At 36.8% G+C, this 72,089-nt stretch overlaps 2 protein-coding genes across 4 annotated transcripts; both read right to left on the bottom strand.

Annotated features, from left to right (window-relative positions):
- Positions 1-34,078: 34,078 nt before the first annotated feature.
- LOC115713291 (uncharacterized) lies at positions 34,079-45,552 on the bottom strand. Of its 3 annotated transcripts, XM_061105350.1 has the most exons (5): positions 45,061-45,547; positions 43,706-43,758; positions 39,100-43,551; positions 38,940-38,981; positions 34,079-38,555 (listed from the first exon to the last, which is right to left on the bottom strand). In XM_061105350.1, the coding sequence occupies exon 5, from the start codon at positions 35,969-35,971 to the stop codon at positions 34,079-34,081; it is 1,893 nt and encodes a 630-aa protein (XP_060961333.1). In that variant the 5' UTR covers positions 35,972-38,555; positions 38,940-38,981; positions 39,100-43,551; positions 43,706-43,758; positions 45,061-45,547. The 3 variants fall into 3 exon arrangements, 2 of the variants coding, with proteins under 2 accessions (XP_060961333.1, XP_060961334.1); XM_061105351.1 differs by lacking the exons at positions 39,100-43,551; positions 43,706-43,758; positions 45,061-45,547 and having other exon boundaries at positions 38,940-39,086; XR_009684821.1 differs by lacking the exons at positions 34,079-38,555; positions 38,940-38,981; positions 39,100-43,551; positions 43,706-43,758 and adding an exon at positions 43,558-43,705 and having other exon boundaries at positions 45,061-45,552.
- A 7,813-nt stretch (positions 45,553-53,365) lies between these two features.
- On the bottom strand, positions 53,366-53,903 carry LOC133031739 (uncharacterized; the record flags this gene model as incomplete). The annotated part of the gene is made up of 1 exon (XM_061105352.1): positions 53,366-53,903. A coding segment is annotated over one exon (459 nt), but the record flags the coding sequence as incomplete, so codon positions are not given.
- Positions 53,904-72,089: the final 18,186 nt, after the last annotated feature.

Raw genomic sequence — 72,089 nt, 5'->3', positions numbered from 1 at the left:
TCGGCCATGACACCTAGGGAATTATTGCATGGTGGATGCTTAGGGTTTCTAGCCGTGGTGGTGGACACCACTCGGCCAGATACCATTCGGCCAGAGGACATCAAGGTGGTTCGGGAATTTTTAGATGTTTTTCCCGAAGAACTTCCAGGGTTACCACCTCAGCGGGAGATTGACTTCGTAATAGATTTGGCACCAGGAGTGGAACCGGTTTCCAAAGCTTCGTATAGAATGGCTCCAGCTGAACTTAAGGAATTAAAGATTCAGCTCCAGGGGTTGCTTGACATCGGATTTATTCGGCCTAGTTTGTCACCCTGGGGAGCCCCGGTTTTATTCGTCATGAAGAAGGATGGAACTATGAGGATGTGCATCGATTACAGAGAATTGAACAAGCTAACAGTGAAGAATAAATATCCATTACCTAGGATCGATGATCTGTTCGATCAGCTTCAGGGGAAGACGGTCTTTTCTAAGATTGATCTCCGCTCGGGTTATCATCAGTTGAAAATCCAAGAGGAGGACATTCTGAAGACGGCTTTCCGTACTAGGTATGGACATTATGAATTTCTGGTTATGTCGTTTGGACTAACCAATGCTCCTGCAGCATTCATGGATTTGATGAATAGAGTGTTCAAGGATTTCCTCGATATCTGTGTGATTGTGTTTATCGACGACATCCTTGTGTACTCTCAGTCAGAAGAGGAGCATGAGATGCATCTTCAGATGGTATTGCAACGGCTTTGGGAACACAAGCTTTATGCCAAATTCAAGAAATGTGAATTTTGGCTATCTCAGGTGTCCTTCTTAGGGCACATTGTTAGCAAGGATGGGATCAAGGTGGATCCCGGAAAGATCAAATCCATCAGGGATTGGCCGAGACCGAAGACAGTGACAGAAATTAGAAGCTTCTTGGGTTTAGCTGGATACTATCGTAGGTTCGTGGAAGGGTTTTCAAAAATTTCAATGCCCTTAACCGAACTTACAAAGAAGAATCAGCGGTTTGTATGGTCAGACAAGTGCGAAACTAGTTTTCAGGAGCTGAAACAGAGGTTGATTACTGCTCCAGTGCTAGCTTTGCCTTCAGACAACGAGAAATTTGTAGTTTATTGCGATGCATCCAGACAGGGTCTGGGGTGTGTGCTAATGCAAGCCGATCGAGTTATCGCTTATGCCTCCCGTCAGTTAAAGGATTATGAACAGCGATACCCGACTCATGATCTAGAGTTGGTCGCGGTGGTTTTTGCATTGAAGATCTGGCGGCATTACCTTTACGGAGAAAGGTGTGAAATCTATACCGACCATAAAAGTCTCAAGTATTTCTTTACTCAGAAAGATTTGAATATGAGACAGAGGCGTTGGTTGGAATTAGTGAAAGATTACGACTATGAGATTCTCTATCACCCTGGGAAGGCCAATGTAGTGGCCGATGCCTTGAGGAGGAAGGGTCCCGGGCAGGTAGCCAGCATGGTTCAGATCTCACCTCAGCTAGCAGAGGATATGGTTAGATCCAGCATTGAGTTTGTGGTAGGCCAGCTTCACAACTTGACGCTGCAATCTGATCTGTTGGGAAGAATTAAAGCTGCTCAGATGACTGATCCAGAGTTAGTGAAGATCAGAGAGGAGGTTTTGGCTGGTCAAGCCAGGGATTTCTCAGTGTCTGATAACGGGATGCTTCTGTACAAAGCTAGGGTTTGTGTTCCGAGTAGTGTGGAACTCAGGAATGAGATCTTTGAGGAGGCTCATTCTACCCCTTATTCTCTGCATCCCGGCACCACTAAGATGTACCAAGATCTTAAACCGTACTTCTGGTGGAGCGGTATGAAGAAGAATTCGGTAGAATTCGTATCGAGATGCCTCACTTGTCAGCATATTAAGGCTGAACATCAGAGACCAGCAGGGTTGTTGCAGCCTTTAACCCTACCTGAATGGAAGTGGGAAGATATCACGATGGATTTTGTGGTCAGGTTACCTAGAACCACGAGTTTGTTTGATTCCATCTGGGTAGTGGTGGATCGATTCACGAAATCCGCTCATTTTCTGCCTGTTAGAACAACATTTACAGTGGATCAGTTGGCATAATTGTATGTTAGAGAGATTGTAAGACTTCACGGGGTATCGAAGTCTATAGTTTCGGATAGGGATCCGAAGTTCACCTCCAAGTTTTGGCAGAGTTTGCAACGAGCAATGGGTACAAAACTGAAATTCAGTACAGCATTCCATCCTCAGACAGATGGTCAGTCCGAAAGGACAATTTAGATATTGGAGGACATGTTACGAGCCTGTGTTATGGATTTCGAAGGCTCTTGGAATAAATACCTACCGTTGATAGAATTTTCTTACAACAACAGTTATTAGAGTACGATAGGGATGGCTCCCTATGAACTGTTATACGGTAGGAAGTGTAGATCTCCCATCCACTGGGATGAGACAGGGTAGAGGAAATACTTAGGCCCGGAGTCAGTACAGCGGACCAATGAGGCAATAGAGAATATAAAAGCTAGAATGCTCGCCTCACAAAGTAGACAGAAAAGTTATGCACTTCCGAAACGCAGAGATGTTGAGTTCCAAGTAGGGGACCATGTGTTTTTACGAGTGTCTCCAATGAAGGGGATGAAATGTTTCGGGAAAAGAGGCAAGTTATGCTCTAGATTTACAGGACCTTTCGAGATTCTCGAGAAGATAGGTCAAGTGGCATACCGGTTAGCATTGCCTCCAGCTTTATCAGCAGTTCACAACGTATTCCATGTCTCGATGTTGAGAAAATACATTTCAGATCCCTCTCATATACTCAGTTATGAGAGCCTAGAACTGCAGCCAGATATGTCTTACGAAGAACAGCCAGTGCAGATCCTGGATAGAAAGGATAAAGTCCTTCGGAATAAGACCATAGCATTGGTCCAAGTTCTCTGGAGAAACAGCAAGGTGGAGGAAGCCACCTGGGAGCTAGAGTCAGATATGAGAGCTCAATATCCAGAGTTATTCAGGTTAGATTTCGGGGACGAAATCCTTTTAAGGGGGGAATAGTTGTAAAGACCGCTTAGTTTAATTTGGAAATTAGTAGTTAATCATGTTTAATTATGAAAATTATTTATAGCTATTTAAATAATTATTTATACTGTTATTATTGAATTCTGAGATGCATTTTATGTCATTTAGTAGTTTTCATAATTTTGCATTTTCGGTGCCCGGTATCATGGAACTCGGTGTATGGCTTAGTAAAATCACAACTTAGTATGTTAGTAGTTTGGGACAGTTTATTAGACATTGGGAATGTCGGGAATGGCAAAGAATTTAGAATTTTCTAAAAAATACCCCTTTAGTGTTATTTATGTTATTTTAGTGTGGAGGGGCAAAATGGTCATTTTGCCCCAATGATATTTTGTCCTTTAGTGGACTTAGTAAATGAATTTAATATGTTATTTGATTATTACTTTTGGCTGAAGTAAAATGGGTTAAGTGACATTCAATTTCATTTTCTTTTCACACTTAGAAAAATTTCAAAATTTTAAAAAGAAAAGCTCTCTCTTTTCCTCTCTCTTTTCGGCCCTTTGAGCAGCAAGAAAAGAGGATTTCCTCTTGGATTTCAAGCTGGTTTTTGCATAGATTTTGATCTCTTGTTGTTGGTATGTTTCCTCTAGCTTCCTTTTAAGTTTTCTTGTTGAATTTTGATGAAAAAGATGATGTTGCATGCTTAGTTTTAGGTTATTGTTGTTGTTGGGATTTTGTTGATGGTTACAGAGATTTAAGCATGTTTATTTGAGTTGATTTGAGCTGCTTGTGATGCATGATAGTTAGGTTGATTAGAGTTATGGTTTTTCTATGCAAAAGTTTAGTTTTCAAAGAGAAAATTGGAAATTGGTTACTGTGATTATTGCATGAACTTGTATTTGTTTTTTGCAGCTTAGGTATGCATGTTTAGGTAGTTTTAATCATGGTTTGATGCTTGTAGGTGAGCTTTAGCCAAGTTTGAGTTTGAAACTCAAAGCTTGGAGCTCACATGGCACTTTTTGATTCTGTGAATTCTGGGTGGTTTTGTTGCTTTAGAAATGTTCTATAGGATGTTTAGAACAGGTCTGGAAGTTTTAGTATTGTTTGGATTGGATTTGTGCAATGTGTGAATTTTTGAAAACTTCCTGCGAGGAACCGGAATTCCGGTTGTGCAACCGGAATTCCGGATGAGGGTTCAGGAATTCCCCGAACCGGAATTCCGGTTGCAGAACCGGTCTACCGGTTGGGGAATTTTCAAGAACGCTAGATTTCCTCGTTTTTATGTTATTAAGGGTATTGCCATGCTTTTTATCGATAGGGAAACTTTTAGTTCCTAGTTTAAGTCCCCGGGTAGTGATTTAGCGTATCACTTATAGTGTTGTGATTTTTATGGTTTAGGAGCCTGCAATCCGCCGCCCAGTTAATTCCAGTCAGGTTGACCTGCACACCTAAATTCGGAATTGAGGTAAGATTAGTATAACAGTATGCATATATAGATTACATGTTTAGCGTGCATGTTAGGAAGTCTGTTAGATTACATTAGATATGTATATTGGCTTCGAACCATTCGACTGTGTCACATCGGTACAGGCTAGAGTATGACTAGCAACTGGAGTATGACCAGTTTGACCGAGTATAGGCTGACACTGTATCACATCGGCACAGGCTAGAGTATGACTAGCAGCTGGAGTATGACCAGTGTGCCGAGTATAGGGTGATACTTAGGTTGGTGGTTCCGTACTATTTGACGTATCACATCGGTACAGGCTAGAGTATGACTAGCAGCTAAAGTATGACCAGTTCGACCGAGTATAGGCTGATACTGTAACACATCGGTACAGGCTAGAGTATGACTAGCAGCTGGAGTATGACCAGTTCGACCGAGTATAGCTTGTTACTTGTCAATAGTACCGTCCCTATGAACGTTCAGGACTCAGTATCGTGTTGGACACGGCAGTTAGGGTTATGGTCAGGGGTATAGGCGTCTGATCATGACCGAGATTTATGTATGTTTATTATTATGCTTTTCTTACTGAGTCTGTCGACTCACGGTGCTATGTTTATGTGTAGGTAAGGGCAAGGCTAAGGCTGACGAACCGTGAGAGCGAGCCGGTGAAGATTGTACATGTCGGGGCGGTTAGGCCTGGAGCGTACGATCATCGGGACAGCAAGGCTATTTTTGTAATTAGTCGCTAGGCGACAAGTATTTTGTACAGACAGTAAACTTTTGTAAATGATTTTGTAATCGGGATCCCGAGTATTTTGTATAAATATTTATAAGTTTAATTAAAAAGCAAAAATTTTAATTAATCACGTTTTCCATAAACCTCGTTGATTAGCAACGAGCTGCATAGTATGTTTAAAAATCACGTAATACACCTATGCTAGTTAGGGTGTTACACCACCTCTCCACTGCAATTCTGCAATCCGGCGCGACCATGCCTCTCTCCGCCCGCCAGTAACCGGCCTGCTCAGTCCATCGTCGATCAACTTTGCTCCTCGTCCTTGATCAAAGATCAACCTCCGTTCTGTCAGTAGCATGTGGAACCATTCCCATGGTGTGCCTGCATCAACACTGAAAACAATATCTCGTAGCACCACTTTACGATCCACAAGCACTACACCAACATCACCTTCTTCTATATACACGCAAGATGATCTCATTGCTCGCTTAAGAGGTGGCGAGATTCTCAGATCTCCAATCTCCATTCGAGCAAAGAGCTTTTCCTCTACCTCCGGCGAACTGCGATTCAACCTTTGCAATGCTTCCAAGCTATCTGGGATGATACCGATAGGATCGACTGAAGAATCATCCATTGAATCCACCGCTAAAGGTACCACATGGTCTTTAGTGAGTTCTTCGACATCCACAAATTACTCCACATCTGTAGGAGTTGATCTCAGAGTAGGTTGTGCCGCCACATATAATTGATCAAATTTATCGTTAATAGCTGTAAAGTGTTGCTCAAGCATAGAACTAATATTCTCAAATTGAGAATCCAAAGTTTGCTTGAAAAATGACTCCATAGATTTGAGAGTTGAACAATCTCTTCATTTTCCATGGTTGAGAGTTCTTGCAGTGAATCTTTCACTGTAATTTCTCTCAATGAAAGCACCAGTTCTTAGATAATAGTCCTCTTCGAGACAGGACAAATATCCGAAATGCACTCTTCGAGACAATGCCAATCTCCCAATTGAACTAAAGTTCTATTTACCCATTCCATATCTCACAATAACCTCACAATTACATATTTATAGTGATTCACACTCTTTAAAAATTACTAATAAACCCCTACACTATTTCATAGTGTAACAATTTACTTAATAATTAATTTCATACCTATTATATATACCTCTACATATGCTTCTATAAAATTAAAGAGATTCTATTGTTATTCAATATTTGATAATATAATTATTCATCTAGTTTTGAATATAGGAGGTAAGCAATATATTTTTATATTATTTTTCTTAAAATTTTTGTTGTAAATTATATTTTTCACTCAATAAAAAATTGTAAATTATATACAATTATATACACTATGTAATATGCACACATATATATATATATATATATTAGTTTGATACAATTATAATATATATAACAAATATCATACCTATATATAAATATATATTTTTTTTATCAAAGATCGAAGAGAGTTTCTACTACTTTGTATCAATTTGATGATATCTATTATCATCTAGATTTGACATTAGAAATAAGCATCATAATTTTATTGTTCTAATATTAATTAGATACAATTATAATGTATATAACTAATTTTACACCTATATATATGTTTCTATCGAAAATTGAAGAGAGCTTCCACTATTTTGTATCAATTTGATGATATCTATTATCATCTAGATTAGATATTGGAGGTAAGCATCGTATTTATCATTGTCAATGTAGTTTTCCATGTAATATATCATTATATATAGGATAAATAGCGGCATAAGTACCCAAAGTTTTATGTTTGTAAGCGGCATAAGCTCAATATTTATTTTTAGCGTCATAAGTACCCAATATTTGTAAAACTATAATTTTCTTCCAGTTTTGTCAGTACAGACTCTGTTTTAAATTTTTTAAAAGAACATTTGGAAGTAACTGATATTATATATTTCTATTTAGACTGAATGATTAAGAATTTAGGCCTTATATGTGCCCTGTTTAGGACAATAACAGAGTCTGTACTGACAAAATTAGAAAAAATTACAGTTTTACAAACATTGGGTACTTGTGCTGCTAAAAATAAATATTGGGTTTATGCCGCTTACAAACATAAAGCTTTAGGTGCTTATGCCGCTATTTATCCTTATATATATTAACACTATTTACAATTATTTTTGATAATGATGCACGTAAAATTTACCGTTTAAAAAAATTATAAATACATAATTTTAAAATTGTATATTTGTTATTTAATGACACATTTTTAATTTTTTATATTGAATATTTGACTATGTTATTAGTTAATTCTTAAAGGTAGTGATATACTCTATAATTTAAAAGATAAAGTTATTATTCAATATTTATCTCTTGAGAAATTCATATATAATGTATTAACAGTTTAGAGAATGATTAGGTACTAATGTGATAAAGTAACATATTTTATATTTTTTTTTTCTTTTAAATCTATTTGTTTAGTGATTATATTTTAGTAATTTTTTATAGAACGCTCTAAAAAAGCTTATAATTTAATTTTTAACATCATATTATTATAACTTTATACTTAATAATATTTCCACTTGTGTAATATTAATTATTTAAACTTTTTAATTAACATAAATATCAATCTATATTTATCTATATATTACAAAAACATAAAAAAATGAAAAGGCAATTTACATTAGTTTTATTATTATAAGTGTTGACAGTTATAAAGATATCATTGATCCTTAATAAATAATTTGATAGATATATATTTTTTCAATGTGTATATTTTTTTATTAACTAATAAAAAATACTAATATAAATATTAAATATTAAAAGTTAAATTGTAATTTTTTTTTTTTGATAAGTAACTGAACTTTATTGAAAGCAAAGAAAAACTAGTAACCACAAGAGGGGGATACATCCCTTAATTGTCCACTGGCCTCAGCCAAATGCACTCTCGCCCAGCGAGCAATTGCATCAGCTAAAACATTGTGTTCCTTGTTCACATGACAAACAACGACTTTGTCAAAAGCCTTACACTGACACAAACAATCTCGAAACAAAGGGTAAGTATCCCAGCCATAAGGTAATTTGGCATTCCCAAAGGTTGTGGCAGCCACCAGAGAATCCATCTCTATTTTAACCACAGAGGCATGACACTCCTTAGCCATCCGAAGTGCTAAAGCAATCCCAAGCAGTTCACCCTCCAGCACACTCCTTACTTTGTTCCAGCCCAGGGACACCTTGGAACTTCCAACATCATCATCGATAACCTGAATTCCAGCAAAACCAGCAACTCCATCAGCAACAGAAGCGTCTACCTTGCAACACCACGGCCTTCTAGAATCACTCAAGTCAGACATAACAGTCCTCGTGTCATCAATCACCACTCGATTCTCTTCTTCTTGATCAAACCATAATGTCTTTGACACAAAGTCCCTAGTTCGAAGTTTAATACTCCTGCAGATGTCGTCCAGGTCCTCGATTTCGCCACTTCCAGATTGAGTCGCATAACACCACAATCATCACTTGAAGATTCAAATCATTCAGATTGCACCACCATAGACCAAATTCCACCAGATTATCCCAATTACAGTCATGAATCCTGATACCAAACCTGAACCAGATAGCCCTCACACAATTGCATTGAAAAAACAAATGGTCAGCCGTCTCCACTTCAGAATGGCACAACTCGCGCAACAGTTGATCAACTTGTAGAAATCCTAAGTTGCATTTAGTGGGGAGTAAATCACTGAACAATTTCCAACAGAAATGCTTTAATCTTGGGTGAATTTCTGTTTTCCACAACTTCTTCCAAAGCAGATGCGGTTCATTGAACCTATGTTGTTGACTTAACCAATAAGCACTCTTGACAGTGAATTTACCAGATCCCTCAGCCTTCCAAAATAGAACATCTTCCCCCTCCTCCAAAATTCTAATCCTGAGAATATCCTCTGCAATATCATTGGAGAAGCAGTCTCTAATCGCCTTCTCATTCAATCTTCTCGATCCTGGCACAAATAGATCGACAACTTTCCATAACGGCTGGTTGTGTTGAAATTGAAAATTCCCTTTGATTTCTTCAAATTCTCTGCCACGGCCTATCCCAAATTTGAGAAGAACCGTCTGCAATTAAAAGGCATGCCCCCTTCACGCAAATTGACTTTGCCTGGAGTAAACTTCTCAAGCATCAGGAATTTTTCCCAGTCCTCTCCACTTCCCACAGATCCATACTTTTACAATATTTGTCCCTAAGTAACTTCACGCAAGGCTTGTCCCTGCCTTCATTACCATCCAACAAAGTTTGGCCAATAACGCCAAATTCATATCTTTAAATCTTCTAAAACCAAGACCCCCACAGCACTTAGGCTGACACAAACCGTTCTAGCTTCTCATCGCAGAATAGTGCTTCTTGTCCACATTCCCAGCCCACCAAAACTTAGCCACCACTCAATCCAATTCCTCACACAAGGTGGTAGGGACTTGCACAGAAGACATAAAATAATTTGGGATGCTTTGGAGAACTGAACTGACCAAAGTTGTCCTCCCGGCTTGGGAAAGGTTTTTAGCCTTCCACCCTTCCAATTTCCCAAGAATTTTGTCCTTCAAGAACATAAAATCTTTCCTCTTGCTGGTCGTGAAGAAGAAGGGGTTTCCAAGGTACTTCTCCTTCGGATTCAAATTACCAAAGCCCAAAATTCCTTTGATTTCCTCTCTACAGTGGCGCCTATTGTTAGGAGAGAACACCACACCACTCTTGACGTTGCTAACCCTTTGACCCGACCATCTTTCATACTTATGAAGACAATTCAACAAAGAATTTGCATTTTCCACGGTGGCACTACAAAAGAATATGGAGTCGTCTGCATAAAAAAGATGAGTTATAGGAGAGGTATTTCTTGCCACACGAATACCATTTAGATCAGCATTCCTTTCAGCACGAAGGATGAGTTTAGAAAGAACTTCGCTGCATAGGGTGAACAGAAATGGTGAGAGGGGATCTCCTTGGCGAAGACCCCGATTAGGATTGAAGGGAGCCAAAGGTGCCCCATTGAGCAATATAGAATAGTTGACTGATGTTACGCATTCCATTAGGAGAGTACAGACCTTGCTATTGAAACCATTCGCCTTGAGAACACGGGCGAGAAATCCCCATTCAAGACGATCATAAGCTTTACTCATGTCCGTTTTAACCGCCATTACTCCCATTTTTCCTCTCTTACTTTTCATTGAATGAAGGACTTCCTGAGCGACTATGGAACTCTCCGCAATCCAACGTCCAGGAATGAATGTCGATTGAAAGGGAGACACTAGCTGATCCATACATCCTTTAAGGCGGTCCGTAAGGATACGAGAAATGATTTTATACCCAAAATTACATAGGCTTATGGGTCTAAAATGATCAAAAGTAGCAGCATTCGCAGTCTTAGGAACAAGACTTATGAAGGTCTCATTTACTCTCTCCTGCATTTTCCCAGTTATGAAAAACTGTTGGACCATCCAACAGACAGATATCCCAACAATGTCCCAATATTTTCGAAAGAAAATACCAGGAAATCCATCAGGTCCCGGGGCTTTAAGGGGATGCAGCTTGAACACCACATCCTTGATCTCTCCGTCATCAGGCACACGGAAAATCGCTTCGTTCTCTGACACAGTGACTTTCTCCGCAAAAAGAGACTCCAACTCATCATCTATAGCAGGATTCGAAGAACAGAACATGGACTGGAAGCAATCCTGAAATAAATTCCCAATATCCACCCTTCCTCTTAGCCAATGTCCCGCATCATTAAGTTAAATTGTAATTAACTGTCTTTATTTATTATTAATGTTATCCTTTTATTTTTATAACACTCACCATTATTATTATTATTATTATTGTAATATATTATTATTCATAATTATTATTTTAGATTTTTTTTTTCTAAAAAATCAATAAACTATTTTAGAATAAAAAAACACATCAATTTTTGGGAAATTAGCTAGTATACGGGAAATTGCAATTTATTTTCTATTTTTACATTTTTTTCTTATAATTTACACTTTTATACAATTTATTTTACAAAAATATTAATTCATCAACTTTTCATTTTCAATTTTACGTTTCCAAATTTATTCTTCTCCATTCTTTCCTCTTCCACGGACTAAAGTCCCTTCGCCATCCAAGTCGCAATCTGCTCCCCGTACCACTTTTTGCTACCGCTTTGTATGACGTTTTATTTCGATGACCTCGACTCCGACCAAATTCGGACCACATCTTCTCCTGCACAGCCTCAATGAGTTTTGCGCATCTCCATTTCTTCCCGTTGTTCTTTGATTTTTCATTAATTTCAAGTTAATTTTTCATTTCATCATTCAATTGGATTGAGTCTCATCTCATAACCATTAATTCATACCTTCATGATTATGGAAAGTTTAACAAAAAATTATGAGTGATTCAAACTGTTTCACTTTTCCTTTTTATTACAGACTGAGTTGTGATCTTTCCCTCTCTATACCAATGTTAAATATGGAATGTATGATAGGGATGTTTCGCCATCAATAACAGATTTTCTGCACCAAATTCTACTAGGAGCTGTGGTACATAATAAATTCCCATACGATGGAATTTTACCTATGTTTACTTTTGTGATGAATGCCTTATACATATTTTCACAAGTCTTTGGAATCCCACAAGTTAGCCCTTTGAACAACAACAACAAGACATTATAAGTGAATTAAAGTAGATGAGGCTGAAACAACAAACAAGGTAATTCCCTAATAAATCAACAAAAGAAATTAATAATCTTTATTATATTGGATTGGATCTATTTGCATGCCGAAGTAGGCAGAGGCATTAGATTTGTTCTGCTATTGATTTAGTCTTTGGTTCTCTACCAGATGCTGCAATGATACTAAGATTCTTTATTTATTTATTTATTGTTATATTTGATTGTGTTTCCAGGGTACGACTATTAAACGTTGAATTTGGTGATACAACTACATCGGTTGACCCAACTGATGCCCACACCATAAGTCGAGCTTTCCCTCACACTTACGGTCACCCATTGGCTCACTTTCTTAGGGCCACTACAAAAGTAGCTGATGCTCATATCATAACTGAACACCTTGCTAAAAGGTTTATGCTTTGCTATTTGTTAACAGTACGACTTTTGATTTTTCTAGCGAAAATAGAAATAAAAAGATCAGCATCGTTAATTAAATGTTTTGTCTTTTTAATAGGGTGGGAATAGCCTTTTGTGGGAGACGATCTCCTGGAGGACACAATGTAATTTGGGGTCTTCTCAGTGCTCTTAAAATTTACAACCCCAAGCACTTTACTTGGCTTCTTGGGTAAGCTTTAGTTATCGTTACTTGAAAATTTACCTTTTTTTTGTTACTCTTCAAGTTTGAATCTTATGTAATGACTTCAATGACACTATTGAAGTTTACTTCCACATAGTTGGCTAGAAACGCATACCCAAACAATCACCCCTCCGGTTCTTTCCCGATGATCTTGCTGATTGGATTTCTTATCTTATCAAATCTCAACCTCAGCTGAATCTATACTATAATTTACATTGCATTTTATACAAACTGTTGTAAATATTTATTCCCTCAATCTTAGCTCCTTTTTTTCACTCAATCTTCTTCCTCCAATATATGGGGTGAAAGTAAAAGTGTCTTGGGTTGATATAAACATAAGCATATACATGTTGAAATTAAAGGGGAAAAGGTCTTCCCTGTTATGGACCAAAGGAAAAGAAAAAAAACAAATGGTGTTGTGTTGATTGGTTCTAGCCATTTTTGCGAGATTTGGATATGTATGCCTATATTTATCACTCAAGTTGGTGTTGAATACTTTTAAGGTGAGGTGCAGTGCATATAGTGATATTGGTTTCCCTTCACTACAACAAAAACCCCCTTTAGAGGCAGTTTTTAAGCCCTTTCAGCGTCAGTTTTTGCAAAATTCGCTACCGACGCTGATCAGGGTGACGCTGAAGGGTCCATATGAATCGACGCCATATGGACCCCTATGGCGTCGGTTCCTAGCCAAAAACTTTTCCAGGTTGCACAATGTTTTGACTACATGTTCATGTAATGCATCTAACTTATCCAATTCTAATTCCTTCCCGCACAGCCTATTAAAGAAAATGCAAACATGTGTCAAACACTCTCGAACATTTTTTGGCAAGACTGATCTAATGGCAATTGGAAGTAGATGTTGCATTAACGCATGACAATCATGTGATTTCAGACCCATTAGTTTCAATTCAGTCTCATTCACCATGTTTTTGATGTTAGACGAGTAACCATCGGGTACTTTCATATTTGCAAGTGATTTGCAAACTGTTTGTTTCTCTTTTTTGGACAAAGTGAAACAAGCAGGAGGCAAATATAATCGTTCACCTTTCTTCTCAGGTGCCAGAGATTGTCGTATACCCATTTCAACGAGATCTAAACGACTATTTAGACCGTCCTTAGTTTTGCCGGGAATATCAAGTAAGGTACCAATAATACTCTCACACACATGTTTTTCAATATGCATGACATTCAAACAATGTCGAACTAGTAGACTTTTCCAATATGGAAGACGAAAGAAGATTGACTTTCTTCGAAAACAACCATTAGTTTTTTTATTTTTTTGCGTCTTTCCATACTTAAAATCTACAAGTTGAACTTGTTGGAGAATTTGTTCCCGAGACAGTGGCAAAGGAGCCATATCACCCTCTTCAGTACCATCGAATGCTTTCTTCTTCCGTCTATCAGGATGATTTGCAGGCAAGTACCGTCTGTGACCCATATAACACATCTTGTGTCCATTTGCCAAGCGACGAGCCGATGTGTTAGTGCAACAAATCGGACAACCTTCGTAACCTTTTGTGCTTAAGCATGATAAATTACTATAAGCAGGGAAATCACTGACAGTCCACAACAACACAGCTTTCAGATTAAAGAATTCTTTTTTAAAACCATCATAGACCTGAACACCGTTCTCATACAATTCTATTAAATCGTCAATCAATGGTTGTAAATATACATCGATATTATGTCCAGGTTGTTGCGGGCCTGATATCATTAAAGAAAGCATGTTAAATTTCCTCTTCATCACTAACCAGGGAGGAAGATTGTACATAACTAGGAAGACATGCCATGAACTATGACGACTACTTAGAGATCTATGTGGATTTACTCCATCCGCAGACAGACCGAGACGAATGTGTCTTGGTTCAGATTTGAATTCAGGATTTATGTAGTTTACTTTTTCCAAAGCTTGGGAATCTGTAGGATGTCTGAGTTTTCCATCTTTCACTCTCTTGGTCTCATGCCAAATCAAATTTTCAGAATGTTCTGCACTGCGATATAATCGTTTCAGTCGCGGAATCAAAGGCATGTACCACATCACTTTTTGGGGGATAAGTTTCCTATTCTCCTTAATCTTGTTTACTTTATGGTGGGATAAACTGCAAGTCGGGCAATAATTCATGTCTGCATATTCCTTACGATATAAAATGCAATCGTTCGGACATGCATGAATTTTTTCATACTTCAATCCTATAGAATTTAACGTTTTTTTCACTTCATAAGTAGATTCCAGGAAGAAGTTGGAAAATGGTAAGATATCTTTAAAAGCAGCTAAAAATTGAGTAAAATATTTATCGCTCACTCCATTTTCTACTTTTATGTTGTAAAACTTTACCATTGTTGGTAATCTTAGTTTTTTACAACCATCGAACAGAGGTTTATCAGCATCACTAAGAAAATTATCGAATTTCTCAGGATCATTAAGAAATTCCTCCTGTGCTTCGTTAAGCAAGTCCAATGGATAATCATCGAAATCATTACCCTCTATATCATCTACCCCCCGCTTTCCTAATGGATATGGATCATTAGGTAAATGTTCGCCATGGTAATACCAATTAGTATAACTTCTATTAAAACCTCGTAAATACACATGGTCCTTAATCATTGTAATATTCCCTTTAGATACATTACAACAATCTACACACGGAAAATGAATGCGATCGTGATTTTTAGAATTCTTTAAGGCAAACTCTAAAAATGCATCGAACCGTACTTGAAATCGCAGTGTGTCTCTCTCCTCATGCATCCATGATTTATCCATAACAAAAATCCTATCCAAAAAAATTCAGTATTTAGTAACTAATTATAGCTAGTTACTAATTACACAATGTAACTAACTAAGTTTCTCACAATTTATTCATATTAATTTATAAATTACTCAAATTCTCGTTTTAGATTAGTTCATATTATTAGGTTGTTTTGTTGATTAGAATGTTGGTAAAATGTTAAATATTTTTAATAAAAAAAGTTGAGGGGAAAAGTTTTTGGTAAAGCAATAAGGGTATTAACTAATATTTTTCCCTTTTAATTAACTTTTGCTCTTTATTTTCTTTGAAAAATAAAAATCCACATTGAACCTCTCAAATGAAAGAAAAAAAAATAAAAAAAAAGAAGGATTTTATATGTTTATTTTGTTAATGTATTTAGTAACTAATTATAGCTAGTTACTAATTACACAATGTAACTAACTAAGTTTCTCACAATTTATTCATATTAATTTATAAATTACTCAAATTTTTGTTTTAGATTAGTTCATGTTATTAGGTTGTTTAATTGATTAGAATGTTGGTAAAATTAAAAAGTTTACATAAATGTGAATATTATTATTGTTGCCCCTAATTTTGCCCAATATACGTGGACCAATCAGACAGGGACACGTGGATCAAGCAATTCACAATATTTGCTAAGTCTTTATGCCATAAGGTAACGTCCAGGACGTAGGTCCCGGAGAAGGCACACGGAGCTCGATATGCTCCCGGAAGCCCATATAATGCTAAGGCATCTCCGCGAGGTGTCAGGTTTCTCCTGAGCAATCAAGTCGCATTAAATGTCGCATGGGAGGAAGCGTGTTGGAACTGCTACACGCAATAAAGTCTGACGGCACAACCTCCAACCAGCAGCGCCACAGTAATGATCATTTAAGTCTAGCGACGGCTACACTGTGAAGAGTCACGTCAATCAAAAGGCAAAAAGGACATTCCACATAAAAACCCTACAGCACCTAGGGATTTGACCATGCATTACCCATGGTATATTCATTGGGAATACCCAACTTTATGGATACTTACAGATACACTTGTAAGGACAATTCTAGGGATTACCCCACCAAAAACACTATAAATACCCCTTCAAAGCTCATTAAATGGGATCGAGAATCTTGGGCTGCATATGAGCAAGTAGAGTAAATACTCACCAAGAACATTCTCTGTATTTATAAGGGTGAAATTCTCCCAAGTATATTCTCTGTATTAAATACATCCATAAATAACAAAGACTTGTGGACTAAGCCTCATTAACGCCCCAACCACGTAAAAATCCTTCTCTCACTTTCTTACAGCTCGATAATTTTATAATATTTTATTAGTTGCCGAAAATCTCGGTCAACATTTTGGTGCTTTCACTGAGAGCTGAAGAAAGCCACTGTAAACAAACACTTGACTTCACAAACATGGTGGAGAGTAGAAGTACTCGTCAGCCTCGCCCTCTTGAAGACGCTCAAGACCCGAATCAGGAAGACGTAGCCTCAAGAGCAACAGAGGGGTCCGAGGAAGAAGAAATAATCCCCGATGATGACTACGAGGGAAACCTCGACGAGTATGCCTATGACGAAGGTAGTTACTCAGAACTGGTGCTTCTCAGACAAAAAGCTATCGATCACGAAGCCGAGATCAAAGCTCAGAAAGCGCAAAACCAGAAAATGCAAGAAGTGATGCTGGCCATGCAAAAAGCCATGGAGGTAGCTGGCATTCACGTGCACCCCAAGGCAATGACCGCTGGACTTGACAAGGAGCCAGCGACGTCTTCGCCTAGTTCCCAACAGCAGAAATCTAGGGAGCCTAGCCCTATAAGATACCCTGCTGAAGGGAACCAAACAAAAAACTACTTCTACCCTAGGGCAAAAGAAAAAGGCGCAGGATCCGCGAAAGGTCCGCTCAGATTTCCCTAAAGGGAAAGGTCCGCAGAGGGGCAAGCCCCAAAAAGGGAGCTTTGGCCCTGAGGATCGAGGGGACCGACAAAAGCATTTCCGTGCACCAAGAACCCGGGGGTAGAGGGAGAAGAGGACAGAGGTGTCCTCCCGTTGATCTGAGGAATCAAATCAACGGGAACCAAGGTGATCTCCGAGATCACCTTGACCAAAAAAGATACGGACCCGCGGTCTCCACGGGTACGTTAAATGAAGGAATTATGGCGGAACTCGCCATACTTCGAAAAGACATCGCCCGAGTCTCCCGGAGACAGAAAGGAGATGACTCCGACTCAGACAGCGAGGATTGGGAGCCCTGTGCTAAGCACATCTTAGAGGCGGAGCTCCCTAAGAACTTCAAGATGCCCGAAATGGCAGCTTATACCGGGAACTCCGATCCTAGCGACCACTTGTCACGGTTCAACCGTGTCATGACGGTCATGAGGGTCAGCAATGACGCCAAGTGTCTGTGCTTCCCACTTACGCTAAGTGGGTCCGCGGAAGAATGGTTCAAAAAACTGGAACCAGGATCCGTGGGCTGTTGGAACAAGCTACAGACCAACTTCCGGAGACAGTTTGTCGCCGCAAGAAAGGTCAATCTGGAGGTCAGTGCCTTGACTAATATCAAGCAACTGCCCACCGAGACCTTGAAGAATTATATAAAGAGGTTCCGAGAGGAAGCCTCGAAAACCAAGAAAGTTGACGACGGACAACAGCTTGCACTTCTCCAAGCAGGCATCCGTACTGGGACTCCTTTCTGGAACGAACTGCAACAAGAAGGAGCTGCCACCCTTCAGGACTTCCAGAAGAGAGTCCAAAAATATATCAACCTCGAAGAAGCCCAAATAGTGGCTTACGGAGGATACTATCCCACCGGGATAGCAGGGTACATGCCCGGAGTATCGCCCTCGGGTACTGCCCCGACCACCACTCAACAAGCAAGTGGCATACAATTCTCTGCTACCCCCGGATATAGCCAGGGCCAAGCTTTGGCACCAGCATCATCCCATTTTGGCAACCCGTCCGGAGTGAATGGACAAGCTCCTTCACACTCTGCTCCGGCTGCTAGTCTGGCAGGCCCTTCCCAGGGTTCGAGGAGTAAAAGATCCTCCAAGGGCAGCACCCGGACGGGAGAGAAGCGCCAGAAAAGGGGGTACACCCCCCAATATACTCAATACACGGAGTTGTCGGACTCCCAAGAGCGTGTGTACTTTGCTACTAGGCAAAATACACACTACCGGAGACCACAACCGTTGTACAAAGATAGCTCCCGGAGAGATCCGAGCAAGAGATGCGAGTACCACAACGACATCGGTCATAGCACCAATGAATGTAAGAATCTCAAGGACGAGATTGAAAATCTAATCCGATTATGCTACCTCTACGAGTGGATCAAAAATAGGTTGCCCCACCTCAATCCGGGTCAGGCGACTGTGGGTATGCCTCAGGGAACATCGAGGGGTACAGCAGGGGCATTGGCTCCAGCTGCTCCCACGGGCGACGCCCAGCATATCCCCGGTCTGCCGCCCCGGCCTAATGGGAGGGTAGCCATGATCTCCGGAGGTCCCCATATCGGAGGAACTACTCGCAAGGAGCTTAAGCGATACGCAGGGGCCGCGAAACACTGTGAGGTTTGGGAAGTTACTCAACTCCCAGCTCAAAGGCCCCGGTTGATGGACCAACCCATCACGTTCACGGAAGAAGACGCCAATACAGTGCGTTTCCCTCATCATGACCCATTGGTCATAGAGACCTCCATCGCGAATAAAGTGGTGGCTAGAGTCTTGATTGACAATGGAAGTTCCGTGAACCTACTCTTCAAGGAAGCCTTCACCGCGATAGGCTTGACGGACCGGGACCTCTCACCCAGTGGGTCCCAGCTCACAGGGTTTAATGGGACGACACTTATCCCAATGGGAAAAGTAAGGCTCCCAGTCACCTTGTGCCCGGACACCCCCCAGAGCACATTCAAATACTGCACCTTCGTAGTGGTGGACTGTCCGACAGCCTACAACGCGATCCTCGGCCGACCGGCCTTGGTGGACTTTGGCGCAGTCACATCGATTCGGCACATGTGCCTAAAGTTCCCTACCCGGGAGGCCGGAATCGGAACTGTGAGGGGAAACCAGGGGGAAGCAAGACAATGTTACAATGTCGCAACCCACCTGCCCGTGCTAATTGTCCGGGAGTCAGCTAAGCCAGAAGTGGCTGAAGAGGATGAGTTGGACCCCCGTGTGGGGTCCAAAAGAATTGTGGAACCAATGGAGGACGTCGAGTAAGTATCAGTGTGCGACCTCGACTCCACCAAAGTACTCCGGCTAGGGAAGAACCTAGATCCGGAGGAAAAAGAAAAAATAATAAAAACACTGAAGGGCGCCATCGACATCTTTGCATGGCGCCAAGAAGACATGACTGGCATAAGCCCTCATGTCATCACCCACGTACTCAACGTCAATCCGGACATGCCCCCCGTCCAGCAAAAGCGACGCCCGCTCGATTCGGTGAAAGCCGAAGCTCTGGAGAAAGAGGTGGACAAGCTTTTGACTAACGGCATGATCCGCGACGTATACTATCCGGAGTGGCTGGCCAATCCGGTCCTGGTGCCCAAGCCGAACGGAACTTGGCGAGTTTGTATAGATTTCACCGATCTAAACAAAGCTTGTCCGAAGGACTGCTTCCCGCTACCCAGGATCGACCAGATGGTAGATGCCACTTCTGGATTCAAACTGCTATCCTTCATGGACGCCTATGCTGGGTACAATCAAATAAAAATGCATACGGCAGACCAGGAGTGCACTAGCTTCAGGACCGATAAGGGGGTATACTGTTACTTAGTCATGCCCTTCGGACTGAAAAACGCCGAAGCAACCTATCAAAGAATGGTTAACCGGATGTTTAAAGGCCTCCTGGGGCGAAACATGGAGGTTTATGTAGACGACATGCTCGTCAAATCCAAAGTATGCAACAGCCATGCAAGCGACTTAGAAGAATGCTTCGAAGTGGTCCGAAGATACGGCATGAAGCTCAACCCAAAGAAATGCACCTTTGGGGTCAAATCAGGAAAGTTCCTGGGCTTCATCGTCAGTCAAAGGGGGATTGAGGCAAATCCGGAAAAAATCCAGGCTCTCCTGAGCATGCCATCCCCCAAAAAGCATAAAGATGTGCAGAGCCTGACTGGAAAGGTAGCTGCTTTAAGCCGCTTCATCTCACGGTCCACGGACAAGTGCATACCCTTCTTCAACATGCTAAAGAAGTGCCAAAAGTTTGAATGGTCGGACGAGTGCGAGGAGGCATTCAAAAAGCTAAAAGAGCACATGGCCAAGCCTCCTATCTTATCAAAACCCGTCCTCGGAGAAGACCTATTTCTTTATTTGGCTGTCTCCGAACACGCGGTCAGCGCTGCCCTAGTCCGGGAAGAAGAGAAAACTCAGCATCCCGTGTACTATGTCAGCAAGCGCATGATAGGGGCCGAAACTAGATACCCAGTCATTGAAAAACTGGTGTTTTGCCTCCTGATGGCGTCAAGGAAGTTGAGGCCATACTTCCAAGCACATCCGATCAAAATACTGACCAATCACCCGCTCCGGCAAGTCCTCCAAAAACCTGAAGCGTCCGGAAGGCTCCTCAAGTGGGCAATGGAGCTAAGTCAATTCGACTTGCACTACATGCCCCGAATTTCTATAAAAGGCCAAGCCTTGGCGGACTTCGTTACTGAATGCAACGAAGCCGAGGCAACCGCGAATACGCCGGTACCGCCAATCCCCACATGGAGAGTATTTGTAGACGGAGCCTCCAATGAAAACGGTTCTGGAGCCGGAGTGGCGATGATATCACCAACCGGACTGCGACTCCAGGCGGCTCTACGGTTTGACTTCGCAGATTCAAACAATGAGGCCGAATACGAAGCCCTAATAGCAGGACTGAAATTAGCGAAAGTTGTAGGAGCCAAAAGAGTGGAAGTCTATAGTGATTCCCAACTGCTCGTAAACCAGGTATCCGGAGAATACCAAACACGCGGCGAGCGAATGGCCGCGTACGTAACAATAGTCTGGGAGCTGCTCCACGAGTTCACGGACTACAAAATAGAAAGAATCCCCCGGGAAAAGAACGCTCACGCGGACTGTCTGGCTAAGTTAGCCTCGGATAGCGAAATCGAAGAGTTGGGGGTAGTACCAGTGGAACGCTTGGCAGAGCCAAGCATCAAAATAAAAGAGACCACGCTAATGGTTGGGCAAGAACCCAGCTGGATGGTCCCCATCATAAAATACGTAACGAAAGGTGAGTTGCCCCAAGAAAGGGCACTGTCTCGGAAGATTCAGTATCAGGCTCACCGTTATGTAATGATGGATCAAATTCTCTACCGAAGAGGACTCAGCATGCCTTATTTAAGGTGTGTATCGGACCCTGAAGCTAGACAAATCATGCTAGAGGTCCACGAAGGGTTCTGTGGAGATCATAGGGGAGGACCCAGTCTCTCAAAGAAAATATTGAGACAAGGGTACTTCTGGCCAACAATGAAAAAAGATTGCATAGACTATGTCCAAAAGTGTGATTCGTGCCAAAGGTACGCAAACATACCGAGAGCTCCTTCAAATGAAATCACCCTGATGACTAGTCCCTGGCCCTTTGCGGTATGGGGAATAGATCTTATTGGGTCCCTGCCAACAGGAAAAGGAGTAAAGTATGCAATAATAGGAGTAGACTACTTCACCAAATGGACGGAGGCTGAGCTTATGAAGACAATAACTGCTAAAAAAGCACTGGACTTTGTTATTAAAAACATAGTGTGTCGATATGGCTTGCCTCACAAAATAGTCTCTGACAATGGAAAGCAATTCGATTGTGAGGAATTTACTGACTTCTGCAACCAACACGGAGTAGTGAAAAGCTTCTCTGCGGTGGCCAGACCTCAAACAAACGGTCAAGAGGAAGCAGTCAATAAAATCCTAAAGGTTACCTTGAAGAAAAAGCTGCTGGCCTGCAAAAACAACTGGCCTGAAGAGTTGCCAAGAGTGTTATGAGCCTACCGGACGACCCCCAGAACCACGACCGGTCACTCGCCTTTTTCAATGGCGTACGGTTGTGAAGCGATGGTCCCGGTAGAAATGTTATTCCCATCCCACAGGAGGACGACTTACGATCCAGCCACGAATCAAGCTTTGCTTCAAGAGGCTTTGGATCAAGTCGAAGAACTCCGGGATGAGTCTCAAATACGGATGGTAGCTTATGAAAGGAAGGTAACAAAGTATTTTAACTCTAAGGTTAAAAACAGAAAATTTGCTATTGGGGATATGGTCTTAAGAAGAGTCTTCCCAGCCACCCAAGAACCCGGAGTGGGGGTACTTGGGCCAAATTGGGAAGGACCATATGAAATCGAGGACGAAATCGGCTCCGGCACTTACAAGCTAAAAAGAATGGATGGAACCATTGTGCCAAGGGCCTGGAATGCCGATCACCTCAGAAAATATTACCAATAGCCAAAAATGTAACTTAGACTTTGTTTAAAGAGTTTGTACCGTCCAAATGTATGCCTCCTCCGCATGTTGAATAAAACTGAGTGCCTTAAAAACAAAGTTTCTATGCCACTCAGGGGGGTACTAGGGTATACCGCACGGACAGACAGAAAACAAACTAAGTAAAATATCCTGACCCAAAGGGCAGGTCAAAAAGAAAAGTATGCACAAAAATAAAAAGCATAAATATAAAAATCCTGATCCAAAGGACAGGTCAAAAAAGAGAAATATGTGCGTCAAAAGAGATCACATATAAATATCCTAGCCCAAAGGGCAGGTCAAAATATATACAAATGGCCCGGGGACAGGCCTTAAAAATTGTCTCCCTTTTAAATAAAAAACAGCTACATAAATGTATTGTCTCAAAGTAGTTGTATGTAAATAAATATATATAAAAAGAAAAAATATATAAAAGAAGTTGGAGGAATCCTGGTTGTACTGGGTTAATCTCGAGCGGCTCAGTCAATGCGCGGAGGAAGGCGAGGTCCGATGCGCGCCTCTACCATGGCATCAAGCTTCTTCTTCTTCTCCCGAAATTTGGCAATCATTTCCTCAGGTTTGGGGTAGAAGGTAAGCTTGATATTTTGGTCGTTGGTAGACCATGTTGGAAATTATTTTACCAGGATCTTAGATCTACTCACAAGTATGTTTATTAACATCCTAAATATGAACTTTCTAAAACGATAAAATAAACACATATAAAGTTAAGAAAACCTTACATTGATGCAGCGGAATAAATGTCTCCTTCCACTCAGATCTCTAACCCTTGATTCCTTTCTGTAGCAGAGTATAATCAAGATCTGAGCCCGAATCTCCTTCTTCTTCAAGCTTTGATCCTTCACAGTCTTCCAATCTATGATTGAGTTACTGCTTGCTGTGTGTGGGCACTTACTCTTTCACTAGGGTCACGAAAAAGATGAAGGAAAAGAGGGAGAGAGGTTTCGGCCAAGGTAGAGAGTGAGGAAGGCTCAGTTTTCTGAAGAGAGAAATTTCTGTCAGAAAGGCTTATTGAAAAAACTTGTGTTTTGACTGAGCCATCACTTTCTATTTATAGGCAACTTACTAGGTTTAAGTTTAGAATTATTTGGCATTAAAATAATGAAAATAATAATTTGAAAAAGCCTTATAAGTGGCCGGCCATAGGTGTTGTAATGGGCCCCACTTAATTTTGCAATTTTATCAAATTTTATCTCTATTTTCTCAAAAATGCCAATTTTCCAATTCTAACCTTTTAAATGCCAAAACTAATTATTTAATAATTAAAATACATCATTAAATAATATTGTCATTTAATTTAATTATTAATTAGACATATAAAGTCTATTAATAAATAAATAAACCTAGAAAACTCTTTTCCTTACAATTTCACCCCTGCTTAGTGAAAATTCATAAAATCAGACATAGTCTAACTTTAGAATTATAATTGATCAATCACGAATCAATTAATGAGTCTTACAAGCAGAATGTTCTCAACTAGAATGGGGACCATGGATCTATATGCTGAGCTTCCAATAAGTGAACCAAATTTACCAAGTAAATTCCTACTTATTAATTCTTCGTTGAATCCACTCTTAGAACTTAGAATTGCACTCTCAGACTTATATAGAGCATATTGTATGTTTCACGATACCAATATACTATCTCACTTAACCATTGTTATAATCTTATTGTGATCTAAAGATCCTCTATATAGATGATTTACATCGAGATGGGATTTCTTTACCGTTCTCACCCCTCAATGTATTTTACCCCTTAAAACACTTAGCTACCTGTAAATGGTGTTTAGTGATCTAATAATTAGTCAGTTAAACAAGAGCTCATCCATTAACTTCTATTTGCTAAGCTCGAAGGGAATCATCACTTAACTTCTATACACCAGTAGAAGCTATAGATTCCATATTTATGTTCAGCACTCCCACTCAATCATACTATCATGTTCCCAAAATATACGTATCACCCTGACCCAAAAGTAGGCTTAACTAATAAATCAAAGAACATGAATAGCACTCCTGAGTTGAGCCCAAGCATATCAGGATTTAGATTCTTTTCAATCTTAAGATCAACTACTGATATTGACTTGGAAAGATATGTATAACGGTAAGTTTGTAATATCTTAACTTAGTTGCAATATCGGTCCAGTCCAATGTATACTCCATACATTCGAAACTAGTATACTTTACTAATGTCCTGGAAAGAACATAACACTTACTCCAAGTGTAAGTACACATCATCGTTGATTATCACATTAGTGTAAATCCAATAACACTGATGAAACAGGGACCAAAACTTTTGATTCATATGATCACAATCACATTCCACTGTGTTGACGATACTGTAATTGTGAATAAACATATGATCTGGATTTAACTGATTTTGTGTGTATGAATGTAATAAACATATTAAACATATTAAACCATCAGCATGTAAAATTCATGCAAACATAAATCACTTCAAATTTCTTATATTGATAACTAATCAGATTGTAAAGAGTTTTATTTAGGGCATAAAACCTAACAAACTCCCACTTGCACTAATATAAAACAAACTGCGCAAATAGGTCAATTCGATGTCTTGATCTTCGCATCAAGTGTAGTATATTTGAATCCACCCAAACTTCTGGAAACTAGTTCATAAATACTCTTATGAAACATCCTTTACTATATGCTTTACTCATCAAGGGATACTGAAATCTTTACTGTTTTAAAAGTACATCTGAATTAACAGAGGACATATCTCTCATATTTTAAAATATGTAATTGAGATAATACAGTGTAGACTTTTCTTCTGATATAACTTTACGGTATTTTCGAATAGACCAAGTTATAGTTCTTCTCTGGTAGAGCTTGAATTATTATACAATAATTCCTCCACCCCCAAAGTAAGCTCCATCTTAAGAATTTCGAAATTGGATGGTGTGATACAAAGACAATCCGATACACAGGTTCCTTAATATCTGACATATAGATCACTTTCATAAATCCTTCTTGAATATCTTCTAATGTTCCCTATTTGATTACATCTCAGATAGCTCCCACTCAATAGCAGATGTCTGGTTAAATAATACTTTTAACCTCTCGATTGTTTAGAGAGTTACCTAGTTGTGACTTTTGTATTAGTACGAAACTTTAAGTCAAGACTAAGTCATCAACTTAGCAGACTAGTATTTGAAGTGAAAAATACATGCCAGAGATTAAAGTAATCAAAATTAAGATACCATAAAATTTTATGAGGATTAAGAATTCTTGGTTCAAGTCATTCGAATGGACTGAACTAGAGTTTTTTATCTTATTCTCATAATTCTGATAAGCTATATCTATCCATGTGAATGGATAGATTTGCTTTTCAGTAGTGTTCTTAAGTACCTATCACAATTATCAACCTAATGAAGATGGGTATAGAACTTTAAAATTCTCCCACTCAATTAAGGTAGTGTGAAACTTTAACAAAGAACTTTCAAAGGTATCATACTTTTACTTACAACAGTAAAAACGAAATGGAACATACAATCAAGATCAAGAATTTATATTGACAATAGTTGACTCATTATATTACTTCTATGTTTAAACAAGATATGTGTTTCATAGGGAATTGTGGAATAGACTCCACCCCTAAGAATATACATATAGGGTACTATGGAAAATCTCCACCCCTAAGTATATAGAGATTATGATCCACCCCTAAAGGTTGTAAAGATCATGATTCTCTGTGTGATAGAGTTTATGTGGAGTTGAATACTATCCAGAGTTCATTAGATATAAAAGATCGTTGAACTGCATAGTTTTCTTAACTTTTCTCCACCCCTATCAGATCATAAGATCCTTTTATTAAACAAATTCTTAATAATTGTATGAGAATTAACAATTATTGATAAACATAGAAATAATTTCTAGTGTTTATATAATATAACTCTATGAAGACTTGTAAATATTATAGAATTTGCATCAATAATAAAAACACTTACACATACAAACATATAAATATAATGTGGTAATAATTGATGAAGATAAAATTAAATGAAGCTCAATCTCATAAATTGCAATAGTGAATTTCGAAAAAAAAAATAAAACTTTATTAATAAAAAAAATATTGCAACAATATGAGAGAAACAGGGATAAATATCCCTAATCAAAATTTGAAATCCAAATTGTCTTTAAACTAAAACAATTAATTCAAAAATTGAAGAGCTTCATCTTCATCTGGACGATTTCACCCTTTGGTCCAGCTTTCTGATCCAACTCAATTGAGTTCAAGTAGCTGGGCCTATAAGAAGAAGAAAACAAATAAACAAAGTTTAGTCCAGAATCATAAATCCAATTGGATAATAATTCACTAAAACTCTTAAAGTTTATGAAAGGAAATACCTTGTTTCTTTGCAAGAAGTTTAGGACACTAGGGTTTCCAATGACCTTTTTCATTGCAGTGGAAACATTTTCCTTTAAGTGTAGCATCACCAGAAGAAGCAGCCTTTTTCATGACTTTTGTTCGCTTCTTGGTGTTCTTCCACTTCTTCTTCGATTTGGGCTTTGAAGCAGAGGCGACATTTGCTTCAGGTTTCATCGTCCCATTACCATTACCAGGATGAGGTTTACTCCCTTTCTTCTTGGGTCCTCCAATCAAATTTTCATAAGTTTGAAGGTCATTGACTAATTCATGAAAGTCAATTTCCTTCTTATTCATGACATAATTTGATGTGTATGGTAGAAATGTTTGAGTCGTCGTTCAAGATAAGACTTACTTGAGTAGCACTGTCCATTTCAGCACCATGATCCTGGGCTTCTTGGAAATAACTGGACATGAGGAGAACATGATCACGCACGTTTTGATGAGGTTCCATCCGTGCGTTAATGTACTTCTTAGTCGCGTCAAAGCGTGACTGAAGTGATGCCTTACCGAATAGCTTATTTAACTTCGTCATAACTTCAGCAGCCTTCTCAGTTTTAGAAAACCGAGTTTTGAGGGTGTCAACCATGCTAGAAAGCATAAAGTATAGAGCTTTGTCATTTGCCTTCTGCCAACGCTCATACTTTTCTTTCACAGCTTTGGATGCATTATCCCTGTGCACTTCGTGTGACGGCTCAGTTAAAACAAACAAGGCACTTTCTCCTATGAGAGCAATATTAATGTTCTCATTCCATTTATTAAAGTTAGATCCATTCAGCTTATTTTCAGTCAACAGTGATAACATGGGATTCATTTTGACAATCAGGATACTACAAAATAATAGAAATCAACAAATAGAAATTAATAATGGTTTAACACACAAAATCAATTCAGAAATTATAAGCACATAGCAAGTAGGAATGATATGAGAAAATACTTAAAAAAAATCAATCCTAAATAATTTCCAAGGTTTTCAACAGCGATATCGTTGTCCCGTTTAGGCGAGAGTCAAAGCTATCATCCATTGAATAGAGTTGTCAGCTCATCTAAAATGTTAAACATTCTAGCAACCTTTTATTCGATCAAGATCAGAATCCAGCGTTGTCCCGTTTAGGCGAGAGTCAAGGCTATTCTATCTTATGAGCTTCTACCATTGTTTCGCAATTTGCAAGTCAAATATGGTCGCCACCATTAGGGTGATCTATACCATATAAAACACTTACAAACCACTTATCATGCGAGATTAAACGGTGCGAAATTGCTAATGAACGTTCCTCCATTAGGGAGGATTACTCACTAAAACAAACGCGGTGTAAAACCCACAATGGAGATCGAATATCTTAATAATAATAAAGCTCATTGTTTAAAATGTATTTTCTTATTATTCTAATAAATAAATCTCATTAAATTCTATTTAAGAATTAAAATTCAAAAATAAGAATTTAATATAATATTTATAAAATTATACTAGATGGTGATTGAAATAAAATTAATTATTTCCATCTTAGTAATAATCTTAAATATAAATATTAAGGAAATTAATTTAAGATGAATTAAATAAATAATTAGCAACTTAAAAATTTCCTTTGAGAATATATTTATTGGGTTCGAAAATTAAGTATAAAAAAAAATATACAATTTTCGAAAAATAATAAAAATAGAAAAGAAATACTTCAAGCAAAAATATCACCTATCTAGATATTCTTTTGACTAGTTAATTCAATTTCTAATAATATATATATTTTAAATTCACTTATTTTAAATTAATCTATTAAATGAAAAAATCATTGACTTGAGTTGGTCCAAGAATTAATTAAAATAATTAATTAATTTACAACTCAATCTATTTTTCAAAAAAAATTCGAAAATATTGCATAATGCAATTTTCGAAATTGATTAATAAAATAAAGAAAAATATATATTTTGAAAATTATTTAAATTTATGTTGAAAAATTAAATTTCAACCTAAAAATTAATTTTCTATTTAATTAAGTGTCATGAAAAATCAATAAATATTTAAGTATCATGATGAAAATCAACTTAGATATTTAGATTTTTCAACTTAATTAATTGTATTAAATTCAAGAAATAAATAATTAAGTGTAGAGAAGCCTTAATTATTAATTTCTATTTAATACTAGGAAAAATATACTTAATAAAATTGTACTGAAATTAATTATTTAAATAATTAATTTCACAAAAGTATAATATTTTCCTATATAAGTATTAGAAATAATAAGTAGTCTAGAAATTACTATCTAGAAAATATCTTATTTGACTAAGTATCTTTTCAAAATTTGAAAAATATCTAATTTAAGTTATATAGAAAAAATCTAAAACTTAAATAATTTCAAATCTAGATTTAATTAAATATCACAAATTAAGTTGTAACCACTTAATTTGAAGATATCTTTTAAAGTTAATATTTGAAAAGATATTAACAAAAAAATATCTAAGATATTCCATTTCAAGTTAATATTTGAAAAGATATTAACTTAAAAAAATATCTTAAGAATCTTTAATAACTAATGCCTAAGATTCCTCAACTTGATTTAAAATTTAAATCAAATATTCAAATTTAAGTTAGTTAAGAAAAATCAGTTGATACAACTAATTTATAACTTAAATAGGAATATTTAATTAAATAAGCTCCAGAAAGAATCTAGTTAGTTAAAATTCTATATTTAATTAAATACAAGAAAAATACAAATAGTTTGTCTAGAAATCATATCTAAACTAAAAGTGTTTTTCTTAAAATTAACTTTAAAATATTAAAATGAAAATAAATTTTCATATATTTTAAAAGTTAATTATGTTGCTAATTCAATTTTATTAGGTCAAACTAATATAATTAACCTAGTACAGTTACTCAAATCAGGCAAATGGGCCTTCACAATTGGGGTAGTTCATGTGAGGGGGTGCTGGGTTCAGTATGTCGTACCCACTTCTATGGCACCCAACTCTCACACAAGGCCCAAAAGAGAGGAATTTAACCTTAAAATGAATAACTGTTATTAATTGAATAGGTCCAAAAACTAAATGGACCTAAATAAAATCTATCATGGTGTGACATTTTATTTAGCAACAACCTATATGTATCTATATTAAAACAAAATAAACATATAGGCTCACACAGGCACACTTTGGATGGATCCTATCATGTTGCTAGGTCATACACAGATGAAAGAAGATTGTAAAATTTACCTCTTACAAATTATTAACTTGACCAAGGGAGCCATCAGATCATTAGATCTGGCAAAAAGTAACCATGGCTATTTGCAATCAAGTAATAATAGGTTTTTAAAACTTACATACAAGCTAAAAACACATACTCCTGCAACAAGGTTAGCTGGATAGTTGGAAGTAGGATTTATTTAATTTTAAATAAATAATTTCGAAAAAATAAATAATTAAAAAAAATTTTAATTAATTTCGAAAAATAAAAAAAATTTAATTAATTTCGAAAATAAAATAAATTTAAAATTTCGAAATTATTTTTAAAAATAAATATTTAAAATTAAACCTACTATTTGAAAAATTAGGTTTCAACCAACCTAAATATCATTTCAAAATTTGCTAACTACTTTTAAAAATTAAATGTTATTTTAAAAATAAAAATTAAATAAAAATTAGAAAAGATAAATAAAATATCTTCTCAGATTTTAAATTTAATTTAAATAAATAAAATAACAAAATTTAAAAAATTAGCAAAATATCTTATATCTATTTAAAATTACATGATTATAAATATCTTATTTTAAATTTAAATAAGGTCAAAATATCTAAAAAGATTTAAAAAATCTTAATAGATAAGATATTTTTAAAATATCTTAAAAGATAGGATATTTTTAAATATCTTAAAAGATATTATAAATATCTTTAAAAGATATTATAAATATCTTAAAAGATATTTTAAATATCTAAAAAAAAAAATCTGACCTTAAATTTAAAAAAAAATATAATCAAATTTAAAAATAAGATAGATTTTTAAGCAAAAAGATAAATACTAGTTCTATTCAAATTCAAATTACACTAATATCTTGAATTAAATTAAAAAAAATTAAATTAATTCAAAATGATAATTAGAATTGAATTAGGAATAGTAATAGTATATATATAAAACCATACAAAAAATTGGAAGTTAATTCCATGAAAAAGTATGAAAAATTGAAGAAAATTGAAAAAATTCGAAACTGTACGGACAGTTCTGCGATCGCAGGAAACTATCAGCACAGCCCCGATTTTGTCAAATCTTCAAAAAATCATAACTAATTCAAATAAAATCCAAATTGAGTTCTGTAAAAGGCTAACTTGCTTAATTTTTTCCATACTATCCAATAAAAATAATTCCAGAACCGAAATAACAATTATTTTTCACGAAAATTTCATAATCATCAATCAATCATCAAATAACACTCAATAGAACATGATACCATCCAAAGAACATACAAACAATCGTTTTAAAGTCCAAATTACATGCAAGTAAATCAATTACCATGGCTCTGAGGCCAGTTTTTGGGAATTATTTTACCAGGATCTTAGATCTACTCACAAGTATGTTTATTAACATCCTAAATATGAACTTTCTAAAACGATAAAATAAACACATATAAAGTTAAGAAAACCTTACATTGATGCAGCGGAATAAATGTCTCCTTCCACTCAGATCTCTAACCCTTGATTCCTTTCTGTAGCAGAGTATAATCAAGATCTGAGCCCGAATCTCCTTCTTCTTCAAGCTTTGATCCTTCACAGTCTTCCAATCTATGATTGAGTTATTGCTTCTTGTGTGTGGGCACTTACTCTTTCACTAGGGTCACGAAAAAGATGAAGGAAAAGAGGGAGAGAGGTTTCGGCCAAGGTAGAGAGTGAGGAAGGCTCAGTTTTCTGAAGAGAGAAATTTCTGTCAGAAAGGCTTATTGAAAAAACTTGTGTTTTGACTGAGCCATCACTTTCTATTTATAGGCAACTTACTAGGTTTAAGTTTAGAATTATTTGGCATTAAAATAATGAAAATAATAATTTGAAAAAGCCTTATAAGTGGCCGGCCATAGGTGTTGTAATGGGCCCCACTTAATTTTGCAATTTTATCAAATTTTATCTCTATTTTCTCAAAAATGCCAATTTTCCAATTCTAACCTTTTAAATGCCAAAACTAATTATTTAATAATTAAAATACATTATTAAATAATATTGTCATTTAATTTAATTATTAATTAGACATATAAAGTCTATTAATAAATAAATAAACCTAGAAAACTCTTTTCCTTACAATTTCACCCCTGCTTAGTGAAAATTCTTAAAATCATACATCGTGTAACTTTAGAATTATAATTGATCAATCACGAATCAATTAATGAGTCTTACAAGCACAATGTTCTCAACTAGAATGGGGACCATGGATCTATATGCTGAGCTTCCAATAAGTGAACCAAATTTACCAAGTAAATTCCTACTTATTAATTCTTCGTTGAATCCACTCTTAGAACTTAGAATTGCACTCTCAGACTTATATAGAGCATATTGTATGTTTCACGATACCAATATACTATCTCATTTAACCATTGTTATAATCTTATTGTCATTTAAAGATCCTCTATATAGATGATTTACATCGAGATGGGATTTCCTTACCGTTCTCACCCCTCAATGTATTTTGCCCCTTAAAACACTTAGCTACCTGTAAATGGTGTTTAGTGATCTAATAATTAGTCAGTTAAACAAGAGCTCATCCATTTACTTCTATTTGCTAAGCTCGAAGGGAATCATCACTTAACTTCTATACACCAGTAGAAGCTATAGATTCCATATTTATGTTCAGCACTCCCACTCAATCATACTATCATGTTCCCAAAATATACGTATCAGCCTGACCCAAAAGTAGGCTTAACTAATAAATCAAAGAACATGAATAGCACTCCTGAGTTGAGCCCAAGCATATCAGGATTTAGATTCTTTTCAATCTTAAGATCAACTACTGATATTGACTTGGAAAGATATGTATAACGGTAAGTTTGTAATATCTTAACTTAGTTGCAATATCGGTCCAGTCCAATGTATACTCCATACATTCGAAACTAGTATACTTTACTAATGTCCTGGAAAGAACATAACACTTACTCCAAGTGTAAGTACACATCATCGCTGATTATCACATTAGTGTAAATCCAATAACACTGATGAAACAGGGACCAAAACTTTTGATTCATATGATCACAATCACATTCCACCGTGTTGACGATACTGTAATTGTGAATAAACATATGATCTGGATTTAACTGATTTTGTGTGTATGAATGTAATAAACATATTAAACATATTAAACCATCAGCATGTAAAATTCATGCAAACATAAATCACTTCAAATTTCTTATATTGATAACTAATCAGATTGTAAAGAGTTTTATTTAGGGCATAAAACCTAACAGACCAAGCCATGAAGACTCCATCATCGAAGCGCTTAGGGCACTGGCCGCAGGACACTGGAGAAAGAAGCTCAGCTCTTTTTGCCTTCTTGGAGGCTTGTTCCTTGAAGTCCTTCAGCTCCGCGGCTAGAGCGGCCCTGGACTCTAAGTTTGCTTGGTGAGTTTCCTCTAAGGATCTCACCTTGGCAACCATCTCGTCAAAGGCTTCCCTGGCCTCCCGGAGCTCCTGTTTGGCCTTTGCAGTGGCCTCACCCTCCGCCCTCAGCTCCTCTTGATGCTTGGCCTCCAGCCTGTCTCTCCGCAGGGCCTCATCCCGGATCATGGCCTCCGCCTGGGCTTCCCTCCGCTTGGCCTCCTCCTCATTGGCCTTGGCAGCAGCCTCCCGGCGCTCAGCAGCCTCCTGGTAAAACTGCCTCTCCGCAGTAAGATCCTGAAGGACCTTCCTGATTTCGCTCATGTCCCCAAAGTCAGACAGAACGAAGCCATGGTTGATTATGTTCTTGGAGAGGCGGCCAGCTTCAGCAGCAAGCTAAACAACAATGCAAGTGTAAGAAAGAATCTCCAAAAAAGAATAAGGGGAAAAACAAAATTACAAAGCACTTACCACAGTGAGGGAGTGGCTGAGGTCCTGGACCTGGACGATGGAGTTCAGGGAAGCAGAAGTAGCGAACCGCTTAGGCGCGCACTGGGTAAGCTGAGACGCAAACTCGCCAGTCATCTCCGCGGCAAAGGGAGCCAAGGTGGGCCCAAGGAAGCGACGGAACCAGTCCGATAGGGGGTCCAAATTTAGGTCCCACGGATCCTGGTACTCCGGGTTGTTGATGGTTTCTTGCACCTCAACCCGCAGAACCCTCCTAAGGGCTTCCACCTCAGCAAACCCCCGGGAGTATTCATCCATGGCATAGTTATGCTTGGCTATCCGAAGCTCCTGCCTCGCTTCGTCTCCAGGAACCGGAGTCAGCACAATGTTGGGAGGGGCAGTATGCTCTTCCATGGGAGAGACCGCACCATCAAGACCGTGGGCCAGAGTATCAGCTCTCCAAGGCCGCTTGGGCTCCTCCTGGGCAATCATTTTGCCCTTACGCTTGCGAATCAGAGTAATCTCTTGCTCTTCTTCACTTTTTTCAACTTCCTCAGGAAGAGCCCGGAGCCCTCCTGCACCTTCTTCAACTTCCTCAGAAAAGCCCCATTGCTTTTCTTGACCTTCTCCCGGCAGCACCTCCTCGTCATCCACTAAATCAATAGTGTCGAGGGGAGCGCTGGAAGAAATCTTTAGAGCAGGGGCCATCGGGGAAGAATTAAAGGCAGGAGGAGCCTCAGGAGTGTGAACCCCAGCAAGCTGATCCAAGATGGCGTCCATGGAGATACCTGCTACAACAAAAGAAAGCAAGTGTTTGAACATCCGTGGGAAACAACCAACATAAGATATGGCAAATAAGCTAGTCCTACCCTGACTTTCTAATTCGGCCCTAGCAAAGTTCCGAATTTTTATGCTGGCAGCATCATCTCCGAGATAGTTGTCCGAAGGCCGGAACCAGCTGGATGTAATGTAAGCCGAGGGACCTAAGGGAACGGGCTCTGGAGGACCAGAACCCATCCGGGACCGACATAGGAAATCTCCTAAGTTTGAAAAATAAAATTCCTTCAAATGATCTCCCCACCGGGTCGAGGGCATCCTAAACCTATACAGACGCTCGTCGAACCCTACGGGCCTAAGACTGACATACTCGCCAACGGAAGGAACATAATGAACTACCAAAGGAGACTTACCGCCGGCGCCGGAAGTGCTGGCACCAGGAGCCCCAGTGTTCGGCTCTGGAACCAAAGGCTGTGGCCTGGGAGCCCTTCTCTCCGTTGAATCCCCAATGTGAAGGGGCTTCCCGGCAATCGCCTGACTCCTTCTCTCCACCGGGCTCCCCACGCGGAGCGTCCTCCCGGAAGCCGCCTGGGCCTTAGAGTACGCCTTCTCCTGGGCCTTCCGGTAGAGATACTCCTGGTATTTATTCTCTGCCGTGGCGACGATCTCGTCCCGGAAGGTCTTCTCCGCGACCGGCGCCCTCACATTGGGACAGATGACCTGGGAAAGGTTAGAGTCCTCCACGGATTGATACGGAAGGATGAGTTTTGCCTTCCTGCAGTTCTCCGTAGTGACCAGACCCCCGACGTCAAGATCGGCCCGGTCGTAAGAGGCAAAGGCCTGGGCTCTCCGAAGAAAGACCTGAGTAGGTGCAGTCCGTTCATATGGAGGAATCCTCACCCACTCAGTAAGGAGCTCCGGATGGTCCAGTGCCCTGAATCCGGACGAGAAGAAAAAGCGATGGCGATACTCCTTAACGTGAGTCTGCCTGTTATACGGGACCACCCCTTCGTTAGCAGGGTGGGCCCGGAACCCATAAAAACCGTCCTTAAGTTTGTCTCCCTTCTTGGGGACGGAAATAAGTTCATAAAAATACAAAATTTCCGCCGGGCGAGGAGATCCCATCCCCGGGCGGCATAAAAAATAAATAAGCCTGAAAGCAGGCGGTATGCTTGGGGAATAAGTTGGTATGGCGCAAGGCCGACAAAAACTAGAAAATTAACAAAATAATAAAGAGGAAGCATGGCCCCGGCCATCAGATGCGTTTGGCTCCAGGCCCCAAAGCCGCCGTAGTTGTGGTTGGGCGTCTCCGCGTCGCGAGGTGGCCGGTGGTAAGTCCCTGAGGTGGACGGCTTGATTCCAGCAACCTCCACAATATTTTCCAATTGATGGGGACAGGTCAAGGTGGAGTAAAGCTCAGCCGCTTCCCATCCGGTCTCCCGGGACTTATACCCCTCCTGGGCAACGGGTCCCAAGGAGACCTCCTCAAGGGTAGCCATGTGCTTACCACTTTTCTTTGATGACTTTGAGCCAGAAGCAGACATTTTTCTATTCTGTAAAAAGAGTAAAATTCCAGCAGTTAGGCCCCATACCAAACCCTAAATTAAGAAAAAAGGGAATGTGGGTCCCCTAACCGCTGGAAAGAGGCCCCCTCCGGACACGTGTCACACAGGAAACCCTGGAAGGATTCCCAGGACAAGTGTCGGGTGCAGTAAATTCGCAGAAGACAGCTTTACGCGATAAAGAAAAACAGAAAGAAAAAAAAAAGAGTCTGTCCTATGCCCTAAGCAACCATTATACGAAGAACGTATGGCCTTCTACAAAGAAAATACACAGTAACAACAGAGGCGTGACAACAGCAATCCTATCACTAGAGTAGTAAATTCAAACAGACTATGTGAAGGATTTAAACACTTGCATGCCCAGAAATTTCGAATGCAAACCCAGAAAAGAACAAACAGATAAGTAATAGCATGCCATTCAATAATAAAGCAAAGGATGCAAAAAACTTACGATGAAGTGTTGAACTGGGGGTCCTGCTGAGAGTCGAGTAAAGACAAGGAGGACTGGTAGAAACGAGCGAAGAAGAACTGGGAAAATCGCAAAGTGTTTAAAGGCCTTGTTCTAGGTCTGAGAATTTTCTCTCTAGGAAATTTGAGCAAAGTTGGCAAGAAATGGGAAGTAGCCGAAATGAAGAAAAGGTGGTGGCTTTTATAGGCAAAAATGCATGAGGAACAGGCGTCATCACCTACCAATCGAACGGTGAGGGAAGCGCACGATTCAAATGCTCAAAGATCAACGGACCAGATTGATTTGCAATAAAGGCAGTGGAAACGCTTGAGTATCCGTCTGACACCATTAATGCGTCGTATCAATCAATGGGCGTGAAACGAATCGACCTCTACAAAAAGTGAATCGCATCATTAAAAGCCATCATTAAATACACCCTCACGCGCTCAAAGCTCGTGCCAGGAAACCGAGGAGTCAACCGGAGGCACTTGAACAAGCCTTGTTTCATTTTTCAAATAAACAAGGCTTGGGGGGTAAATGTTGCCCCTAATTTTGCCCAATATACGTGGACCAATCAGACAGGGACACGTGGATCAAGCAATTCACAATATTTGCTAAGTCTTTATGCCATAAGGTAACGTCCAGGACGTAGGTCCCGGAGAAGGCACACGGAGCTCAATATGCTCCCGGAAGCCCATATAATGCTAAGGCATCTCCGCGAGGTGTCAGGTTTCTCCTGAGCAATCAAGTCGCATTAAATGCCGCATGGGGAAGCGTGTTGGGACTGCTACACGCAATAAAGTCTGACGGCACAACCTCCAACCAGCAGCGCCACAGTAATGATCATTTAAGTCTAGCGACAGCTACACTGTGAAGAGTCACGTCAATCAAAAGGCAAAAAGGACATTCCACATAAAAACCCTACAGCACCTAGGGATTTGACCATGCATTACCCATGGTATATTCATTGGGAATACCCAACTTTATGGATACTTACAGATACACTTGTAAGGACAATTCTAGGGATTACCCCACCAAAAACACTATAAATACCCCCTCAAAGCTCATTAAATGGGATCGAGAATCGTGGGCTGCATATGAGCAAGTAGAGTAAATACTCACCAAGAACATTCTCTGTATTTATAAGGGTGAAATTCTCCCAAGTATATTCTCTGTATTAAATACATCCATAAATAAAAAAGACTCGTGGACTAAGGCTCATTAACGCCCCAACCACGTAAAAATCCTTCTCTCACTTTCTTACAGCTCGATAATTTTATAATATTTTATTAGTTGCCGAAAATCTCGGTCAACAATTATTTTTTATGTGACCTAACTTCTTATCACTATGTTATAATTAACTAGTTATTTGTGTTATGTAAATATTATGAATGGTTTTAGTAAGATTTATCCTAATTCTACCGAAATTTCGGCAGCATAACGGCTGTAATTGGTCGTTCCCAAAAATTTTACAAGTGCCTAAAATAACAAACAAAACAGATAAACAATACAAAATTTATCCACCCATCCGACCGCAGTACATGTATTCGCAGAACCTACTTCACTACGGATGAATATTTAAGATATTCAAACTCAACTAACATGCATTGATAATTAATTATATAATAAGAAAAAGTTAGTTAAAGTATATACCTATAATTGCGAGCTCAAATACGCTACACACAAAATTATGCCGAACCTACAATATAAAGAAATACAACGAAATTACAAAATTAATTATTTCATTACTTATAACTAGTTATAAAAAATTGTAACAAGTGACTTAGTTACTAAATTATACATACATATATATAATCAACTACATCTCACACTATTATCTCAAAAAAATAAAATTATATCACACACGAATTCAATTTTAAAATTTTATTTCTAAACTAATGAAATCCCTCCAATGTCATTCTATTCACAATAAATATATATTACAAAAAATATATAAAATACAATTACAAAATTTATTTCCATAAAAAAAATATACACACACTATATACACACATTATATACAAATATTCAATAAAATATACAAATACATATATATACTATACATTGAGGTATAAATTATTACCTAATAACCGCAATCCGACGACCACCGTAAAAAATCCCGGCACTATACACATAAAACACAATAATATTACTAATAAAATAAAAAACTCAAATAATAATTTACAAAAACAAAAAATAAAACAATGTACATAATACAAAAAGAATAGAAGTAATATTTATACCTTAAACGAGGTTGAGATTCAAGGATTTCTCAAGAAAAATGGGTGGCCGGATTTCAAACCCAAACTTTACTATTTGGGTTCGGATGACACTCGAAGAGGGTAAAAAATTAAAACTTTTTAGGTGTATGTTATTAAGTATCGAAAATGGAGGATTTTTTTTAAAAAAAAGGCTCAAATGGTTGAGAAATGGGGGAGATATGGTGGGGGAGGAGGTGGGTTCGGCGAGGGTTTTGCTGAGAAAAGGCTCTCTGGTTTTGCTGGGTTGGCTGAGTGAAGTGGGGAGGAAGAAGATGATCGAACCCTATATACAAAGGTCGACCCTATGGCGTCGGTTCCTTCATAGGAACCGACGGCATAGGGTGCACGTGTCAGCAAACCGTGTACCCTATGCCGTCGGTTCCTATGCAGGAACCGACGCCATAGGGTCGTCCAGGAAAAAAAAATTATATTTAATTTCCAACCGCCTCTAAATGGTATAATGCAATTTTATACCTACGGTTTTTATCAAAAAACCGCCTCTAAATGTCAATTTCGAACATAGCGGGTATTTTCACACCCTTTAGCTTCCCTTTTTATAAATGGGGTTGAAAAAACTGCCTCTAAAGGCTAACATTGTAGTAGTGCTTTCAATCACAATAATTTTTATTTCCCTACTTCAAGCTTATCCGGTTGACTGTTGTGACCGTTGATGGTACCGGTGGGCGTTGGTGGTGGCTCGTGTGAGAGAATTGATGTGTTGCCGACTTGAGACCTGAGAGTGAGAGAGAGGACCTGAGAATGAGAACGAGAACGGGAACCAGAGAGAGGACGAGATTACAGAATTGTAATGTGATTATTTTAGGTTGGGGTGGGATTTTGAATTGTTTCCATTTTCAATGTGGGTTTTTTAATTTTTAATGTGATTTGTTTTCATCTTTTATGATATTTGTTTCCACTGTGAAATTGTTTCCATTTTTATGTAATATAATGTTAAATGCTTGTTGTTTTTATTTCGCAACAAACTATAATTTCCATTTTGAGGTTAAATTGTTTCAATTTTCAATGTTAGTTGTTTCTATTATATATATAAAAGGTTAAATGCTACTAACTCATGAAAACATATTTAATAGAGATTTACAACCTCATTACTACTGAATACAAGTAAACCAACAAATCAATCAAAATTTATGTTTGTAAAGCAACACATTAATCCATATCTATGTTTGTAAACCAACAAATCAATCCAAATCTATTTTTATAAACCAACAAATAAACTGTATGTTGTAGTGACTTTAACAGCCAAACTAAATCGTTCATAACTTTGCTTAATCAAGCAATAATCAATTTTGGCTAGTTTTGCAAGTTTCTACAAGTCTTTTTGTTACGTCCTGGTTGATTGCATTTTCGCATTTGATTTGCTTTTTTCACTTTTTTGTTTTTCACTCATATGTTGTTTCCATTTTCAGTGCTAGGTGTTTTCATTTTTTGAAGTTAAATTGTTTCCATTTTCAACGTGAGTTATTATTTTTTTATGATATTTATTTTCATTTACATATATATATATATATGAAGTCGAATGCAAGTTGTTTCCATTTCGAGCTTTTGTTGTTTCTATTTTTAATGTGAGTTGTTTCTATTTTGAGCTTATGTTGTTTTCATTTTCAATTTGAGTTGCTTCCATTTTCAATTTGAGTTGTTTTCATTTTCAATGTGAGTTGTTTCTATTTTTTTATGATATTTCTTTTCATTTCAAACTAAAGTTTTCATTTCAAAGTTAAATTGTTTTCATTTTCAATGCTATATATTTCCATTTTCAATGCTATATGTCTCTATTTCACACATACACACATATATATATGTGTGTATATGAGTAAAAATGCTACTTGTTTCCAATTCGAAGTTATGTTTCAATGTGGGTTGTTTTTATTTTTTAAGGTTAAATTGTTTCTATTTTGAGCTTATGTTCTTTCCATTTTTAATGTGTTGTTTTTGTTTTTTATGATATTTTTTCCAATTGAAACTATAGTTTTCATTTTGAGGTACAATTGTTTCTATTTCAACATTATGTTGTTTTCATTTTCAATTTGTGTTGTTTCTATTTTCAATCTGAGTTGTTTCCATTTTTTATGATATTTTTTCTATTTCAAACTAAAATTTCTATTTCAAGGTTAAATCGTTTCCATTTCCAATGCTATATGTTTTAATGTGAGTTTCTATTTTTCGAGGTTAAATTGTTTCTATTTTGAGCTTATGTTCTTTCTATTTTCAATGTGTGTTGTTTTTGTTTTTTATGATATTTTTTCTAATTCAAACTATAGTTTACATTTTGAAGTTAAATTGTTTTCATTTTTATTTTGAGTTGTTTCCACTTTCAATTTGAGTTTTTTCCATTTTCAATGTGAGTTGTTTCTATTTTTTATGATATTTTTTCCATTTCAAACTAAAATTTTCATTTCAAGGTTAAATTGTTTCCATTTCGAATGCTATATGTTTCTATTTTCAATGCTATATGTTTCTATTTCACACACACACATATATATATATTTATATATGAGTAAAAATGCTACTTGTTTCCAATTCGATGTTATGTTTCAATGTGCGCTGTTTCTATTTTTTGAGGTTAAATTGTTTCTATTTTGAGATTATGTTCTTTCTATTTTCAATGTGTTGTTTTTATTTTTTATGATATTTTTTTCCAATTCAAACTATAATTTCCATTTCGAGGTAAAATTCTTTCCATTTCGAGCTTATGTTGTTTTCATTTTCAATTTGTATTGTTTCATTTTTTTAATCTGAGTTGTTTCTATTTTTTAAGATATTTTTTCTATTTCGAGGTTAAATTGTTTCCATTTCTAATGCTATATGTTTCTATTTCACACACACATATATATATATATATTTATATAAATGCTACTTGTTTCTATTTCGAGGTTATGTTATTTTAATTTTTTGAGGTTAAATTGTTTCAATTTTCAATGTGAGTTGTTTCTATTTTTTGAGGTTAAATTGTTTCTATTTTGAGCTTATTTCTTTCCATGTTCAATTTGTGTTGTTTCTATTTTCAATATGAGTTATTTCTATTTTTTATGATATTTTTTCCATTTCAAACTAAAGTTTTCATTTCAAGGTTAAATTGTTTCTATTTTCAATGCTATATGTTTCTATTATCAATGCTATATATTTCTATTTCTATTACCCATTAACATATATATATGAATATATATATATATGTTAATGGGTATATATATATGTTAAGAAGTGTTCTATATATATATATATATATGTGTTTATACGAGTAAAAATGCTACTTGTTTCCAATTCGAGGTTATGTTTCAATGTGAGTTTCTATTTTTTTAGGTTAAATTATTTTTATTTTGAGCTTATATTCTTTCCATTTTCAATGTGTGTTGTTTCTGTTTTTTATGATATTTTTTCCATTTCGAGGTTAAATTGTTTCCATTTCGAGCTTATGTTGTTTCTATTTTCAATTTGTGTTGTTTCTATTTTCAATCTGAGTTGTTTCCATTTTGAGGTTAAATTGTTTCTATTTCCAATGTTATATGTTTCTATTTCACACACACATATACATATATGCTACTTGTTTCTATTTCGAGGTTATGTTATTTTTATTTTTTGAGGTTAAATTGTTTCTATTTTTAATGTGAGTTGTTTCTATTTTTTGAGGTTAAATTGTTTCCATTCAATGTGAGTTGCTAATATTCTTTTAATTTCACATAGATATATATGAGGTCAAATGCAAGTTGTTTCCATTTCGAGCTTAAATTATTTCTATTTCGAGCTTATATTGTTTCATTTTCAATTTGTGTTGTTTCCATTTTTAATGTGAGTTGTTTCTATTTTTTATGACAGTTTTTTCATTTCAAACTATAGTTTTCATATCGAGGTTAAATTGTTTGTATTTCTAATGCTATATGTTTCCATTTCACACACATATATACTTGTTTCTATTTCGAGGTCATGTTGTTTTTTTTTTAGGTTAAATTATTTCTATTTTCAACGTGAGTTGTTTTTATTTTTTTGAGATTATATTGTTTTCATTTTCAACGTGAGTTGTTTTTATTTTGTATGATATTTGTTTACATTTCACATAGATGTATATGAGGTCAAATGCAAGTTGTTTCTATTTCTAGCATTTTTAATTTACATTTTCAATGTGAGTTGTTTCTATTTTCAATGTTTGTTGTTTCTATTTTCAATGTAAGTTGTTTCCATTTTCAATGGGCTCTTTTAATTGGAGAAAAGCCTCGAGGACCTAGACTAGAACAAGCTGACTTGTTAGACATAAATTGACAGATCTTTGCAGAGCAGGTTTGCATCATGATGTTAACTATTAGTCCACTTTCATACACAATAAGTTTTCACTTATGTATTTATTCAATCTTCAACATCATAGGGAAAAGCTCTCAATGTCATTGCATCACGTAATGTCAAAGTTATAGCGGTTGACAACCCCTGTAATACCAAGTAAGGAATTCGTTTGTGAGGAGGTAATCAACAAAGTAAAGAAACTTAACTTTTAAGTTCATTGTAGCGCTTGTGACTGATATTACTGTTTTTTGCTTTTCATGTAGTACTCTAATTTGTTTGAAAAACGCTCCAAACATACCTGCAAAGGATGAACCAAAGTGGTAAAGTGTTGACCTCTGCAACACGCATCAACTGCAACAAAATAATAAGCAAGTAAAAAAATTAATCTCTTTTAAAGAATGATTTGATTCATATAATAAGATAAAATTAAAGATAAAATTAAAGATAAAATTAATATCAGGTGACCCATTCCACCAGCAGCTATCTTCTCAACTTCACAATACTAATAACTTTAAAAAGTTTGATGATGATTCAAACTCCACTAAGAGAATTGTAACACAAGCTAAAATCAAAGCTTTATGAACAAAAAGAGATTGCTTTACATGTTGAATAGACCTGAACAATCTTCTACCTCATCATTCAGTAGAATTGCAAGGTTAATAGACAATTCGATCCCATATGCATAAAACGAGCAAGTCAATCCTCTCTATTGTGCAGAAACAAGATAAATGTATAGTTTCTTTTCTGAAAGCTTTATATACAACACAGCTCACCTAGTTGTTTTACTACACAATATTTAATTTTAAGGTTCTACTTCTTTATTTTTTTTCACATGTTAATTTTAGTCAAGTTTTTTCCTTTTTGAAGGCTAATGTCTTAATGTAATCTAATGATCCACCACTATTGTGATCTTGGTATTCTTCAAACACAACTTAATCAATATGGATACATTCCCTTCATGAATAGGCATCTTTCAGTCTTATCCATAACTATATTTCAAGTGCAAACATTATCAACGACCCAAAAACACACCACTCACCATTTATTCTTGACCACAAGAAAGTGCTCAAAAGGTAGGAAGAGACCTAAAAACAATAAAAAGGTAATAAAAAAGGTGTAAAGTTTAGAGCAGAAGGAAGAGTGCTAGACTTGGTGAGGAAGCATTTTGCCCCACTGAAAATGCTAACACTTTTTCCATCTTAAATGAGGACAATAGGCACTAGTTCCTAGTAAGAAAGGCTGCAGTGCGTTAAGAATATTAACAATTAAGAACACAAACCAAAAGGATAGATCCTGACACAGTAAAAAATGTGCAACTAAAAAAATGTTCCCTTCAATTTGTGCCTGTGGATAATTTAACAATTAGGTCCTTCAGATCCATCTTTGCACAGCAGGTTTCCATCATGATGTTAACAATTAAGGCACAATTTTCTATTGCATGGTCTCTTACTTTGATTCTACTTCTACTCTAAAAATATTGGCTTCTGCGTGTGTGTGTGTCAAATTCTACTTCAATTTGTCTTCAACAGAGCATAAATAGCGACTTGGGAAGCTGCTTGCCCCAAGCCCAAATAATTTCACATGGTTTCATTCACCATTATAACTTTCGAAAGACCTCAAAGAAAAAGAGAGAGAGAGAGAGGAAAAGAATACCTTCTGCCATGGCAAGAAGTGAGGGAGCTTAACACTCGATAATTAATTTTACTGTCGTTACTCCTAACCAGAGGGAACTCTGATTCTTGTCACAATCGTGATTAAATAATAGAAGATTCCTTCATCTTCTCAAATAAGTGTTATGGTTTGCAATGTCTGTAGTGGAAGATTGTATCTCCTAGACTCGTGGTTTGGATACTGACTCGGCTTCTGGGGCGATTCTCTTGCAAGTGATCTTACAGAAGCACACGAAGAGAAAGAAGAGGAAAGAAAGCAGCACTTGTGGCGGTGGCGGCTACCAGGGGCGGAAGTAGAGGAATAGGAGTATAATTGCAAAAGAAGTGTATTTGTGAATTAAATTTCACATGAACGTATAAATGAATAGAAAGTCAGTTCAAAAAGTATAAATGAAAACACCCCTTAATTTTTTAATAATAAAAAAAAAACATAAACAAAATATTTAATAGTTTACATTAATTTTGTAACATTCTAAATTTGGTATCTTAATAATAATAATAATAATAAAGATATGCTTATTCGCTAATTTTTTCCTTATTAGATTTTGTGTTTTCTGTTTTTAATGCTCCTTATTATTGCAAGCTATAAAGATGATGAAACTCTTTAATTTTTTTTTTATTTTAGATTATTTATTTTGTGGTTGATTTAGTTTGAAGTATTTTTTTTAAAAAAATATTAATCTTTTACATATTTTAACAAATAATTATACGTGTAATTTATATAACAAATTTACGATAATAACAATAATAATTCAATTAAATAATGTGATTTAATATTTTAACATATTAAGATTATAATTTTTAGTATTTTTTTTATAGTGCATTAATATATTAATTAACTAACAATTTTTTTAATATATTAAATATAAATTTTATTTTTACAACATACATAAAAAGTTTGTAAACAACCGCGTAAAGCGCGGTATCGTTACCTAGTATTAAATAAGAAGAAAATATAACAAGTATTATTTGGTGTTTGGTAAAAAGGTTTTACTTTAAGCTAAAAGGTCAAGGGATCAATCCCTAATCTCTACTTTTTTATTTTTTTTAAAAAAAATATTTATTGTGTAGCTATGGAGGATTGAACGTTAAAGCTCTTAAGAGTTTTTTAAAGATTTTACCATTACACTAAAATATTAGAACTATCATTTTGATAATAATTAGACTATATTATAGGGGCCCCGAAATTTGATTTTACCTTAAGCCCCATATACCTTAGGACCGGCCCTGGTGTTTGAGTATATATATGTATATCAATATGTATATATTGTGTGTTTGAGTATATATATTTATGTATATATATGAATATATGCTTGTGTGTATATATATTTATGTATATATTGTGTGTTTGAGTATATATATAAAGATATTAAGATATATATATATATATATATATGAATATGTATTTGGTCTGTCTGAGTATATATATATTTATGTAGGGAGACGATTTTGTCCCGTTAGTGTAATTTCATGGACTGTATTCCGTGATGTACGGCAGCCGTTAGATGGGGTAGTTATTTGGTCTGAGGGGGGTTGATTTAGGGGTAATTAAGGTTAAAAAATGGTAACGTACCCTGAGACCCATTATTATGTACCCTGAGACCCATCTAAAGGCTGTTGTACATCACCTAATAGCTTAAGTACATGACGGAATACATTCCGTGAAAGTACACTAACGAGACAAAATCGTGTCCCTATTTATGTAAATATATAGATTTATATATGATTTATTATTATTTTTTTAATTTACAAACCTTTAAAAGTCAAAAGTACTTTTCTGACAAGGCTTTCTAGGGGCCACTTTATAGGTATTAGAGGCAATATTGTCGCCCTTACAAATAAAGTTTAGAATTTCATAGATTACTTTTAGGGCCGACATTAGCGTCCCTAATTAGAGGCGAATTTTTTTATCGCATCTAATAGTACATTTAGGTAAGAATTATTAGAGATGATTTTTTAAGGGAGACTTGTCGCTTCTAATAGTCATTAGAGGCAATTTTCTATAGTTTTGGGAGCGACTTTTGTCGCTCTTAATACATATATTTATTGTAGTGAGAAAAATTAAGGGCACGTTTAGAAAGTCAGGATGTAATTAAATTTGTGTGTAATTGGAGATAATTACACAATTTGACATGTTTGTCTGACCACGTATTACATTGTATATCTGTGCAATTGGAGGCAATTGAGGAGTTCCAATTGCACTCTCCAATTCTCATGGTCTCCATGGGAATTGAGTGTAATTAAATGATATAATTACTAATAAAAATTATTATTTTTTCGTGTAATTACTAACTATTTTGCCAAACAAGATATTAAGAATTCATATGTAAGCAACACTTCATATCCAAACATATCTTGTATTTTAAAATATAGTATAATTAGTAGACTGCATAATTATTATTTTAGTAATTACACTACGTAATAATTACACAATCACTTTTAAACATATCCTAAATATAAAACTTAAAATTTTCTAATACCATCATAAATATTTATTAATACTGTACCTATTTATATATTTATATGGTGGAGAGGGCAAGCACATACGCAAATCTCCGTCCACTCAATTGTATGATCCCAAAAATTAATGAGTTCCAATATATATTGTGTTTTCTTGTATTATTTTCTTTTCACGTATAATGTATTTCTCACAAGTGACAAGTTATTGCACACACCTAACAAACAAAAAATCATGAATAAAATTAAATTTTAGAAGACATTTTTTTAGTTAAAAAAAAAAAGAAAGAAAAAAAAAATAGGAATATGAGTTTTGATTTTTTGTTTCGGTGAGTTCTCATCCACATAAATATTTTTTTAAAAAAAAAAAAATTTGTGAACTAAAATAAATAATTAGTAAAATAATTTATAAATTATAGGATACACCCTAATAATGTGTACATAGTAATAATATTAGATACATTTTATTTTACTTTCATTATAAAAAATGTGATTTTTTGCAGCGTATTTTTTACTGGCAAAATAAAATTTATTTTTGCCAGCGTAAGTTAACAAATCGTTATTGGTATTAGAACTTTTTCTGGTATAAATAAGAAGCTCTAGTAAAAATAACTTTTCTTAATGCGTAAATGCACTAGTAAAAATTAGAATTTTGCTAGCGCAAATGTGCACTAGGAAAAGTTAGAATTTTACTAGCACATTACCGTGCTGGCAAAAAAATCTAACTTTTGCTAGCAAAAATGTACACTGAAAACTATCTTACTTTTACGAGTTCATTAACGCGCTAACAAAAGTCATTTTTGATAGATGAATATTTGACTTTTATCAGCACAATAATGCACTTATGTAGCTTTATAAGTTAATTTTATTTTTTTTAATATTATTTAATTTAAAATTTTTATCCATTATTTTTAAATTAAAATAAATAAAATTAAAAAAAAAAAACATGAAAGCGTAAAACAATATTTTAAATTGTTCTAATTATACATGATTGACTTAGAAATTTAGACTATATTTTTAAGCCACACTCATTCGTTAGATTGGTGAGAATGAAAATGTAGTAAAGTAATCACTAAAAAAAATCTTACTTTTAGTCACAATAAAACTTGTGACTAAAAGTAAAAAAGTTGTGACTAATCATAAATTATTATTTCCATGTTGTAACTAAAAAGTCCGTAACTAAATGTTTTAGTCACAAAAATTACAATTTGTTGTGACTAAATGTGTTTTTAGTCACAATACTTGTTGTGACTAAAACTAAATTAGTGAAAACTTGTGTCTAAATACTATATTTTAGTCACAAGTAACTTTTTGTTGTGACTAAAAATCACATTTAGTCACAAAAAATTTATGTTGTGACTAAAAGATTGTCACTAAAAGTGGTCTTTTTTTTGTAGTGAATTAATAAGAAAGACACAACAATTTATAATAGTTCATCCCTAATATCGCGATAGTAATGGGGCTACGTCTACTTCGAGTTTTTATTTCTCACGCGATGATAATTACAACAACCGACTAAGTATCAGAAAGTACTCCAAACTCTAGAGAAATAAAGAAAGTTTAGATGGAAACTCTGATCTTGTAGGTAGTTTTCTTAATGTAAAAAATGAGCTAAGGACCTCTTCTTTTATAAGTGCAGAAAGTCATCCAATCCAATTACAACCGACTGATCCAATAAAATTGGATATCTAATCATAATTGGATAGAGTCGGATGTAAATTTTAAAAATTGAATCGGATCAAATCAGTTGTTGGATGGGACATCCGATCCAATAAATAACCGGCCAAACCGATCCAATTATCATCCAATGGTCATTCAATTATATTTATATATTTTTAAAATACATTTATAATTTTATATATTTAATATGTTTTATTTAAAAATATATATTAATTGATTTAATATACATTTAACACATGAGATTAAAGAAAAAAAAAATTAAGTTGGATTAAACTAATATTTATTATGTATATTGGATTATAAAGTTTTAAATTATGTTTTTTTTTATATATATATATATATTTTTTTAATGAAATTAACTTAAATGTAATTAAAATAGATTGAATCTAATCCAATCCAATAAAAAACTAGTCAATGCATTCAATGGTGAACCGATCCAATCCAATACATCTATTGGATCGGATTGGATCGGATCGGATGACTCAATTCGATTGGATTGGATCGGATGACAAAATTCAATATCTAATAAATAATTGGATTGGATCGGTTGAGTTCAAATCCATTGAATGTAATCCAATGAACTATCTTTAGGTGAAGGAGAACACAAAAATAGAAAAAAAATATACAAATAAGTTGTTTTACATCATTGATAATGTTCTAACGGTATAAATTAGCTTTTGGTGGTGAAGATTAATTTTTGGTGCCTATTGGGTCTCGTTGCGAGTTATCCGAAGCTTATTTTTATAACTCTCTTAAAGTAAATTTTGATGAAGATAGCTTCAAATTACGTTCGGAGGTGTGGGACATGATTTAATAGAACCTTAAATAGCTTTCAAATGCAAGAATTTATTGAGTTGGCATGAGCTACAACGCTCAGTCTTTTGTTTGTTGACTACAACGCATGCTACTACAACGCTCAGTCTTTTTTTTGTAGACTACAACGCTGAGTCTTAATATGCATTCATATACTCTCTTTCACTTAAGACGTTAATTCACATTATGACATAACTAACAAGAAAACAAAATAGCGCTCAATATATAAAATAAATGGTGCTATTATATTTATGTCATTATTATCACGATATAACTTTTGACTTCATAATTTCCTATATTTGTATATATGAGTTATATCCACATGTATAACTAAACAAATCAAAGAAATGAATTTAGAATCGATGTGAGGATCGGAACAAAATATTAAAACAATCTAACATATAAATATAATTATATATATTTATTTAGGAGGAGTGGACACCTATTTTATTCTACATAATTAATTTATATTTTAATTCTTTATATACACTAAGAAATGAGGCCAGTATACTAATAGACTAGTAGTCAGGGGCGGACCCACATTGTAGACCGCCCCCCCTGAAAAAAAAAATCGAGAAAAAAATGTATATGTATTTTAATTACTTACAATATATATTTGTATTAAAAGATGATATTTATAGACATAATAGTAACTTTGGTGTAATGGTTAAGGCAATTGGTAAATAGGTTAGAGGGTAAAGGTTCAAACCCCACTAACTACACTTTATATTTTCTTTTTAAATTTATTTACGTCCCCCCTCACTTTAAATTCTGGGTCCGCCACTGCTAGTAGTTACCCGAAAAGAATAATATTACACAATATAAATGAACATATACTAAAATATATTGAACACTCTTGAGTTGGGCATTACTATTGATATTTACAAAACATATATAAATATAAATATTAATTTTAAAAATAATAAACTATTAAATTTTAATCTAATTACGCATAATAAAAAACAAATTTGAATTTATATATGGGAAAAAAATAAAAAAATACAAAAAAGGAGAAAAAATTACAAAAATACTTTGGGCCGGCCCATTAAACATTTATACAGTCCACATACAAATATTTACAAAAATACCACATGCACCAAGTCTTCAGCTGTACCGAGCGAACCATGAAGGTGAAAATACCCCGATCGTTTCAAAACTGCAAAACAACTAAAATGAAACCAAAACGATAAAAATACAACTATTAATTCTGGCGAAATAAACTGGAAAAGAAGACCTGCAATGATCTAAACAGAAAATGACGAAAAAAAAAATCAGAAAAACTGTGAAGAAACTGAAATTACACATTTGTTTTCTGTTTTATTCGATCAAAATAACTTCCCCTATTATCGAAATCTATATTCATGAAATATAGATTGTAACAAACAGATCTGGAGCTCCCACCAAATCCAAAACAATGTAAGATGTGAAAAATTTTAAAAAAAACCTCATGAATAATACATGTACGTTATATACAGTTGCATTTTGATTGATTACTGGTTTCCAATATAAATATATTTTTTTAGAAACATAATAAGTAGAGTAAATTCGAATTAAGGTACAACCAGTTACGTATAAGTCTGTTTATTTTTTGTTTTGGTTGCCTTACAGTTGCATTATCGTTTTATGATAGTTTATATATTATGCAGGAATTTAATTTGACGGGGACTAAGAAATAGTAGTTATACATAGTAAGTTTTGTGCAAGTAGTTGCATATTAGTTTTATAATGAAATAACATATGCAAGTAGCAAAACTATAATAAAACTACTAAACAACTGTATACAAACTAAATTACAGGAAAAACTTGAAAATTTTTTTAAAAAAAAACCTCATGAATAATACATTTACGTTATATACAGTTGCATTTTGATTGATTATTGGTTTCCAATATAAATATATTTTTTTAGAAACACAATAAGAAGAGTAAATTCGAATTAAGGTACAACCAGTTACGTATAAGTCTGTTTATTTTTTTTTTTTGGTTGCCTTATAGTTGCATTATCGTTTTATGATAGTTTATATATTATGTAGGAATTTAATTTGACGGGGACTAAGAAATAGTAGTTATACATAGTAAGTTTTGTGCAAATAGTTGCATATTAGTTTTATAATGAAATAACATATGCAAGTAGCAAAACTATAATAAAACTACTAAACAACTGTATATAAACTAAAATACAGGAAAAACTTGAAATTTTTTTAAAAAAAAAACCTCATGAATAATACATCTACGTTATATACAGTTGCATTTTGATTGATTATTGGTTTCCATTAATATAAATATATTTTTTTAGAAACACAATAAGAAGAGTAAATTCGAATTAAGGTACAACCAGTTACGTATAAGTCTGTTTATTTATTTATTTATTTTTTGTTGCCTTATAGTTGCATTATCGTTTTATGGTAGTTTATATATTATGCAGGAATTTAATTTAACGGGGACTAAGAAATAGTAGTTATACATAGTAAGTTTTGTGCAAATAGTTGCATATTAGTTTTATAATGAAATAACATATGCAAGTAGCAAAACTATAATAAAACTACTAAACAACATTATTTTTTTTTCTGCTATGTCTTGCCAATTTTATTTTATTTTACTTGATTTATTATTTTTCCTTTCTTACTTAGTCCAATTCTTCTGCTGATAAAATAATTGATTTGAAAAATTGACCATCTTCATTTCACAATTATTTTCCAAAGATGCATTTAGGTCTCTCTCTTGCTTAACTATTTGGGTTTTATCATTTGCCACTACACAAAGGTAGGTGGTATTTTCACAAGACTTAGGACTTAGGACTTTCCAGTGTGAAATCCCCTCTTATGTACTGGCGTGCCTCTATTTTGTCCATTCATTCACTTCCTCCCTTCTTGTTGCTTTTCTTTATTTCTTTCTCTTTTTTTTTTGGTCATTGAATTTTAATATATAAATATAAAATTTTGGTTTCTACATTTTGAAACTTGTTGCCCAATTTAGAAGTTGAATCTTTTTGTGGGGTGGGTTTGATATTTAATGTGATGTTGATGGGTGATATTGTTCAGGAAAGTAAAATTTAGCTTGGCGATGGGTTGTGGTTGCTTTGGTGAATTGAATTGGTGTAGAGAAAGTTGTAAATCTGGTGAGCCACAAACTCCAGGTGAGATTTGTATTCTAGAATATATTGATTAACTTTCTGGTTTTTATGTCTTTTTCACATAAATAATCGTGCTAGAGTAATCTGTGGAATGCAGACTTTCTTCTCCGTTGGAGGTGGTGGCCTCGGTCGCTCTCCGCTGATGGCTCGCCCCATGGTTGGAAAGAACCAAATCCTACAAGAAAAGATGTAAATGCAAAACTTTTTTTTTATTTGAGTAGAGAAGCTAATCCGGTAACGATTTTAGTTCGTCTCTCTACACTCTTCGGTTCAATCGCCGGTGGCTGTCACGCCGTAACCGGCTCTGACGAAATTTTCTCATCCGCCGGAAAAGCTTTTTGGGCGGCAGCTCCGCCGAGATCGTTCTCCGACGGCAGGCTCTTCTCGCCGAAAATCGGCTCCAATTCACCGCAATCGCTAAACCCGTCGTCGTCCTGAGATTCGAGGTCAGACTTGACCTTCTCCGATTCCGATTCTGGAACAGCGATGGCGATGGGGTCTTTTCTGAAGTGAGGAGAGAGCCATTTGGCTCTCATGTAATCGGCCTTCTGACATGGAGGGAAGTGCATTCCTTTCTTCTTAAGACTCTGTTTGGCTGCCTCAGAAACGATGGAGACTATTTGGCCAAGCCGATCAGATTTTTCGACGGATATGTACGGCAGAGATTGTGTATGCAAGTGGTAAAAGTGTAATAAAATAAACTTAAAGTGTATAAAAGTTGCTTTTACCGTGTTGTAGTATATGTAATAAAGTTAGCCTTTTGTATTTTTAGTGTAAAAATTTCTTTATATATTTCATTTAGCTACTTAATTAAAAAAAAATATATCAAAAAAATAATTCTTTTTGCACTATTAAAAATATTTTTATATATAAAATACTTAAGTTAAACTCAATTTTTTTATATTTTTTTTACCAATTTTTTTTCCTTATTTTTTTATACCATGTTATTCGTGTTTCTCAACAAGTAACAAGTGGCATAAAAAGGAAGAGATAATCTCCCTAATTAAAATCCCCATAATTGTCTACTCACAGAGAAGCTTCACGAAATTGAGAACAATCAAGACCAAGACATAATCAAAAGTCTACCTCGCCTCATATTTGCTTCTCGGATGCGGAAGACATATTGTCTCTCTAGGACCCAGAGAGGTCCCCTAGAACATACCCAATCAAAACCCGGATGGATACTTGAAGGGCCAATCACTGACACTTATCGCCCAAGAGGGTTGCAGATGTCTACCTTTGGAATAACCTGGATCACCCAGTGACAGTTATACCTTTTTTTTGACACAGGATCGAATCTTGTCCCCTGTGTCCAGACATTGTAGTGCGCGTACCTCATCCACCCTTTTGGCAGACAGTTATTCCATGCCTATACTTTTAAAGGTTAAACTTTTTGGCAACACGTGTCCACCCAGTACGATGGTCCCCAATTGTCCAGCTGCTGCACGCACGAGCACAATTGTTTCTAAGGGGCACTATGGTTAGCTATTTTTGCATGTAATTTACCCCATTAGTGGGATTTCTGCAAAAACCTTAGGCAGGTCATGGGAATGTCCATACCCACCACACAACCTATGTATACCCTTCTATTTCCATACGAAGGGGGGATCACCAACTAAATATTCGAAGCTCTTCCAATACTGCTCTAATTCTTCTTCTTCAAGAAACTAAGAGTATAGAGTTAGAGTTTCCTACAAAATACTGTAAACTGATCAAATACGCCTTTAGAGGCTAATAGACTGACTAGTGGACAAGGTTAATTAACACCTAAACTATGTAAAAATCTCTATCTTATTAATTTTTGCATTTTATTATTTCTTTAGCTCCTAAATATTTAGTTTCTGAAAACCTTGGTAAATATTTTAGTGCTTTTATTGAGAGTTAAAGAAAGACCTAAACCCATAGTGTTGTTGTAGCCATGGTGTTTACGAGAAAAACTGTTACCAAGAAGAACCCTCCTTATGGCATTGACGCTGTTATGGAGGATGTAAACCCTTTGTCTCTAGGCCTCGCCCAGCCGAGCAATGTGGGAAAAGGGGATTTATCCAACCCAAACAACCGAGAGGCCAACCTTGATAAATAGCACAACATTATCGATGAAGACTAGGACGTTGAAGATGAAGAGGAGGAGGACGATGGAGAATACGTCAAAGATGGACACTACAAAGATGACTACCACAATGAGCAGGACCACGAAGTGATTGAGTTTCCAAAGAGTTGTTCGAGTCTCAGTAAAAGCTAGCCCATCAAGATAATTTATCTTAGAAAATGGAAAGAATGATGGTTTTCCTTCGAAGTAAGTTTGGAGACCTAGACGGGGGAGATTCAGACAAAGAACCCTCAGTGGAAAATGTGTTGAAACAATAGGAAAACCCCACTAATGCTGGAACCTCTCCTCTTGCTCAGGACAAGGGGAAAGAAAAAGTAGGTGACCCTTAAAACCCTGCTGCTCCCGAGCCTCCTCAAAAAGTATGAATTTGGCCAATTCTCAGGTGCAGAAGACCACTGATGCCTCTGGGCTCGGGCATCCTTCTACTCAGAAAGGCCATGTTGTGCCAAACGGGACTAGTACGAAAGTACCAAAGCCCAAGGGATGGAAAAAATGGCCTAGTGATTCTATTAACCATGACGATCGTACCAGGGAACAATATTCTGATGATAACTGGTCCACAGCAGATCTCAGAAAGCGTTTGGATGCCAAGTATGAAAAAGCAAAAAGTGAAAAGGCGAGGCCACATGGTAATGACCTCAAGAACCATCTAAATAACAAGGTATGAGAAAGAGATCTCCTGAATAGTGACACCAAAAGATTAGAAGAGAAAATTGCTGCTTTGACAAAATTAGTTCGAAAACAAAGAGGGTCCAAACCGACTCTGAGGACGAGGACCCGAAGCCATGCGTCAGAAGGTTCACAGAAGCTTTGCTCCTAGAAAACCTTAGGATGACCAAAATCGTGTTGTATGATGGGCACACAGATCAAAAGACTCATCTAGAAAAATATAACAAGATGATGCAAGTGGCTAGAGTGAGTGAAGATGTTAATTATTTGTGCTTCTCCCTGACCCTCACCAAGTCTGCTGAGGATTGGTAGAAGAAACTGGCTCCCAAATCAATTCACTCCTAGAAGGATTTGTAGTCTGCCTTCTCGAAATAGGGGTAAAAAGGGGTACTTTATAAAGTACCAGAATTGTGTGATTACGTAAATGTGTAAACGTGTTAATATGATATTTAAATTGATGGTTATTATCAGTTATTGTTTATTTCACTTTTCTTGCTAAGTTAACGTGACTCACAGGTGCTTTATGGTGCAGGTAAAGGGAACGCTAAAATTGAGCAGCCATGAGTGCGAGGTCGTAGCAGTAATGTACGTATCAGCTGCAGTGGCATGGCCTAGTAAACAGGATGCCCTATTTTGAAAGTATTTTGGGATTACAAAGTTTATGTTGTAAAAACACAATTAAACCAGTTTATGAATATTTTGAAAACAGAGGGACCCCGTAGTTAATATCACTTATCTTTTATCGAATAGTTTTATATGTCGAATTTTAATTATAAAAAATTAATTACCCACACTTTTAGTGTAATTATATAGTATATAAAAGAAGAATTTTAATAAATTGCCCACACATGGCGTCCCTGTTGGACAGGGCGTTACAACATGGTATCAGAGCGCCAAGGTTTTTAGATCCTAAAGACTGGTTTGATATGTACATAGGCTGGAAGGACTTGATCAACTCATGGTTTAGTAAGCTTTTAGTGAAAAGATTGTTTGTTAATTTTCTGATTGCCTGATTATCTGAATTGTGTTGATATCGGAATGGTGTGGGCAGGACAATAATATATGGAAATACTTATCAGTATTGTTATTACGTGGAATGTGACCGCAGGTGTATAGATTATGCACCCGAGGCAGACTGGTAGGGGTACCCGCGAGCTAGCTGGGCTCGGGGCTGCTGGTGAGGGCGAGAACCCTCCACCACCACCAAACTATGAAGAGTTATACGCTGCAATGCAAGAGACTATCCGACAGCAGGGTGAGCAAATCAGGGAATTGAGAGAGCAGCGAGCTCAGCCTGCTCTAAACCCTAATCCTGATCCTCTGGCACCTCTGGTAGTGCCACCGCATGCAGGAATCTTTTAGAACCATTATATGAGCGGTTCCAGAAGAAGAACCCGCTAGTGTTTGAGCGTGGTGCTGATCCACTCAAGGTGGAGCAATGGATGAGTATGATAACATCCATTTTTGATTTTATGCGGGTTGAAGATAATGACCGGGTCAGGTGTGCTACTTATATGCTGCGAGATGATGCCCGTATTTGGTGGGAGATTGTATCTCAGGGTCATGATCTGAATAACATGACCTGGGAAGCTTTCCGAGCCTTGTTTTATGAGAAGTATTGTAATGAGTCTATTCGGGCGGCAAAGGTAGAAGAGTTTATACGATTGACTCAGGGCAGCATGACTGTGACAGAGTATGCCACTATGTTTGATCGACTGGCAAAGTTTGCTTCAGATGAGGTGGCTACTGAAGCTACTATGAAAGCAAAGTTCATTCGAGGGTTGGATTAACATATTGCTCATGATGTGATTGTTGCATCTAAATAACCGGGGGTTGCTCGACCTTATGCCCAAATAGTTGAACCGGCCCTAGTTTCTGAGGGTGCAAAAGCTCAAATACGAAAGAAAATATTGCCAGAAGAGATTCATGGAAGCAAACATAAGGTGCTGGTTCTGGAAGGGGTACTAATCCCGGTGACCGCAAGAAAAGACCCAGTGAATTATCAACTGCAGGCCCAAACAAAAGGTTCCAAGGTAACCAAGGTTTCCGTCCTGGTGGGAACAAAAACTGGCAGACTTTTCCTGAATGTCCTAGATGTAAAAGGCGCCACCAGGGCGAGTGTCAGGTCAGGGCCTGTTTCCACTGTGGGGTGGTGGGTCACATGAAGAGAAATTGTCCACAGCTTCTACGGCTAGGGCAAAAGAAGGATGATACACCCACTCCTGCCCGAGTGTTTGCCCTGACTCAAGCTGAGGCTGATGCTTGTCCTTCCACTGTGACAGGTCAGCTTTCTGTTGCTGGTACTTTATTGACTATTCTAATTTATTCTGGTGCGACGCATTCTTATATTTCAAGTAGAATAATTGAGAAATTGAATAGACCTAGTGATGTACTTTCTAGAGGTTTTGGGATATTGCTGCCTACTGGGGAGTTGGTTATCTCCAGCAGGTGGGTGAGATCCCTTCCAGTATTTGTGGAAGGAAGGGAGTTATCAGTTGATCTCATAGAACTAAATTTGGAGGACTTTGATGTTATTTTCGGTATGGATTGGCTTGCAAAATACAACGCCACTATTGATTGCAAGAGAAAAATGGTAACTTTTTAGCCTGAGGGCGAGGACCCCCTTTGTATTTGTGGGTAAGATGCATGGATCCCGGATTCCCTTAATTTTAGCGTTTAAGGCAAGAGATTTGTTGTGTGAGGGGTGCATTGGTTTCTTAGCAAATGTTGTGGATATTACCAGGGAACCATTAGCGGGACCGGAGCATGTCCCAGTGGTCCGAGAATTTCTAGATGTGTTTCCAGAAGAGTTACTGGGATTACCACCGAAACGTGAAATTAATTTTGAGATTGATCTAATACCAAGGGCAGAGCCTGTATCGAAAGCTCCCTACAGGATGGCACCTACGGAGCTAAAAGAGTTAAAAGTTCAATTACAGGAGATGATGGATTTAAAATTTACTGGACCCAATAATTCACCTTGGGGTGCACCAATTTTCTTCGTGAAAAAGAAAGATGGAACTTTACAAATGTGCATTGATTACCGGGAGTTAAGCAAGTTGACAGTGAAGAACAAGTACCCTCTGCCAAGAATCGATGATTTATTTGATCAGATGCAGGGAAAGACCGTCTTTTCCAAGATCGATCTTCGGTCTGGTTATCACCAGTTGAGGATTCGGGAAAAGGATATTCCCAAGACAGCTTTCCGGACCCGGTATGACCACTATGAATTTCTGGTAATGTCCTTCGGATTAACAAATGCCCCAACAAAATTTATGGACTTGATGAACCGGGTGTTTAAAGACTTTCTGGATGATTTTGTTATTGTCTTTATTGATGATATTTAATTTATTCAGACTCAGAAGAGACTCATGAAAGACATCTTCGAATGGTGTTACAACGTCTCAGAGAGCATAAGTTGTATGCCAAGTTCAAGAAATGTGAATTCTGGTTACCTCAGGTGAGTTTCTTGGGGCACGTGGTAAGTAAAGATGGTATTTTAGTGGATCCAGTAAAGATTGAAGCAGTACGCGACTGGCCTCGACCTAAGTCAGCAACTGAAGTTAGAAGTTTCCTAGGATTGGCAGGGTATTATAGAAGGTTTATTGAGTGCTTTGTAAAGATTTCTACGCCCTTAACAGAATTGACTCGAAAGAATTGCAAGTTCGTTTGGACTGATAAGTGTGAAGGTAGTTTCCAGGATTTGAAGCAAAGGTTGATTACCGCTCCTGTGTTAACCTTACCGAAAAGTGTTGAAAAGTTTGTGATTTATTGTGATGCATCCAAGCAAGGGTAAGGTTGTGTTCTTATGCAGTCAGGGAAAGTGATTGCTTATGCATCCAGGCAATTGAAGGAGTATGAACAGCGGTATCCTACTCATGATATTGAATTGGCAGCAGTAGTCTTTCCATTAAAAGTTTGGCGTCACTATCTGTATGGTGAGAAGTGTGAGATTTATACAGATCACAAAAGCCTCAAGTACTTTTTCACTCAGAAGGATTTAAATATGAGGCAACGACGATGGTTAGAACTTGTCAAAGATTATGATTGTGATATTCTCTACCACCCTGGTAAAGCAAATGTGGTAGCGGATGCTCTAAGTCGAAAAGGACCAGGGCAAGTTTTTGAACCAAAGAAAATTTTAGCAGAGCTGGCTGAGGATATGGCTAGAGCAGGAATGGAATTTGCAATTAGAAAACTTGCCAACATTACCCTGCAGTCTGATCTATTGGAAAGAATTAGAGTATCTCAACAAAGTGATCCTGAGTTACAGGGGCATAACGAGAAGTTAGAGGCTGGGTCGGCAAAAGACTTCTCATTTTCAAGTGATGGATTGTTGCGATACAAGAATAGAATTTGTGTATCAAATGATAAGGATATCTGACAGGAGATTCTTGATGAATCTCATACTACACCGTACTCCTTACACCCGGGAACAACCAAGATGTATCATGATGTGAAATCCTTGTACTGGTGGCCAGGGATGAAAAGGGATATTGTTGAATATGTGTCAAGATGCTTAACCTGTCCACAAATTAAATCAAAACACCAAATGCCGACACGTTTGCTTCAGCCTCTAAAGATTTCTGAATGGAAATGGGAAGACATCACCATGGATTTTGTAGTGGGGTTGCCCAGACAGTAGGGTATTATGACTCTATTTGGGTGATAGTGGATCGATTTACGAAATTTGCACACTTTCTACCAGTGAGGACAACGTACACAGTGGATCAATATGTTGATTTGTATATCAAGGAGATAGTTCGGCTTCACGGTGCCCCAAAGTCGATAGTTTCGGATCGAGATCCAAAACTTACATCCAAATTTTGGGAAAGCTTACAGCAAGCAATGGGTACTAAGTTAAAATTTAGTACAGCTTTTCATCCTAAAACCGATGGTCAATCTGAGAGGACTATCTAGATACTTGAGGATATGCTGAGGGCATGTGTAATGGATTTTGAAGATACTTGGAACAAGTACCTACCTCTGATTGAGTTTTCTTATAACAATAATTATCAGAGTACCATTGGCATGGCTCCGTATGAGATGCTTTATAGAAGGAAATGTCGATCACCTATTCACTGGGATGAAGCTGGTGAACGTAGGTATCTTGGACCTGAGGCTGTCCAAAGAGCAGGCGAGGCTATTGAAAAGATTCGAGCTCGTATGCTTGCTTCACAAAGTAGACAGAAAAGCTAAGCAGATCCAAAGCGTAGAGATGTTGAATTCCAGATTGGGGATTTGTTTTCTCCAGGTGTCTCCAATGAAAGGAATTCGAAGATTCAGGAAGAAAGGAAAGTTGAGTCCCAGGTTTATAGGTCCGTTTGAGATTCTTGAGAAAGTAGGCCAGGTAGCTTATCGGTTGGCTCTACCTCATGCTTTATCTGGGGTTCATAACGTGTTTCATGTCTCAATGCTTCGGAAATATGTATCAGATACAAGTCAGGTCTTAAGTTATGAAGACATTGAACTTCAGACCAACCTGTCATATAAAGAACAACCAGTGCAAATTTTAGACATGAAAGAAAAGGTGCTACGGAACAAGATTATTCCGCTAGTTAAAGTGCTGTGGCGGAACAGCAAGGCTGAAGAAGCGACTTGGGAGTTAGAGTCGCAGATGTGGGAGTTGTATCCCGAGCTTTTCAGGTAAATTTCGAGGACGAAATTCCTATAAGGGGGGGATAGTTGTAATATCCCGGAAAATAAATATAATTTAAATAGACATATTTTATTAAATATGTAATTATTTTGGTAACGAAGTAAGATTATGATCTTGCTTAGGGTAATTATTGAGAATTTACTCAATGAAATAAATAGCGTAATTTATTAATTACGGAGATTATATTTGGATAAGTGGGTACTGAGGATACCATCTTTGAAATAAAATATTTTTCGGGCCCGGCAATTGTGGAAATTTAGTGATGTGGTTAGTAATGTCATGGCGTTAATGGAAGAATTATTTTGAGTATATTCCGGACTAGGTAGGAAAATTTTAAAGTATCGGTGTAATGGATTAGTAAAATTACCATTAGTGCCCTAGGTTATTTTAAAGTTTATATTTTTTTTCATTGGGGTAAATTAGTCATTTTGCTTTTAGGTTTTAATGTCCCTTTTATTTTTGGGCTGATAAGAAAATAAAAAAAAAGTAGCAAACCCTATTTAAGGAAGTTTACTTCCAAGGCAAGAAAATTAAAAAAAAAAAAAAAAGCATCACTCAAGCTTTCCTTTTATTCTCCTCCTGCCGAACCTTAGAAGCAGTTGGGAACCAGGGAAAATTCATTCCATTTCATCAAATTCTTGAGCTAATCTTAACCCTAGAAGCTAGCTAAGTGGAGGTATGATCTTTCTACTCTTCCTTTGATTTTTTTTCTTGAGTTTAGTTTAGGTTTTGGTAAAAGTTTTAATGAATTCTGAGCTGGGGTATAAACTGAAGTTAAGGTTGGTTTAGGGTTGAATTGAAACTTGTTTAAGTTTAATTTGATTGGAGTTAGGGGCTATTTGATTGGATTGGTGTTGAAAGTGATAAATTGAGATTAATTTCCATTAGAGAAGGTGTTTTTGAGCTAATTGATGAATTGTGATTAAATGATCTGTTGGATATGTTGTATTTGGTATGTTGAACTATTCTGGAAATGCAATTTAGGTCTGTGATGGTTTTGGTTCGAGCTGGGGAAGAAAACCCAAAATTTTTTTGGTCTGCCAACAACCGGTAGACCAGTTGGTTCTGGTGTACCAGAACCGGTCGACCGGTTACCACTAGGGGAAAATTCTTGGGTTTTCTCCGAACTCTGTTTTGACTCGGGTTGGAACCTATTACCTGTCTTTGATTGTTTTGAGTTATTTGGACTATTTTAAAGTTGTTTAGGACTAAGTATAATCGGTTTTAAATTAGGGTTTCAATATAGAAAATTTTGAGTTAAAGTATTCATTGAATTTCAATTGTCGTGACATAGGACCAGGATCGCCTAGCTTGTTTTCCACTCAGGTTGGCCCATACATTTGAGTTCTGAACTAAGGTAAGAAAAGTGGTAAGCACCGTGTGTAGCTAAATATTAATGATTGAATGGTTATGGCCTTGATTATTATCAAGTCTTTGATTAAATGTTAGTTGAGCCTAGGTTATGACCTAGGGTGGGAAACGGTTAATACCGTTAAGAGTAATTACTCTTGAAACCGCGGTTAGGTTTCTAACTTATCGTTTGCTTCACCGGGCAACGATAGTAACATATTCAGCTCGTAGTTAACGAGTGGTAAAAAGGGGTTCTCTCTAAAGTACCAGTGATTATGATAATATGTAAATGTGTAAACGTGTTGATATGATATTTAAATTGATGGTTATTATCAGTTATTGTTTATTTTACTTTTCTTGCTGAGTCTCTATGACTCACAAGTGCTTTATGGTGAAGGTAAAGGGAAGGCTAAAATTGAGCAGCCATGAGTCGTAGCAGCAATATACATATCAGCCGCAGTGGCATGGCCCAGTAAACAGGATGCTCTATTTTGAAAGTATTTTGGGATTACAAAATTTATGTTGTAAAAACACAATTAAACCAGTTTATGAATATTTTGAAAGCAGGGGGACCCCGTAATTAACATCACTTATCTTTTATCGAATAGTTTTATATGTCGAATTTTAATTATAAAAAAATTAATTACCCACACTTTTAGTATAATTATATAGTATATAAAAGAAGAATTTTATTAAATTGCATACACATGGCGTCCCTGTTAGACAGGGCGTTACATTAGACTTCCACACAAGATTGTCTCAGATAACGAGAAGCAGTTTGACAGTGATCACTTCACTGACTTCTGTGTTTAACATGGAATCGTGAAGAGCTTCTCAAACATGGCCAGACCATAAGCAAATGGAAAAGTCGAAGTTGTGAATAAGATTCTAAAGAGAACGTTGAAGAAAAAACTCCAAGCTTGTAATGCCTATTGGGCGAAGGAGCTTTCGCGATTCGTTTGGGAATATAGAACCACAAAGAGAACTTCAATAGGGAACACACTGTATTCGATGAATTATTGGTGTGAAGCATTCATCCCAGTAGAAATTGCGGTTCCCTCTCACAAACAAGACACTTATGATCCAACTCAGAATCACACCTTGCTCTAGGAATCACTAGATTTAATTAACGAGCTCCAGGAACAGTCACAATTCCAACTCAAGATGTACCAAGGCAAGATTTCTAGGCACTTTAATTTTAAAGTCAAAAGTCGTACATTTGATGTTGGAGATCTTGTCTTGAGAGGAGTATTCCCGATTTTGCAAGAACTAGGAGTGGGGGTCTTAGGACCTAATTGGGAAGGATCCTACGAGATACAACATAAAGTCAGAAATGGAACATTTCAACTCAAGAGAATGGATGGATCAGAGATCCCTCGTGCATGGAATGCTGATCACTTGTTTCGTTACTACCAATAGGCAGAGGGTATCTAAATCTTGATATTCCTCTAAGTTTCATGTAATTCTATGTAAATCTTCTTTCTTCATATAAACCTTTGGGTATAATGAAATAAAAATAGAAGATATTTACACAAGAATTCACATTTTTGTCTCCTGCACAAGCTATGTTTTAAACAAGTGACCAAGAATTTAGAGACGTCCAAACTTTCTAGCTCACTTGGGAGGTAGTATACCTAGCTATATGCCCTCAAAACCATACATTACCCACTCATTACTTGTATTCATTATTTACTTGTATTTTATTCTTGGGTGGAAATATCGCTTGAATCTCAATACATCTTCAACTCCCACTTGAAGTCTATTGCATGTTCAACTTGGTTTCCACAAAAGCACATGCAATATGTTTTTAGCCCTTTCCCTGAAAAGGGAACATCACCTGAATCCTATTGCAGTTGCCTTGGTCTGTTGAACATATTGATAGGTTTCCTACAAGGAGTGAGAAAAAGAAGCTTTGCTGAAGTCCTTCACGTTTTCAACAGTTCTCTTATAACAAATTTGAGAAAAACCTATCTAGTGCTAATCCATCTTTGTTACTTTGGATTGAAGAAGCACAACCTAAGTGTTAATACGTGTCCATCCTTATTTCCCTCGAGGAACTTTTCCTAGACTCTATTAAACATTTACCTCCTTCCTCACTAAATCTAAATGTCAAAGATTTCTATAGCATTCTGCTTAAGGCAGCTTATTGGGAAACACGTAGATGAGAGCTAAGCTCTTTGACTCTTATGGCTATTCAGGAATAAGCTAATAGTCTTTCTGTGTACGATTAACTCACCAAAGTTTACAAGTGTCACCAAAGAGAACTTTGACGTGGTTGACATCTAAGAAAAGGGATTTGCAATTTGCACACTTCCTAGATTCAACAAGTGATTTCAAAGTTAAAAAGCCTAACAACATCAAGCTTTGGCCGTTAGAACCAGAAGTTTCAAAAAACCCTAAGGCAATCTATTGAATGACCTAGTGAACAAGTAATAGCACAACAATAAAGCAAACACAAGCATGTCAAGAAAAATAAACATACATAAATAAAATGAGTAGTTTCGTAAAATTATTACATTCAACCTCGCAGTTAAGGCTTAATTAACTATCTCCGCAAAAAAGGTTTAAGTAATAGAGGAAAGCTTAAGGATAAAACTAAGCCTTGGATGGGTCTTGGGCCTGATCTGGAACTGAGGATGAATCTTGGATTTGGACTTGGGTCTAAGCTAGAGGTACATCTTGAGCTAGAGCCAGAGGGCTGTCGAGTTTATCCTTGGAGAGGTCCTGGAGGTCCTTGGCGACATTCCTAGAAGAAACCACAACTTGAGTAGAAAGTTCAGGTTCTAAGTCTCTAGATGATTCCTCGGCAAACTCGTCAACCACCACTGTGAAGGTCATATTTCTTGAGATAAGTGTCATTATCGATGGCATGCACCCTCCGAGTAAATTCTACCTCGTCAGCTCTAAGATGCTTGAGGATAGTGGGGTTTTATTTCCACAAACTATGAAGAAGTATTGAATAAGCCATATCCATAGATTGAAGACGGAGCCTCTCAGCCTTAGCCTCTACATTGGTAGAATCCCAAATAGATTACTCAGTAGTCTCTTTGGCCCTTTACATGGCCGTCATGGCGATGAAAGCTTTTATACCATTAGTTGGTTAGTGAGCAACCTCCCTCTGCAACTTCTTTATGTTTCTATTGTGAGCATTACTGGTTGCATGACCACCCTGTAGAATTATGTTATGCTGATCATACTTGACCGAAAATAAAGCTTTCATTTTCTACAAGTCCTCATCTCCCGCTTTAGATCCTCGACATTGCCCAACAAGCCTTGGATCACCTGATCTTTCTCCCAAACCTTATTTTTCCAAGTGTTGACCTCTTGGAGTGTGGTCTTGAGAGCATCACCTTGAATCAGTAGTTGAGAATCATTGGTATCTCTCTCCTTTATCACTTAGAGAAGCTCTCCCTTGAGGGATGACACTTGAGACTTAAGTAGATCTAGCTCTACCTTATTGTCTTGATTAGCCTTAGCCTTGTATTCCTAGTGCATCTTGTAGTACAGGGCTCTGGCCTCATTATCTGCTCGCTCAACCTTAGCCTTGCAATCAGCCTTGACCCTGTCCATTTCAGCAGTGACCCAAGACTTAGCCACCTCTAGACTAGAGTGTAAAGCCCTGTTGTCAGTATCCAAGGATTCATTTTTGGCATGGGCCTATTAAAGCTATATGATCAAGGCCCCTACTTCTTTCAAAGTCCTCTCCGCAGTCAAGGCCAATTGGTACAACAAAACAACATAAGATAACAACACACTACAATAAAAGTGAAGACGAAGAAGTCAATACTTACCCCTACAACCTAATTTTTCGAAGCCTGAGCTAAGGTAAATGCATCGCTGCTGCTGTAAGTTGCCCACTTCTCTGAATTCAGCTCACTTGCATTGCCCACCACATCGTCCAAAATCTCTGCAGAAAAAGGTGCCACTTCTCTCCCAACCTTGGGCACCATTTGCTTGCATAGTGTCTCCTTGGCAATCAGTGATCCTACTGGGGCAGAAGTGCAAATTTCCTTGATGATTTCTTCCCTCTTCATGGAGGAGAGGTTATCAGCTCTCTTTTGGAGTAATATCCTCTCTTTCTCTTGACGACAAAATTGGGCACCATTTGCTTGCATAGTGTCTCCTTGGCAATCAGTGATCCTACTGGGGCAGAAGTGCAAATTTCCTTGATGATTTCTTCCCTCTTCATGGAGGAGAGGTTATCAGCTCTCTTTTGGAGTAATATCCTCTCTTTCTCTTGACGACAAAATTTTCTCTGCCTCTCTTAGCCTTGTCTGAACCTCATGGCCAAGGATAGTAGGCTTCAATAGAAACTTGAAGTTCAGAGCGAGAATCTTGGGCAAGGAGGTGACGAGTCCAAGCAGTTGGTTAAAAGTGGATGATTTTCCTTTCAAAGAAACATGGCTCTTGATTATGGCATTGTTGTTTTTATTGTGGTTGTTGTAGTTGTTGTTGGTTTTGTTCTTGCTGTTGTTTCTGGTGTTGTTGTTGTTGTTAATGTTGTTATTATTGTTGTTGTTGAATTGATGTTTATGATGATGGATTTAGTGGTGGTGGAGTGGTGGATCCCCGAAGCTCACTATCCCCTCCTAAAGAATGTTGCTTAATTAGGCAAGACTTAGCGTTCTTTGTGTCCCTTTCAGATGGTGGAGGAGAAGTCTTAGGCTTTGGTGTCACAAAAACACCCTTCTTGGGAAACATGAGTCCATCCAAGCTCTCATCCGAGATGTTGGTGTTCATTGGGTTATCCTGAGTGGTCCCTTCCACAACTACTACGAGTAAAGCTTCCACTAGGGTCTGTTGTCCGAGATGGCCTACTTGGGCTATGCCACTTTCAGACACAACTAGCTCCTTAAAAGTCTCCATAGTTATGGCAGGAGTCTTGTCTTCTCCAGAGGGAGCTTGGGAACGTGGAAACTCAGTATTTTCCTTCACGGGAGAGGGAATTTACCGAACATCTAAAGAAGATGAGGTAGAGGGAAACCTCAATTTACGGGACCTAGAGGCCCTGGCCTTGCCCTTCCCTTTCCCTTTGGTCCTCTTTATCTTGGTTAGGATTTGGTAATCTTTTCACTCAAAGACTTCAACATCTTTGCTTCAGGAGTATTTATAAACATAACAACCGCATGCTAAAAATATGTTTGTGGGTGTGACCGTGTAGTGAGCAGCTATAAGGTTTCCCATGAGTAAAAAAAGACTATGCCATCTTTGCCAATAAAGCTGCCATATTCTCTTGGGAAGAGACATGATCACGAAAGGGTCCACCCTAACAGTATTTGGAGATATCTTCGGGTTACGAGGGCTCCTAATGATCTCATCTACCATGTCTATGATGTCCTTCATGGGATACTTAAGACGATCTAAGTTGAAGAAATATGTATTGAATCCCCCTTGGTCAATTCGGGACATGCGATGGAGGTTGGGGGTACGAAATATGTGGAAGGGTCTATTACCTCTTCTCAAAGTGCTGGATCCTGGAGCATCCTCATCCGGGTATGTTGTAGCATACTTCTCCAGGATCTCCTCTACTTCTATTAAGGGATTCAGGTGGCAAAGCGTCCAATAAGGTTCCAGGAGTTTTTCCTCCTTTGTGGCCTCCATAATAATTTTGGCCAATTGGCTATCACCCCCTTGGCTTCTCTTAAAGTCTGACTTTGGCCCCTGTTGCTGACATTGTTAATGCTTTGGAAACCAGCAATCAGCCCAACTTCACGGAGCAGTTTTATGGTGACCAAGCCCTCATTTTTTAATTGGATTTCAGTTAAGGCCTTGTGCTGGACCACCTTCTTGGCCAGTTCCTCAGTTTTAGTACTCTGACGTATAGGGTCTATCAAAAGAAACAAAGTAATACGTAAGCCCAATCAGCACTTGAACCAAGACAGAAAAATTTTTGAAAGAAAAAGATCAAAACTGCAAGTGTCAGAGCATTTACCTAGGATCTACAAGCTGAGCTGGAGTGCAAGTACCCTCTTTACTGGGAAACCAGTGGAGAAGAACCAATACTCCCTGAGGTCAAGGCAACGTTTGGTGTAGCTGGTGGGGCAGTGAGCATCAGAATACCTCTTGAGCTTGTAGAATCCCAATTTCTTGTAGTTGGTTCTCATCGGTAAGCTCTCAAGGAGATGTGCGCTCTTCTTGAGATATGGGACCAGCTCCAGGCACTGAACCCATTCGTGCTCGCGGATGCTGATTCCTTTGTGACAGCCAACCTATGCCACATCAATCTCAATATGTTACGTAGTCTGACTTTAGTGGCATACATTTCTAGTATGAACGGAAGTAGTTTACCTTCTAGTCCATTTCCCAAATGGAGTTGTGGAATGCCTCAGTGGGAGGTAGAATTTTTGCCTTCCCTTTCCCTTTGGGCTTTTTGGATGTCCTAGATGGAGCGGCCTCCGGGATAGTCTCAAGAGGAACATGTTGGGTTTTGTGCCCTACATAAAACTCATTTCAATATAATCAGATTTACTTATTAATAAAGATCAGAAATAACATTTTATGTTGCATGGTTCACATGATTTATTTCATGATTATATATATATAATGTATGAATTCTATTTAAGTTCAGAACATATGAATTTGTTAATGATTATAGTGTTGTCAGCACAGTGGAATATAATCTTAATTATATGTTCGAAAGTTTATTCCCTGATTTCTCAGTTCACTGGATTTAGACTGACATGATAATCAGCGATAGGTATTCTTACACCTTGGATAAGTGTTATGTCCTTTCCAGGGCATTGGCAAAGTTTACCAGTATCGGATTTATGGAGTATACATCGGAAGGGACCGATATTGAACTTTGATTAGATATATTAAAATTTACCGTAATATCTATTCAATTCAATATCACCTGTTGATCCTAGATCAAATGATCTTAATCCTGATATGGTTAGGTTCTATCTCAAGAGTATTGTACATGTTCTTTGATTTGTTAGTTAAGCCTACTTTTGGGTCAGGGTGATACGTACATTTTGGGAACATGATAGTATAATTGAGTGGGAGCGCTAACATAAATATGGAGTCTATAACTTCTATAGGAATTTAGAAGTGAAACGATGATATCCTTCGAGCTTGGCTAAATAGAGATAAATGGTGGAGATCTCATTTGACTTCGCTGAAATATCATTTATACGGAGCTAAGTGTTTTAAGGATAAAATACATTGAAGGTGTAACGGTAATTTAGTGCCTATTCAATGTAGATCATCTATTAGAGTGTCATTCATCAAATTAGGATTATAACAATGGATAACTAATATCGTATCTATATCGTGGAACATATAGAGCGTTCTATATGACTAAGAGTGCAATTCCAAGTTCTAAGTGTGGATTCAATCAGGAATTAATAAGTTAGGGAATTTACTTGGTAAATTCGGTTCGACTTATTGGAAGCTCGGTTAATATAGGCCCATGGTCCCCATACTAGTTGAGACCATACTGCTTGTAAGACTCAGTTAATTGATTTTAATTAATCAATTATAATTCTAAAGTTAGACTGTGTCTACTTTATGAATTTTCACTAAGCAAGGGCGAAATTGTAAAGAAAAGAGATTCTAGGTTTATTTATTAATTAAGAGACTTTACATGTCTAAATTAATAAATATATTATATGACAATATTATTTAATAATTAATTTTTAGTTATTAAAGAATTAGAATTGGCATTTAAGTGGTTAAATTGGAAAATTGGCATTTTTGAGAAAATGGGATTGAAAAACAACAAAATAGAAAAGTTGCAAGGTGAAGCCCAATTTCCTTATATGGCTGGCCACTATGCAAGCCTTTTACCATTTATTTTTTCATTATTTTAATGCCATACAATTCTAACCTAAACCTAGATGGCATTCTTTAAATAGAAAGTGTTAGCTTCAGGATACTATGACTTGCACATTGTTTCTTTCAAAGAAAGCCATAGCCGCCCCTCTCTCTCTCTCTTCCTCTCTTCAATTTCGAAATAGCCTTGAGTGATAGAGTAGTGCCCACACACATCAAGTGGTATCTCAATCATAGTGTGTAAGACTGTGAAGAATCCAAACAACAAGGAAGGAGAGAAAGAGATCCAGATTCAGATCTTGATAATGCTCTGCTATAGAAAGGAATCAAGGGCTAGAGATCTGAATGGAAGGAGTCGTTATATTCCGCTGCACCCAATGTAAGGTTTCCTAAACTTTATATGTGTTTATTTCATTGTTTTAGAATTCATATTAGGTTGTTAATAAAACATACATGGTAGTAAATCTAGATCCTGGCAAAATATTTCCAACACAACACCCAAATGAAGTTCCCCTGCAGGAAGTTCTGCCTGAGTTCCCTTAGTGGCCATTCCCTCAACATAGGCAACTGTGGTGTTTTCTTTAATTTCCACCGCCTCAAGATGGAACTCCTGGTTCAAATCCATCACTGGAGAAATGAAAGGAAAACAAGAGCCAAGGAATTAGACACCCACTATCCAAATGACAAAATGGGCATTGGGAAAGGCCTCGCCTAAAAATTGCTCGGAGTGGTCCCTGCTGGACCCATCACTCCTAAAAGCTTGTCTTCACCAGACAACCTGAAGTGATAGATTGGGAACCCAGGGAAAAGTTACCAAAATGAAATCTAAAGAAATATTTCAAAAAATTAAGTCCATTTGGAGTCTTGAAAATTCCAAATCGATGCATAGAAGATGGACGGACCTCGTATTTACCTAAAAGTTCATCATGCTTGGTTCAAACCCTAATTTCAAAATCATAGAAGCATGCAAGTGTTTATGCAGTATGAATGGCCATACCCAAACTGTCCACACAATATTGACACTCTCATGGTGCAAAACTTCCCACACAATCTTACTCTGGAACTATATTTCCACGGGCAACATTCCACCATTCAAACATACCAGATAACCTAGACCTAGCTTGAACTAAGCAATTCTATCCTAGATATGAAATAGCAAAAAATGAACAAAGCATCGGGATACTTACTTGGTATTTGAGTGGGGAATGAAAGGTTGTTGCGGAAATCTGCCAAGAGTGTCAGACCTAGTCAATCACGCGATCGTAACCAGCTTGAGTGTCGAAGTTCTCGTCTGGCCGAGGGTGGAGAAGGTCGGGGTTTATCAGCTTTGCATCTGGAAACCGAGCTGTGTGAAGAAATATTGGATGAGGC

The sequence above is a fragment of the Cannabis sativa genome, chromosome X, assembly GCF_029168945.1.
Source record: "Cannabis sativa cultivar Pink pepper isolate KNU-18-1 chromosome X, ASM2916894v1, whole genome shotgun sequence".
Taxonomy (NCBI): Eukaryota; Viridiplantae; Streptophyta; class Magnoliopsida; order Rosales; family Cannabaceae; genus Cannabis; species Cannabis sativa.
The sequence above is the reverse complement of the archived record's forward strand: the minus strand, read 5'-3'. Positions and strand labels throughout refer to the sequence as shown.

Bases quoted from the DNA above. Each gene is read 5' to 3' on its own strand.
- LOC115713291 (XM_061105350.1), bottom strand. From the start codon at position 35,971: ATGGGATCTCCTCGCCCGGCGGAAATTTTGTATTTTTATGAACTTATT.